The sequence below is a fragment of the Mytilus edulis genome, chromosome 5 (genome assembly GCF_963676685.1).
Source record: "Mytilus edulis chromosome 5, xbMytEdul2.2, whole genome shotgun sequence".
Lineage (NCBI taxonomy): Eukaryota > Metazoa > Mollusca > Bivalvia > Mytilida > Mytilidae > Mytilus > Mytilus edulis.
In genome coordinates this window covers 48,348,577-48,420,665 of record NC_092348.1, presented here as the reverse complement: position 1 = coordinate 48,420,665, position 72,089 = coordinate 48,348,577, and the positions used below count along the sequence as shown (strand labels likewise).

At 31.7% G+C, this 72,089-nt stretch overlaps 2 protein-coding genes across 2 annotated transcripts; one reads left to right on the top strand and one right to left on the bottom strand.

Annotated features, from left to right (window-relative positions):
- The first annotated feature begins 13,980 nt into the window (after positions 1-13,980).
- LOC139523830 (von Willebrand factor D and EGF domain-containing protein-like) lies at positions 13,981-41,011 on the top strand. Its single transcript, XM_071318159.1, has 21 exons — positions 13,981-14,153; positions 18,205-18,432; positions 19,433-19,551; positions 21,145-21,411; positions 23,784-23,999; positions 24,552-24,713; positions 25,604-25,669; positions 27,577-27,854; positions 28,885-28,971; positions 29,327-29,710; positions 30,664-30,813; positions 32,735-32,947; positions 34,436-34,641; positions 35,735-36,149; positions 36,342-36,494; positions 36,986-37,172; positions 37,533-37,717; positions 38,105-38,356; positions 39,495-39,534; positions 39,913-40,009; positions 40,692-41,011. The coding sequence occupies exons 1-21, from the start codon at positions 14,023-14,025 to the stop codon at positions 40,891-40,893; spliced, it is 4,038 nt and encodes a 1,345-aa protein (XP_071174260.1). The 5' UTR covers positions 13,981-14,022; the 3' UTR covers positions 40,894-41,011.
- Positions 41,012-59,499: 18,488 nt separating this feature from the next.
- Positions 59,500-63,285, bottom strand: LOC139525134 (uncharacterized). Its single transcript, XM_071320319.1, has one exon. It carries the CDS (start codon positions 63,283-63,285, stop codon positions 59,500-59,502), a length of 3,786 nt encoding a protein of 1,261 aa, XP_071176420.1.
- Positions 63,286-72,089: the final 8,804 nt, after the last annotated feature.

The window sequence follows — 72,089 nt, the reverse complement described above, 5'->3', positions numbered from 1 at the left end:
AGCGCATATGTACCCGTTCTAGCGCTCGGTTAATACCCTGTTACCTATTCGTTACTTATTCGCTTTAAATACGTTCGTTGTACGTTGCACCTTTTAGAAAAGGATTTTCAATTGTGTTCATGTCTCTGGTGGTAACAATGTGTTTTTAGAGATGAAATGACCCCATTAGCGCATATGTACCCGTTCCAGCGCTCGGTTAATACCCTGTTACCTATTCGTTACTTATTCGCTTTAAATACGTTCGTTGTACGTTGCACCTTTTAGAAAAGGATTTTCACTTGTGTTCATGTCTCTGGTGGTAACAATGTGTAATTAGACATGAAATGACCCTATTAGCGAGCATGTACCCGTTCCAGCGCTCGGTTAATACCCTGTTACCTATTCGTTACCTATTCACTTATAATACGTTTGTTGTACGTTGCACCTATTAGAAAAGGATTTTCAATTGTGTTCATGTCTCTGGTGGTAACAATGTGTAATTAGACATGAAATGACCCTATTAGCGAGCATGTACCCGTTCCAGCGCTCGGTTAATACCCTGTTACCTATTCGTTACCTATTCGTTACCTATTCACTTATAATACGTTTGTTGTACGTTGCACCTTTTAGAAAAGTATTTTCAATTGTGTTCATGTCTCTGGTGGTAACAATGTGTTCTTACAGATGAAATAACCATATTGGCGCATATGTACCCGTTCCAGCGCTCGGTTAATACCCTGTTACCTATTCGTTACCTATTCGTTACTTATTCGCTTTAAATACGTTTGTTGTACGTTGCACCTTTTAGAAAAAGATTTTCACTTGTGTTCATGTCTCTTGTTGTAACAATGTGTAATTAGAGATGAAACGACCCTATTAGCGCGCATGTACTCGTTCCAGCGCTCGGTTAATACCCTGTTACCCATTCGTTACCTATTCGTTACCTATTCGTTACCTATTCACTTATAATACGTTTGTTGTACGTTGCACCTTTTAGAAAAGGATTTTCAATTGTGTTTATGTCTCTGGTGTTAACAATGTCTTCTCAGAGATAAAATGACTCTATTAGCGTGCATGTACCCGTTCCAGCGCGCGGATAATACCCTGTTACTTATTCGTTCCTTATTCGCTTTTAATGCGCGGGGTAAGTATACGTTGCACCTTGAAATAAATCGTTTTTTAATTGTGTTCATGTCTCTGGTGGTAACAATATGTTCTTAGAGACGAAATGACCCTATTAGAGCGCATGTACCCGTTCCAGCGCTCGGTTAATACCCTGTTACCTATTCGTTACCTATTCGTTACCTATTCACTTATAATACGTTTGTTGTACGTTGCACCTTTTAGAAAAGGATTTTCAATTGTGTCCATGTCTCTGGTGGTAACAATATGTTCTTAGAGATGACATGACCCTATTAGCGCGCAGGTACCCGTTCCATCGCTCGGTTAATACCCTGTTACCTATTCGTTACCTATTCGTTACCTATTCACTTATAATACGTTTGTTGTACGTTGCACCTTTTAGAAAAGGATTTTCAATTGTGTTCATGTCACTGGTGGTAACAATGTGTTCTTAGAGATAAAATGACCCTACTAGCGCATATGTACCCGTTCCAGCGCTCGGTTAATACCCTGTTACCTATTCGTTACCTATTCGTTACCTATTCGTTACTTATTCGCTTTACATACGTTTGGTGTACGTTGCACCTTTTAGAAAAAGATTTTCACTTGTGTTCATGTCTCTGGTGGTAACAATGTGTAATTAGAGATGAAATGATCCTATTAGCGCGCATGTACTCTTTCCAGCGCTCGGTTAATACCCTGTTACCTATTCGTTACCTATTCACTTATAATACGTTTGTTGTACGTTGCACCTTTTAGAAAAGGATTTTCAATTGTGTTCATGTCTCTGGTGGTAACAATGTGTTCTTAGAGATGAAATGACCCTATTAGCGCATATGTACCTGTTCCAGCGCTCGGTTAATACCCTGTTACCTATTCGTTACTTATTCGCTTTAAATACGTTCGTTGTACATTGCACCTTTTAGAAAAGGATTTTCACTTGTGTTCATGTCTCTGGTGGTAACAATGTGTAATTAGACATGAAATGACCCTATTAGCGTGCATGTACCCGTTCCAGCGCTCGGTTAATTCCCTGTTACCTATTCGTTACCTATTCGTTACCTATTCACTTATAATAAGTTTGTTGTACGTTGCACCTATTAGAAAAGGATTTTCAATTGTGTCCATGTCTCTGGTGGTAACAATGTGTTCTGAGAGATGAAATGACCCTATTAGCGCGCATGTACCCGTTCCAGCGCTCGGTTAATACCCTGTTACCTATTCGTTACCTATTCGTTACCTATTCACTTATAATACGTTTGTTGTACGTTGCACCTTTTAGAAAAGTATTTTCAATTGTGTTCATGTCTCTGGTGGTAACAATGTGTTCTTACAGATGAAATAACCCTATTAGTGCATATGTACCCGTTCCAGCGCTCGGTTAATACCCTGTTACCTATTCGTTACTTATTCGCTTAAAATACGTTTGTTGTACATTGCACCTTTTAGAAAAAGATTTTCACTTGTGTTCATGTCTCTGGTGGTAACAATGTGTAATTAGAGATGAAACGACCCCATTAGCGCGAATGTACTCGTTCCAGCGATCGGTTAATACCCTGTTACCTATTCGTTACCTATTCACTTATAATACGTTTGTTGTACGTTGTACCTTTTAGAAAAGGATTTTCAATTGTGTTCATGTCTCTGGTGGTAACAATGTGTTCTCAGAGATAAAATGACTCTATTAGCGTGCATGTACCCGTTCCAGCGCGCGGATAATACCCTGTTACTTATTCGTTCCTTATTTGCATTTAATGCGCGGGGTAAGTATACGTTGCACCTTGAAATAAATCGTGTTTTAATTGTGTTCATGTCTCTGTTGGTAACAATATGTTCTCAGAGACGAAATGACCCTATTAGAGCGCATGTACCCGTTCCAGCGCTCGGTTAATACCCTGTTACCTATTCGTTACCTATTCGTTACCTATTCACTTATAATACGTTTGTTGTACGTTGCACCTTTTAGAAAAAAAATTTCAATTGTGTCCATGTCTCTGGTGGTAACAATGTGTTCTAAGAGATGAAATGACCCTATTAGCGCGCATGTACCCGTTCCATCGCTCGGTTAATACCCTGTTACCCATTCGTTACCTATTCGTTACTTATTCGCTTATAATACGTTTGTTTTACGTTGCATCTTTTAGAAAAAGATTTTTATTTGTGTTCATGTCTCTGGTGGTAACAATGTGTTCTTAGAGATGAAATAACCCTTTTATCGCGTATGATCCCGTTCCAGCGCTCGGTTAATACCTTGTTACCTATTCGTTACTTCTTATTTCAAGGTGCAACGCATAGCACGCGTATTTAAAGTAAATAAGGAACGAATAAGTAACAGGGTATCAGTCGAGCGCTGAAACGGGTACATATGTTCGATTAAGGTTATTTCACCTCTAAGAACCGACAGATACCACCAGAGACACAAAAATATTTCTTTTTAAAGTGCAACGCATTACACACGTTTTAAAAGCGAATAAGGAACGAATAAGTAACAGGGTATCACTGAGCGGTGAAATGGGTACATATGCGCTAATAGGGTTTTTTCAACTCAGATCAGAGAACACATAATTACCACCAGAACGTGAAAGCAATCGATAATCGATTTATTTCAAGGTGCAACGTATACCACGCGTATCTAAAGCGAATAAGGAACGAATAAGTAACAGGGTATCAGTCGAGCGCTGAAACGGGTACATATGTTCTATTAGGGTTATTTCACCTCTAAAAACCGACAGTTACCACCAAAGACATAAACATATTTCTTTTTTTTTTAAAGTGCAACGCATAACACACGTTTTATTTTTTTAATTTAAACATATTTATTTATAGTGGATTGGGAAACAAGTTTTGCAACTTATATTTACCCCTTTCCACTTTTCGGGTACGAGTGCTGTCTTGTAGCGGCATCAGCCTATTCTTTTTCGAAATCTACAAGGGTGTCTTCAACGTGCAAGAGATATGGCTCTCTCTTAACACGGGTCAGCCATTTATCGTCCCCTTCCGACGGACTATCATCGTTTCCTGAAGACCATAGTCGCAAATGGTGTCAAGGGAGAGCCGAAAATTGAGTTCCTGAAATTTTCATCCCGAACGGGAATCGAACCAGGAACCATTGTGTTAGTAGTCCGATGCACTAACCGCTACAACACGCTTTATAAGCGAATAAGAAACGAATAAGTAACAGGGTATCAGTGTTGCGCTGAAACGGGTACATCTGCGCTCATAGGGTTTTTTCACTTCAGAGAACACACAATTACCGCCAGAAACATAAAAGCAATAGATAATCGATTTATTCCAAGGTGCAACGTATACCACGCGTATTAAAAGCGAATAAGGAACGAATAAGTAACAGGGTATCAGTCGAGCGCTGAAACGGGTACATATGTTCTATTAGGGTTATTTCACCTCTAAGAACCGACAGTTACCACCAAAGACACAAAAATATTTCTTTTTTAAGTGCAACGCATAACACACGTTTTAAAAGCGAATAAGGAACGAATAAGTAACAGGGTATCAGTGTAGCGGTGAAATGGGTACATATGCGCTAATAGGTTTTTCAACTCAGAGAACACATAATTACCACCAGAGACATGAAAGCAATCAATAATCGTTTTATTTCAAGGTGCAACGTATACCACGCGTATTTAAAGCGATTAAGGAACGAATGAGTTACAGGGTATAAACCGAGCGCTGGAACGGGTACATACACGCTAATAGGGTTATTTCATCTCCAAGAACACATAGTTACCGCCAGAGACAAGAACACAATTGAAAATCATTTTCTAAAATGTTCATTTTTATAAAAGCGCTCACCTCTTCGAACCAAGAACTAGATCTTCAAACATACGAATATAAAACATTTAAAAGGTAGAACGTATAAAAATCAAATAATAAACAAATAAGTATCTAACATAAAGCAACAGGATCGGTTGAGCACAAACACATATAAATAGGTCATAAGAAGGTCATTTTACCTCAACAAATTTAGATCTATAACAAGAGATAAGAATATAAACAAGAGTGCACACGCTGAAATGTCTCGCCTTCTTTACTAATCATTGATATTATGTTGATAGTCTTAAGTATAAAGCTTTATAACTTCTGTCACATAACTTAACATTAACAAAGATAACAAAACCCAAATTGAATGAACCATGAAAATGAGGTCAAGGTCAGATGAAACATGCCAGACAGACATGTAGAGCTAACAATGCTTGCATACAACAAATATAGTTGACCTCTTACTTATAATTTAAGAAAAAAAGACCAAACACAAAAACTTAACACTGAGCAATGAACCGTGAAAATGAGGTCGAGGTCAAATAAAACCTGCGCGACTGACATACAGATCATATAATATTTCCATACACCAAATATAGTTGACTTATAGCATATAGTATTAGATAAAAAGACCAAAACTCAAAAACTTAACTTTGACCACTCAACCATGAAAATGAGGTTGTTCACTGATCCATGAAATGAGGTCGAGGTTAAGTAAAAACTGTCTGACGGGCATGGGGACCTTACAAGGTACGCACATACGAAATATAATTATCCTATTACTTAAAAAAAGACAGAATTCAACATTACAAAAAATCTTAACTTTATTTTCAAGTGGTCACTGAACCATGAAAATGAGGTCAAGGACATTTGACATGTGACTGACAGAAACTTCTTAACATGAGGCATCCATATACAAAGTATGAAGCATCCAGTTCTTCCACCTTCTAAAATATAAATTTTTAAAAAGTTAGCTAACACCGCCGCCGCCGAATCACTATCCCAATGTCGGGCTTTCTGCAACAAAAGTTGCAGGCTCGACAAAAATTAAAAAGGGTGAGGATATCAAAAATTGAATAAGTAACGAATAGGTAACGAATAGGGAATAGAGAATAAATAACGAATAGGTAACGCATAGGGAATAGGGAATAAGTAACGAATAGGTAACAAATAGGGAATAGGAATAAGTTACGAATGGGTAACGCATAGGGAATAGGGAAAAAGTAACGAATAGGTAACAAATAAGTAACAGGGTATTAACCGAGCGCTGGAACGGGTAGATACAGGCTAATAGGGTCATTTTATCTCTAAACACAATGTTACCACCAGAGACATGGACACAATTGAAAATCCTTTTCTAAAAGGTGCAACGTACAACAAACGTATTATAAGTGAATAGGTAACGAATAGGTAACAGGGTATTAACCGAGCGCTGGAACGGGTACATGCGCTCTAATAGGGTCATTTCGTCTTTAAGAACATATTGTTACCACCAGAGACATGAACACAATTAAAAAACGATTTATTTCAAGGTACAACGTATACTTACCCCACGCATTAAAAGCGAATAGGTAACGAATAAGTAACAGGGTATTAACCGAGAGCTGGAACGGGTACATGCACGCTAATAGGGTCATTTCAGCTCTAATTACACATTGTTACCACCAGAGACATGAACACAATTGAAAATCCTTTTCTTAAAGGTGCAACGTACAACAAACGTATTATAAGTGAATAGGTAACGAATAAGTAACAGGGTATTATCCGCGCGCTGGAACGGGTACATGCGCGCTAATAGGGTAATTTCATCTCTAAGAACACATTGTTACCACCAGAGACATGGACACAATTGAAAATCCTTTTCTAAAAGGTGCAACGTACAACAAACGTATTATAAGTGAATAGGTAACGAATAGGTAACAGGGTATTAACCGAGCGCTGGAACGGGTACATGCACGCTCATAGGGTCAATTTATCTCTAATTACACATTGTTACTACCAGAGACATGAACACAATTGAAAATCCTTTTCTAAAAGGTGCAACGTACAACAAACGTATTTAAAGCGAATAAGTAACGAATAGGTATTGAATAGGTAACAGGGTATTAACCGAGCGCTGGAACGGGTACATATGCGCTTACAGGGTCATTTCATCTCGAAGAACATATTGTTACCACCAGAGACATGAACACAATTGAAAATCCTTTTCTAAAAGGTGCAACGTACAACAAACGTATTTTAAGTGAATAGGTAACGAATAGGTAACGAATAGGTAACAGGGTATCAACCGAGCGCTGGAACGGGTACATGCGCTCTAATAGGGTAATTTCGTCTCTAAGAACATATTGTTACCACCAGAGACATGAACTCAATTAAAAAACGATTTATTTCAAGGTGCAACATATACTTACCCCGCGCATTAAAAGCGAATAAGGAACGAATAAGTAACAGGGTATTATCCGCGCGCTGGAATGGGTACATGCACGCTAATGGAGTCATTTTATTTCTGAGAAGACATTGTTACCACCAGAGACATGAACACAATTCAAAATCCTTTTCTAAAAGGTGCAACGTACAACAAACGTATTATAAGTGAATAGGTAACGAATAGGTAACAGGGTATTAACCGAGCGCTGGAACGAGTACATGCGCGCTAATAGGGTCATTTCATCTCTAATTACACATTGTTACCACCAGAGACATGAACACAAGTGAAAATCCTTTTCTTAAAGGTGCAACGTACAACAAACGTATTTAAAGCGAATAAGTAACGAATAGGTAACGAATAGGTAACAGGGTATTAACCACGCGCTGGAACGGGTACATATGCGCTAATAGGGTCATTTCATCTCTAAGAACACATTGTTACCACCAGTGACATGAACACAATTGAAAATCATTTTCTAAAAGGTGCAACGTACAACAAACGTATTATAAGTGAATAGGTAACGAATAGGTAACGAATAGGTAACAGGGTATTAACCGAGCGCTGGAACGGGTACATGCGCGCTAATAGGGTCATTTCATCTCTAATTACACATTGTTACCACCAGACACATGGATACAATTGAAAATCCTTTTCTAAAAGGTGCAACGTACAACAAACGTATTATAAAAAAATAAGTAACGAATAGGTAACGAATAGGTAACAGGGTATCAACCGAGCGCTGGAACGGGTACATGCGCGCTAATAGGGTCATTTCATCTCTAATTACACATTGTTACCACCAGAGACATGGGCACAATTGAAAATCCTTTTCTAAAAGGCACAACGTACAACAAACGTATTATAAGTGAATAGGTATCCAATAGGTAACGAATAGGTAACAGGGTATCAACCGAGCTCTGGAACGGGTACATGCGCTCTAATAGGGTCATTTCTTCTTTAAGAACACATTGTTACCACCAGAGACACGAACACAATTAAAAAACGATTTATTTCAAGGTGCAACGTATACCCTGCGCATTAAAAGCGAATAAGGAACGAATAAGTAACCGGGTATTATCCGAGCGCTGGAACGGGTAATATGCGCTAATAGGGGTATTTTATCTATAAGAACACATTATTACCACAAGAGATATGAACACAATTGAAAATCCGTTTCTTAAAGGTGCAACGTACAACAAACGTATTAAAAGCGAATAAGTAACGAAAAGGTAACGAATAGGTAACAGGGTATTAACCGAGCGCTGGAACGGGTACATGCACGCTAATAGGGTCATTTCATCTCTAATTACACATTGTTACCACCAGAGACATGAACACAAGTGAAAATCCTTTTCTAAAAGTTTAAGGTACAACGTACAACAAACGTATTATAAGTGAATAGGTAACGAATAGGTAACGAATAGGTAACAGGGTATTAACCGAGCTCTGGAACGGGTACATGCGCTCTAATAGGGTCATTTCTTCTCTAAGAACACATTGTTACCACCAGAGACATGAACACAATTAAAAAACGATTTATTTCAAGGTGCAACGTATACTTACCCCGCGCATTAAAAGCGAATAAGGAACGAATAAGTAACAGGGTATTATCCGAGCGCTGGAACGGGTACTTACGCGCTAATAGGGATATTTCATCTATAAGAACACATGATCACCACCAGAGATATGAACACAATTGAAAATCCTTTTCTAAAAGGTGCAACGTACAACAAACGTATAAAAAGCGAATAAGTAACGAATATTTAACAGGGTATTATCCGAGCGCTGGAACGGGTACATATGCGCTTATAGAGTTATATCACCTCTAAGAACCCAAATCTACCACCAGAGACAACAAAACAATTGAAAACCACGTTTTAAAAGCTGCAACGTATGATACACGTATTATAAGCGAATTATAAGCGAGTGATGGAACGAATTAAACAAGGTAATATCATGCTCCGAAACGATGTTCACCCTGCTAACATGTTTAACCCCACCACATTATGTTAGTATGTGCCTGTCCCTAGACAAGAGCCTGAAATTAAGTAGTTATCGTTTGTTTTTGTGTTACATATTTGTTTTCCGTTTATTTTTTTGTATATGGAATACGGCCGTTAGTTTTGTTGTTTGAATTGTTTGAAATTGTCATATCTGGGCCTTTTATAGGTGACTACACGGTTTGGCCTATGCTCATTGTTGAAGGCCGTACATCGACCTATAGTTGATAGTTTCTGTGTCATTTTGGTCTATTGTGGGTTGTTGTCTCATTAGCAATCATACCACATCTTTTTTTTTATGCAAGCGCTAACACGGTGATTTCATCCCTTCGAACCAAGATCCATCTTCAAACATACGGACATAAAGCAGTTAAAAGGTAGAACGTATAAAAATCAAATAAGGAACAAATGAGTATCGAACATAAAGTAAAAGGATCGGTTGAGCACAAACACATATAAATAGGTCATAAAAAGATCATTTTACCTCAACAAATTTGGAACTATTACCAGATATAAGAGTATTAACAACAAGAAGTAATTGTAACAGGATGCTGTTACGAAGTCTTCCAAATAAAGCTCCCATAACTCGCTATTCATATGGTCCCATGTTCATTTGATTTGATTTTTTGTCCCATACAAGAATATATATGGCTTACTGGTGGGGATCTCCACCATTTACAAGTATTCAAACAGGAGGGGGTGGTGGTGACCCCCAGGGACTTTACCTACATTTCATTTTATTTGTTTTATTGTCCCCTACAAGAATATATATGGTTTAGGGGTGGGGATGTTGACGGTTTACAAGTTTTCAAACAAGAGGGGGTGGGATGACCCCCTCAGGACTTCCCTTTTATCTCATTTTATTTGTTTTATTGTCCCCTACAAGAACATATATGGTTGAGGGGTGGGGATCTGGACAATTTACAAGATAATAGTACATTCTCAAATTGAACTGGGTGGGGTTGACCCCAAGGAACTTCCAATTAATTTCATTTGATTAGTTTTATTGTCCCTTACAAGAATATATGTAGTTTAGGGGTTGGGATGTTGACCGTTTACAAGTTTTCAAACAAGAGGGGGTGGGGTGACCCCCTAGGGACTTTCCTTTTATTTCATTTCATTTGTTTTATTGTCCCCTACAAGACAATATATGGTTTAGTGGTGGGGATCTAGACCATTTACAAGATAATAGTACATTCTCAAATTGAACGGGGTGGGGGTGACCCCCAGGAACTTCCATTTAATTTCATTTGATTATTTTTATTGTCCCTTACAAGAATATATATGGTTTAGGGGTGGGGATCTGGACCGTTTACAAGATAATAGCACATTCTAAAATTGAACGGGGTGGGGATGACCCCCAGGGACTTCCATTTAATTTCATTTGATTTGTTTTATCATCCTTTTCAAGAATATATATGGTTTAGGGGTGGGGATCTGAACCGTTTACAAGATAATAGTACATTCTCAAATTGAACGGGGTTGGGTGACCCCCTGGAACTTTTATTTAATTTCATTTGATTAGTTTTATTGTCCCATACAAGAATATATATGTTTTAGGGGTGGGGATCTGGACCGTTTACAAGTTAAAAGCATATTCTCGAATTGAAGGGGATAGGAATGACCCCCAGGGACTCCCCTATATTTCATGTGATTTTTTCTATTGTCCTTTAATCATTTCTGAAGACTGCATGTATCTATCACTTACAGTTTTCAAGTTATATTCATTTGAAAATTTTAGAAAATAAAATCCCATAGGGTTCTATAGTAAACCCCTCCCTTCTTTATGTACCTCAAAATACCCCTTAATAGACCCCAATGCACAAATGAACGATTGATGGCTCACCTAGACATATTAGTCTAACATTTTATGAAACCCTAAGTAAATCTGACAAGTAGTTTTGGAGAAATGCTGCGGACAAGTTCATTTTTAAAGTGGCGAAAGAAGAAGAGGAAGAAGAGGAAGAAGAGGAAGAAGAAGAATAATAAAAATAATAAGAACTGAGCAAAAACAATAAGTCTCCAAACTTTTTTCGAATAGGTAACGAATAGGGAATAGGGAATAGGTAACGAATAGGTAACGAATAGGGAATAGGGAATAGGTAACGAATAGGTAACGAATAGGGAATAGGGAATAGGTAACGAATAGGTAACGAATAGGGTATAGGGAATAGGTAACGAATAGGGAATAGGGAATAGGTAACGAATAGGTAACGAATAGGGAATAGGGAATAGGTAACGAATAGGTAACGAATAGGGAATAGGGAATAGGTAACCAACTTGACGTCCATAAATAGTTCGTATTAATTTAAAGAAGCAACACATTCACACAGAACATAAAGTTAACTTGCACAAATCTTCAGGATGCTATCTTGGAACTAATTACGTAAAGCTGTTACCGTGAACACTGATCATATATTAACAAATAATATAATTGCGCTAGTACACTTCTAACCATGTATTGAATAGAGCCCCGCCTATTTACTAACATAATATGGAATAAACATGGTATCCACGCGGAAGAAATGTAAAGTAGGTTAGATAAATGAATTTACAGTGATTTTACGGTCATATCGTGTACACAATCTCAAACAATCTTCAACAGGTCAGAAATAATTTTGAATGTCAAAAAAGAAGATATGATATGATTGCCAATGAGACAACTCTCAACAACAGACCAAACTAACACTAGAATAAACAAGTATAGATCACTGAAGAGCCTTCAACAATGAGCAAAGCCCATATTGCAAAGTCAGCCATAAAAGGCCCCGAAATGACAATGTAAAACAATTCAAACGAGAAAACTAACGGCGTAATTTATGTACAAAAAATGAATGAAAAATACATATGTAACACATAAACAAACGACAACCACTGAATTATAGGCTCCTGACATAGGAAAGGAACAAACATACAGAATAGGTTGGGGATAAACACGTTAGCAGGATCCCAACCCTCCCCTAACTTGGGACAGTAGTTTAATCGTACACCATAAGAACGAACTATAGAAATCAGTTGGAAAAGGCTTAACTCATCAGTTGAATGTACTCTATGAATCCAACATTAAGATTTAACTTTATGGGCATTAAGATATTCGGAAGGAAAACGTGCATATAATGAGAGGGTCCTATTTGTGAACACGATGTATGTAATACTTAAGTTAACAGTTTCCTTCCAGATATATAAATAATTATTTGTTACATTTTCCCCTGAAACTGATCACGACGATTTCACGTGTTTTGCTGAGAAAAAAAGTTTGTGAAAAACTAAGGATTTTCTTACCCCAGGAGTAGATTACCTTAGCCATATTTGGCACAACTTTTAGGAATTTTTGATCCTCAATGCTCTTCAACTTTGTATTTATTTGGCTTTTTAACTATTTGATCTGAGCGTCACTGATGAGTCTTATGTAGACGAAACGCGCGTCTGGCGTATAAAATTATAATCCTGGTACTTTTGATAACTATTTAAACCACTGGGTCGATGCCACTGCTGGTGGACGTTTCGTCCCCGAGGGTATCACCAGCCCAGTAGTCAGCACTTCGATGTTGACATGAATATCAACTTTATGGTCATTTCTATAAATTTTTTGTTTACAAAACTTTGAATTTTTCGAAAAACTAAGGATTTTCTTACCCCAGGAGTAGATTACCTTAGCCATATTTGGCACAGCTTTTAGGAATTTTTGATCCTCAATGCTCTTCAACTTTGTATTTATTTGGCTTTTTAACTATTTGATCTGAGCGTCACTGATGAGTCGTATGTAGACGAAACGCGCGTCTGGCGTATAAAATTATAATCCTGGTACTTTTGATAACTATTTACACCACTGGGTCGATGCCACTGCTGGTGGACGTTTCGTCCCCGAGGGTATCACCAGCCCAGTAGTCAGCACTTCGGTGTTGACATGAATATCAACTTTATGGTCATTTCTATAAATTTTTTGTTTACAAAACTTTGAATTTTTCGAAAAACTAAGGATTTTCTTACCCCAGGAGTAGATTACCTTAGCCATATTTGGCACAACTTTTAGGAATTTTTGATCCTCAATGCTTTTCAACTTTGTATTTATTTGGCTTTTTAACTATTTGATCTGAGCGTCACTGATGAGTCTTATGTAGACGAAACGCGCGTCTGGCGTATAAAATTATAATCCTGGTACTTTTGATAACTATTTACACCACTGGGTCGATGCCACTGCTGGTGGACGTTTCGTCCCCGAGGGTATCACCAGCCCAGTAGTCAGCACTTCGGTGTTGACATGAATATCAACTTTATGGTCATTTCTATAATTTTTTTGTTTACAAAACTTTGAATTTTTCGAAAAACTAAGGATTTTCTTACCCCAGGAGTAGATTACCTTAGCCATATTTGGCACAACTTTTAGGAATTTTTGATCCTCAATGCTCTTCAACTTTGTATTTATTTGGCTTTTTAACTATTTGATCTGAGCGTCACTGATGAGTCGTATGTAGACGAAACGCGCGTCTGGCGTATAAAATTATAATCCTGGTACTTTGATAACTATTGCGACAGTTGTTGGACAATTTGTAATTGATTTGGCAGAGTCCTATGATAATGATTATGTATCAAATTAATTATATTTTTGTTTCTTTGTTTATAATTTTACTAATTTCTCATCTGTAACATACAATTTATATCATTAAAGGTCCCAATGCAATTGTTCTAGACTGGAACAGAATCTACTTAATAAATATGAACGACAGTACAGTGACTAAACTCTTGGTTGACATCCCGAGGCAGAGTAGTCAAAGTTTTCAAATAGACTACCATCAAACAAAATCCTACATTTATTGGGTGGATCCGTTTTACGGAACTATGCATAGGTAAATACAATTCATATAATCATGCAGATCATTTATGTAATACAAACATTGCAAAAGTTTTGAATAAAATATAATTGCCTTTGTAAATTTCAAAGAGAAAAGAAATAATTTGATACAACATTCGATGCTAGGGAAATGCTAACTGATAATCAGTTGATTGATATTCTTTTGAACATTGATTACCACTTTCACGTGAAGAAATAAATCGAAAAAGAAAGATCTGAACAAAATATTGAATTATGTTTGTTATGAACACAAGCATTTAGTTACATCACTAAATATCATGCCTAAATATAGATTTTTTTAAAACATGTTAAGAAAGACGATATTTGACATAATTGCTAATACATTGTATAACTAATTTATCTGTGATTATTTACAAGACTAATTTTGTTAATAACTATTGTTTTGTGCTTCTGGGAAATCTTTTCAGGCATTTCCTCTATGAAATCTTGAAATCCTCTTGATTTATTATTTTTTATAACTAAAGATCTGCTGAGGTGAAATTTAGGAAATTTTGTCAGATGTTCATATTAGTTTGCTTTTTTCTTACGATATAAGATAAATTGATTTGCCAATATTACCCACTTTTTTTTTTATAGAAGACTTGGAATATATTAATACCCAACCACGTCCACTCTGTGTTTTTGTATCCATCTGATGAGTAAAGTCTTTTTCAACTGATATTCATAGTTCGTTCTTATGTTGTACTGTTACACCACTGTCCCAGGTCAGGGAAGATTTGGGATCCCGCTAACATATTTAACCACAAAACGTTCTGCCTGTCTCAAGTCAGAAGCCTGTAATTCAGATGTTGTAGTTTGTGTTGATGTGATACATATTTGTTTTGTTTATGTGTATTATAGTAGGGTGCTCAATAAACGAATTTGATCAATTTGCCTTAACGGAATAACATACGGCTATATTTCATATCATTGGAAAGAGAACAAGCCTCATCGAAATACCGTTTTCGTCGTTGTCTGCCGTGGTCACATTTTTTTTTAAATCAGGGTCAAAGTTCAGAGCAAAAATTCCAGAAAAATGCACAGTCACATCAATATAGCTTGTTTCTCCTACACATATGCGTATGGAGCAAAATGAAAACTAATTTATAGAAATGTATCTTTTATATCTACATTTAGAACTTATTTTTTATTTTTATCTCAAAAAAATGACTTTAGATTGACTTTTTTGCATGAAGGATGCAAATTTGGAATTTTCAAACAGCTGTTAAATAACAGCGGACCTTTACATATTTCAATTTCTTGTATTCAATGCATTACAAGTAAGATCTCAAGATATTGATTAGATCTTAACTTTAATAATTTGCCGAAAACAAAATGTGTTTTTCATGTCTTTTGATAGTAAGGTGTTCGTCAATTTCTAGGTAAACATCAAATTTCTATTATTGGTTGTGAAAAACCCAAACACCAAAAATGCAAATAGAAAAGTATGATCGAAGCTAGTATTACCAACTAAGTTCTATAGTCTCCTGCCACGGGTCAAGGTCAGAGACCATATAGCAGGTTTTGTTTTTCAATTTATATCCCCACTAGATAGATTATTACTATATTTCCTACGATTTCAAAATTGAGTTGATGTTTACTTATTGTTTAGAAAATATTATCATGATTATGGACTACTTAGTTTTCATTCGATTGCTAAAATAAGGTACAAACAGAAAAATGAAATCTTATTTATTGTTATCCTCGTTGTCATGAATGTTTCCAACTGCAACCAGACGAGTATTTACATTTTGACATATGTCATTTTCCTGACATGGGCATACATCTGTACATGATAGATTTTGTTTCGAAGCAAATGCAACCCTTTGAAAATATAGATTTCCCCTTACAAGTGCAAACTTATCTTGCAGAAATTCATCTGACATCTGACATTCGAGATAGACAGGAACAAGTCATTCTTCTTTCCCATCCTATCTGAAAAGAATGTTAGGGTGGTTTTTGCTATATGGGAAGACATCAAATTTATATATGGATTGAGGCTCTTATTACATTTTGTTTAACAGTAGTTTCACAATGAGGAAGATAGCAATTAAACAGGGAGGAATTTAAATTGTAGCCAATTTTATGCTTAATTTGTTTAGGTAACTTTGATCTATTTTGAGTTTGGACTTGAGATCATTCAACCTTTTATCAAGATCATGACCTGCGTCCATAGATTCATCGATGTCACAATTAGAAAGGAATGAGAAATCGGTGAAATTATCTGGGTTGTCCATCAAGACTAAAAAACAGTGCGCTCATCGATCCCAGACAGGGATGTTGTATCGCATCATGTTACAGCACGTGCGGCTGGTAGAATGTCACAGATGGAAAACCCGAGACTGTTACATATTTCATGGACAGGTATAAAGCGGCGAAAATCTTGTGTGCAAGTTAGAATGCCTGTTGTGAAGCCATAGCTCAGTCATACATGCGTATGTTGCATGGAGGGGAAATAATTAACGCATAAGATCAGAACATCTGTATCTTGTGACTTTATTATCATCTACTATTGATTCCTTTGACATATAACTCTTTGTCTATATGAATCATGTGAATAGCATGTAAACTCATGCGATTATCCACTTCATCGGGTGTAAAAATTGATTCTTAAAATCTGAATACGCCTTCTGAGCAGATTTATGGTCCTTGGAAGTGATAGCTATATAAATTACTTCCTCATATATCATAGTAACTGTTGATCTTCCATTATGAAGGCCTGCTGGTTCTCATTGACTAAAAAAAAAACTGTTTCCAGTCAGGAATTTGACGACCTTCTATAAATGACCTGAAACACTTTTACAGACGAATAAGAACTTGATTCAACTTTTAAAATAACTGCAGTTGTGTCTGCTAGCGTAAGATTTATAGCAAGAATGGTGGTACAATATTTTGTAATCATCAGTACGAAAGTTGATATAGACCTGAAGCATCATGCACTATACTAAAATATACATGATCTTTTCGTGCTTTTTTCCAAAGCATATCAATTAGCCATTCAGTGGAAGAACCCTGACACACACGTATCCCATTGTATTTCATTATTGTTTCGTTAGGGCTTGATGGATATAGTTTAACAGGACTGTGAATGTGTGCCATATTTCGGTTCTGTAACGTGAACGAAGGATTTGATTTGTATATTACAATTATATCAAAACTATCAATTTAAAAAAACAGTTAAAGGTATAAAAACCAACAAAGAAAGAAATGGCCTATAACAAAACAACGATCTTCAAACTAACTAGACTAATCAAAACATACGAATCGACCATACAACATGCAAAAAAAGAAATGAAGTTAATGACAATTGTCCTAGTAAATGAACAAAAGTTGAAAACAACACGTTTGATAATTCTATGCGTCCGAAGCGCTTTTCTGGATATACATACATTAGGAACGTTCAAAGCCAAACATTTGAAATCCGAAGATGTATAAGTTCCGAAACTTACCTGATAGTGTAAGCTACAAAACGATTAACGACACGGGATAAGGCGTGTTTGAATTAATGCAGAATTATCACTAAATTTGTGTTTTAAATTGCTATTTTCTTTGCATCGATTTACCTTACACGACAGATATGTGGCACACATATGAACCAGGTCTTATTGTTGTAATCAGAGTAACAATCCCTTGAAAGTAACACGCAATAAATTTTCTTTCGTTCAAAATGTGGTAAATTTGAGCTAAAAATAGTTTTACTAAAATCTTGAAATACTAATACTTAAATTATATAAATATTTTCACCTTTCGTTATATAATGAATTTAAATTTAAAGCTAAATAATAACTATCAATTGAACAAATAACACAGAAAGCAATAATTTTATGTTTCGTGTTGAAGATTACCTGTATCATGAGGTATCTTTGAGTACCCTAAGAAACCACAAAATTTTGAAAAACGTGACCACGGGAGCTTACGACGACATTCATGATTGGAAAATATAATGATTTCCCAATAGTTTGCATATAAATATAGCCGTGTGTTATCCGTTAACTTTGACGCCCTTTTCGATACTGGGCACTTTCTACTCAATATTTTATTTCCAGAACATGCTATCCATGTTACGATAATGAAAGAATGATTGAGGAAATAGTACCCAAATCATCACTTTATCATCCAATAAGTTTTGCCATAGACTCAGAACACGACCATATTTACTGGTCTGACAGAAACTATAATGCAGTAATCCGCTCAAATCTTGATGGCTTAAATGAAACTGTTATCATAAATAGCAGTTTTGGAATTGGACATCTAACTATAGATCAAAAGCAAAGGTGAGCATTGTTATTAACTATTCATATGATAATTATTTGAAATGTGTTGCTTGATTTGTTGATGATTAACTAATCACATAACTAGCATGTTTTAAGTCAGATGCGCGTTTTGTCTACAAAAGACTCATCAGTAAAGCTCGAAAAAAGCCACTTAAAAGTCGACGTTGAAGAGAGTTCCAAAAGGTTTTGATAAATACAGCAAAGTTAATCTATTCCTGTTGTAGAAAATCCTTACTGTTTCCGAAAAGTCTACTATACATAATCAAAAATATTAAAAAACAAGTTGTGGTATAACAACTCTTCCCACGAGACCAAATTAAACAGAATTTAAAAACTACAGGTTTTCAACAATGAGAAAAGCCGAAACAACATATTCAACTATAACAAACCCCGAAATGACAAGAGTAGAACAAATAGATTATGACAAAAACAAAAGTGCTGAGTACTGACCTGGCAATAAACTTGGGAGAAACAACCAAATCAGTGGCATCAATAGAGTGGATGCAAATAAACACTTCGATTAAAATTATGATGAATATTAGATGTATACAGGCAAAGATCTTGACACAGTCGCGAATTTCAGTAAAATAATTTCTACCTACTATCAAGTATAAGACAGTTACTGTTTTCACTTTTGTGTCATATTTTGTTGACTGACCAAAACACATAATCTTTTTGCAAAATGATCGGAGGATATTTAACTACAGTCATTTAAAAACTGTAGAAATTAACACATGTCAAGCTCACAAACTACTAGATTAGTAGCTCATAATGAACATCAATAATTCACTTTACTGCATTTATTTGTTATCACACATGTATAACCATGTGATTCGTAAGTCCCCTTATGTTTAGAAATAACTCAGAAACATATAATAGTCGATTTAAAATGTATTTCTTAGTAATCTGGTCAAAGCATTACAAAAAGTTGACTAACTACAGAATGCGTTGTCAACACCATTTTAATTTGTGATAAGTTTTATATTTTTTGTTATTTTAGCTGGATATATTTTATGGACAATGAAATTGGTTCTATAGAAAGGTGTAGTTTAGATGGATATGATCAAGTGACAGTTATCAGCGACTCTGTTATGACCAAAAAGTCACGAATATTACTGGGTGAATATCCAATAGATACACGACACAAGTTTTATTTACAATTGTTTAAGTATACACGTTTTTGCCTCGGTACTAAGGTCGCTTGTCGAATTGGAAATGGATTAGTTTAACCAGCATCATAGTTTGTAATATGCCTTTCCGGAGATCACTACCATTTTCTTATACTGGTAGATGACAAGTGATCCATCTACAGTGTGGCCGACTTATTGCATTTGCATATCAACTCTCTGTCCTAAAATATAAACGTTATATACACTGAATTTGCCAATCCTGTGACGAACTGCATAGCATTATGAGCATCTACATGTGAATTCGACAGTGAAATTGACAAAATAAACTCTCCTGGAAATGCTAACAAAACAAGTTGAAATAAAAGCTGCGTCAAAATGAAATCGACCTTATGCAAATGATTATCAATACATCTCTAAATTAACCTAGCTATTTCGGGTTGAACAAATTCCTCCGAAAAGTATGTAACTGTTTTAAAATTTAATTGCATTGTTATTAAAACCCTTAAAATCAGAACAAAACTAATAGAAGAATTTTCTTTCGATATTGATTGTTACAAATTGTTGTATACGTTTACTTGCATAAGGTCAGTTCAAATTTTAAACTATATTCCTACCTTAAATAAAAAATTTGTATAGAATAAGACAACTGGTTAAACAAATTTGTTATATGCTATATAGTCTAACTATTTTCCTTATTCTCATATTTTATTCGCTATACGACATTGCTGAATCATTTTTTCTGCAATTCCGTATTCTCTCCAACTGTCGGTTCTTCAACATTTGTCTATTGTTTATCTAAAATCATTGATATCTTCATATCTAGTTTGGTAGGTTTTGGCTTCACTTGTATAGTAGATTTAAATAACAATATTTTCATTTGATTTTGAAATGCAGTTTTACTCTCAGCTTAACTGACACTTACCTTAAGGTTTAAAAGAATTTAGAATGCAAAATTCAGAAAGGTCCCACAAAACACAGCTGAGGTAATACATTCACGGGGAAGACAAGCCTTAGTATTCTAAATATTCAAACTTTTAACAAGAGTTCCAGTCACAATTATGACCATATCGATGATAAGTCCCATGTCATCATAGACGTGCTGATAAAATTATATCTTTAAATAAGAGAAACGCATATCATCAGATTATGTTTAAAAAAATATGGAAAGAAGCACTTTAAAACAGTCATATTATCATAAATTACTTTTTAGAATAAAGGTATGATCTTAAAGCAAATTTGAAAATATGAAAAGTTTGCAACTATGAAATATGTACCTTGATATGGCTGAAAAGATTAACGTGTGACGGTTAGAATGAAAATCAGATATGTTGTTTTGATTGATTGCAATTAAGTATAACACACAAACAGTTTATTACGAGCTCAATGACAGTTTATGCATGGATATCCATCTCTCAAAACCCTATTGACATCAGCTTTTCTACGGTTAATTTTATTTAAAACATGTGATCGGCCAGTTCCTTAACTATTTCACGTATGTGATCACCATTAATTGCAATACGGTCTTATTTAGATGTTTATTATTGCATGATTTACATTTCAATTAAAAACATTTTGTTTGTAGATTTTGATGGCGGGAGAATTCTCTGGTCAGTACGAAACATGATAAGGTCTGCATTTTTTAACGGAAGTGATGTTCAGGAAATTAAAGGATATGGCTACCGTTACTCTTGGTATTCAATAAATGGCATTGCTGTTCACAATGACTATCTGTACTATACAGATAACTGGGGTAGATATGTGAATAAAGTTGATAGATTTGGAAGTAATTTTGCCAGAGCAGCCCTAGTACATAATAGGATAAACGACCTGAAAATCTATCATGGTAGAGGTAAATATAAAAACGGGAAAAAGTAAAGAACTTCATGTTATTTTCTATTATCTTTGTTCTAAATATGATGATTTAACGAGTGGGTCATAACACAAAAATCCCCATCAATAGCATATCAGAGATTATATAAAATAAAAGTTTACTTCATTTATAGCCAATAAAAGCTTGTTTGTGAGCATTTTTTATATAACAGCATAACTCTTTTTTTTCAATAATCAATATGCTTTATTGTAAGAAATAGCCAAGTACAACATGTATGAACAAAAGTATGGAGAATAGTATATTCACAGCAAGGAATTTGTAAATCAAAAACAACAAACGAATATATAATGGTGCAACATTAGATTAAACACTAATAAGCATATACTAAAACAGTGGAATCTTCGATCTTGGAATATGTACTTGTGATGTTCAAAATCAAAATTGGTGAACCAAAATTCAACATTTATTGATTTATCTATATCTCTTTTCAATGAATGGTGTTTTTATCTGTGTATATCTACTCGGTCACTGCTAAATTCGTCATATTTTTAACATAAAACGATACTATTTTAACGTAAAAAAAACAACAATTCAGAGAACACAAAATAATGAAGTTGTGAAAATATTTTTTTCAAAGTATGTGTCTAGAAATTAAATGAATCCACGATAAGTGAATTGTTATAGGGGTAAATTCAGTAAAAAAATTCCCATTGACTTTAATACTAATCTATGTATGGAAATAAATTTTTACCTGATTTACTATATCTTTAGAAATTAGAAACGTTCATATATCATTCATGAAAGTACAAACGTAGCCCTATCTTTTGCAACAATAAAAACATAGGGTCGTGCGGCATTTGTCGGCATTCACATGGCCTTGTTTACAAACAATGTAGATTCGCACTGATTTCCTATACTGACCCCCATTACCTTTCAACCCTGTACGAAAAAAAAGTACATTCAGCATTTATTTTGATCCGTCTACCAAACAATATTTATTACAAACATTATCTACCAATCAGAAGAGCACATGACTTCAGTTTTATACAGAAAGCTCTCCCTTAAATGGGCGGTCCCTGATGGCGTATGTTTATTTACTGAACTTACCCCTATATCATTAACATGATTAATTTCCTTTGCTTTGCTTGAATATGTTGAAGGCAGAAGTTGTTATAAATGAGTTAAAAATCTAAAAAAACAAATGTATGTTATTGTAAATAATTAATTTATGTAATAACTATTTCTTGTGATATGACAGTTTTTACAGCTAACTAAGTTGTCAGTTTATCTTTCGTCCCTCTTTTTTACCGAGACAGCAAACCAAACCAAAAAATAACAACATGAAAACATCTTAATAAGTTGACGTTGAAGGCCTCTAAAAATTTCACTTGATGGACACAGTTTCTATAAATACACTATTCAAATTCATGTGATGTCGAAACCACTGTATAATTCTGTTGTTGCTGTTCAGAAAATACATTATTTACAATTGTTAACTGAATGCAAACATATATAACATATGTTACGTGGGTTTATTACCAATGAGACATCTTTTCAAGAATGATGAGGGAACGATGGTGTAAAAAACAACTCTAGGTAACTGACCAGCTTTAAGAAACGAATCAAATTCCATATCATAAGAGAAGTTAATAAAGGAACTTGAATGACACAATTCAAACAAAATTGTATTTAATTTTAACGTCCCGATTAATGATAAAATCATTATACGAAAATACAAAGATGGCAAAAATCTGGAAACATCTACAGAACTACAGGGTTCTGACTAGTGAGGGGGCCAGGTTCGGGATCGGGTGTTTTTTTAAATCGGGATTTCAGGGTTGACCCTTTCGGGATCTGGGATTTTTTTTTTTAATTCGGGACCACGGGATTTCATGTTTATGTTTCGGGATCAGGACACCGCCGACCCCTACTAGTGACATGTGCTAACAAACAGTAAGAAAAATCTTAACAGTATAGTATAGCGTTTACAAGATAAATTTGGAATCAAAATGTTGAATACTTCAATTGAAAAAAAAAATAACGACCTTTATCATGACAGAACATTAGACCTAAAAAAAAGAAGCAACCAACAACAACCACCTCATCAATAACCATCCATATAAAGTGTGACAGTAGTGTAACAGCACAACATATGAATAAACTTTAGAAATTACTTCGAAAGTTCTTGACCCATGAAGCTTGGTTGACCGAAATTACAATAACAAAAGGGAAATAGAAAATACAAAGTAATTTTGTATAGGTAAAAGAGCCGTATGAAAGCAAATCTTACATATCTCTTATTCAAATTTTTTTAATTTTAATTTGTACATGTGCTGCCATTATATCTATACAGCAAACATATTGAATATATCAATCCAATTTCCCTATAGTTGTAAAGGACCCATGTGTTACGCACACAAAATTAGTGAATGCCGAAAAACGTTCAACTGGATTTTTTGCTGATTGGACTTCGGAAGAATCAATTAGTGACGACATATTGGAAGAAGGCTGGTATAGAATTTACAGTGATAATGGTGGTGATATGCCCACCAGACAGCTGCCTGGAACAAAGTTTTGTGGAACAACAAACCCCTTTTGGTTGAATGGTACAAAATAAAACTATTTTAATGTACCAATTTCTATACAAAATTGATTAAAATTTTACTTTTTGTTAAGCCTCCGATTTGTCAGTCGATTTAAAAATGAAAAACTTCAAAACACGCGATTTAAAATTAAGGTTTGTTATTAAAATAAACCATACATTCAAATCCATTCCAAATTCAACAGGTTTTCACTCACACATTTATGTTATCTTTGCTATTAAAAATTTTAGAAAACACTGAAACATTTGAAAGTAGCTTGACTATGAATTTTTACGTAAATGAAAGTGTAACTTGTGCTTGCAAAGTAAATCGAAAATACATCTTTTGCGAATTTAAACTACATGTACTGCTACATTTATACCGCTTATGCAGCCAATGTGTGATCGTTCCAGATGAGGATAGATCAATATCAAAAATAAAAATAGACGCGAAGAATTGGTATGATCATGGAAAATTGACAGAAGTTTGAAATCCTTCGAATCTTATTTCCGGAATATATTACCACTATTTGATAATAGTATTAAGATCGTATTTATTTTTGTGTCCATATTGTAGGGACTTTGCCAACGTTTAAGGACGGAAATATGACTGTAGAAGCGTGCATGCAGACGAACCAAAGTATTTGCGAAGAGTCAGTTTATATTATGATAAGGAACTGCGACGGTTATAATGTATATTATCTACGACCAACGCCGGCTTATTCAGCATATTGTTTCGGTAATGTATATGATTCAAACGGCCATATGAAGCACAACGTTAGTGTTTATGATTTATTGGTTATAGTAAAGTCTTTGTCAGAAGTTACATTGAAACAATAATGTTGAACTAGTCGTCTATTTGTAAATGACACTCAATTTGATTAAAATCTGAGAAATGAAGCCGGTAGTAGAGAGCGAGTTTTATGATAGTGTCTTTGCAGTTGTGTGGCGTCTTAAAGATAAGTCCAAAATTTGATCAGATGAAAAACACAAATGTTTTGTTTTAATTCGTGGGGTTCTGCAGAAAACGGTGTCTCAGATTTTTTTTAACTTTGTTACATTTTGCATTCTTTGTTCTTAACTTCTGTGAGTATGAACAGCGATTTACTAATGACTTTTTCTTAAAGCGCCATAATTCAACGACGGCTTTTGAAACAAAACAGACCATAACAAAATTCAATGAGACACGAACATTTCAAATTGATTTTTATTTTCCAAACTTTTTGTTTTATTTAGATATAAGAGTAAAGTTGAGAAATATAGTATCCTAAATTTAGCTTCAATACAATTTCTTATGTGTTTTGAGTATTTATCTGAAAAGATCCACCCTTGGTGGTTTTGGAAAGACGTCTATTCGATCTATGACATCATATGAGACATCACTTTTTTAATTGTTACATCTACTCTAAGTATGCGGTTTTATTATCGCAGATAAATAATGCGTCTTCTTGTAAACTGCTGCCTTGTTAGCTGGTGCTTGAAACACACAAAGTACGTTCATTAGTTATTAACATGTAATTGTCATGGACATACATTTACTATTTGCTGTTGGACGTTGAGGAGTAACTTAACTGATCTCTTTTTCTTGATGAATCATTATTCTCATATGTTTTAAAACTCTTTTTGTAGGAAGTGGACCAGTACACTGTCCAGCTAGTATGTCTTCAGAAACGGAATATTATCCAGGCTGTAGTTGTAAGTTATACATAACTCGATAAATGTTGATTAGAACAAACCTGTTGCTCATATCCACCTCATTACAATTCTTGTGCTGACATTTCTTACATACAATTTCATTTTGAACTTTCTTGCGCACCAAATGAAACCTTAAAAAAATTATCTAATAAATAGATGAAAATACATGTTTCAACTCTAATAAATTACTGCATGTGATTTTGTATTTTTATTTAAAATCAATAATATATTTTCTATCTGTTCAAAAGAAACACTGGTTAATTATAAAACGTTGATTTCTGATTACTTTTTAGCATTGTTTCTATTGAAATTTGTATTTTATCGTTTTTGTTCAGTTATATGATGCATTTATGAATAAATCTTCAATACATCAAATACCAAAGCAAACCCGCAAAAAGAGTAGATCCGATAAGGACTCATTTTGGCCTAAAATTTCAGTTTCATCTGAAGAAAGATTTTGACCACTTTTTAAACACTTAAGTGTCTATTTCACTTGATGCAATTAGTTTATGTGAAAGATTTTAACTGATTAAGTCATTAAAAACGATCCGATTGAAGCTCAAATATGAAGAATCTCTCAAATATGCCCAAAAACGTCACATTTCAGATTGTTTTTGTCAAAAATGAAAGTGGTCGCATCCGTGTTCATCCACAACCTTTATATATGTTATGTATTATCATAAAATACAACTTACATTGCAATATTAAGGATGAACACGAATGCGGCCACTTTCGTTTTACACGGAAACCGTCTAAAATTTAACTAAAATGATAGAATTTTGAAGATTTCAGTAATTTAGCATGACTTAATGGTGCTACAACCCGATATATGTGCATTGTATTTTCAAAAACAGCCCATATTTATGTAGCAGAAGCATTCAACTGTCCAATAAATAACTAAAAGTTTACATTTTAACAATTTTGTAAAACTGTTATTGTTTTTGGGCCAAAAAGGGGCCTTACCGGACCTGCTCCTTTAGATATTTGTTGAATGTTTTAAATTTTGTAAGAAATCAACTTTTATTAATGTTTGAATCATTGTTTACAAGATTAATGGTATTGAATAAATTCAACATACCAATCAATTGTCGGAGTTTAAAAGATGTATTTTTATAATTTAAAAGATATCTTTTTACTGAGGGAAATTAATCAACGAGTGATAGACTTCTCTTAGCAAATAGACAAAGGTTTCAGTGGAAAAACTACACAGGGAACAATAGCTATTGTACTTGTTCAATTTGACAATAGAACTGACAAAAGTTTACATAGATTACCAATAGCAAACGAATCTGCGGTGATGTTCATTTGGTTCGTAATAAAATATGATTTTTATGCTTTAAAGAGGTTGCATGTCGTCCAAGGTAGTTGTTTTTATGCTTTCTGAAACACTTGTATTACTTTTTCTAAATTTGCATTTATTTATTTGCAATATCAAAGCAAGTTGGGTTAATCACAGTTGCGCTAAATGTGTCTATTACGAAAACAACATTAATAAAGTTATACCTTACAATAATATTTTTGATACATGCTACTGTTCTCCATACTAAGTACTTAATCTGTGCTATTCAGATTGTTTTTACTCTTATGTTTGGTGAGAACCTGACTTTTATTCTTTTTGTAACTATTTTTTTTTACATACATTTGAATAGTAATTTATAAAGCTTAATCATTTTGAATAGAGCTTTACTTCTCGATCTTATTTAGTCAAAACGCGCTCTAAGATTCAACTATAATCGTGGTATCTTTAATTACTTTTAAATTCTCATTAACAAAAAAGAGAATGCCAACACAACACCGTTTTTGAATATGTGTATATGGTTTAATTATTTAAATACCACAGAAAGTGACACCAATGAGTTTGTAGTGGCCCTTTATGTATCTACCGTATTTTTTTTTTGCGTTTTTAGCTAATTATCCAACAAACACTGTAACTGTGGAGGTTGAAGCTCTTTTAACAGAAGGTGAAATTGTCCCAATACCTGTCGTCGATCCAACGCCTAGCTTAATTCCTATTTTCAAGTGTCAATTTGAAGACAAGTCCAACGGTTCTTATGCCTACGACGTTTACTGGTTGATATGTGGAAATGTAATTAAATACAACACTAACTTGTTGTTCAAAGATATTACAGATGCTATTATTCTTAAGGAAACGGATTGGCATGATAAACACAAGATGAACATGGAGGTACGCTTCGTTTTTGCTATTTATTTTTGAGAAGCTCATAAAATAAAAATTAGATTATCTATTTAAGATGCAAGAAATTGTTACCATATACATTATAAATCTGTACAGATAATTACAGACAGTTTCAAGTGGTGAAGTAGAAATCATCCTTTCGGAAATTTTACGGACGCCATTACGAATTGACCAATATGGCAAAACGTTTTACACATGATATCGGATATCTTCCTTATGTCGTAACTACAATACCTTTCCATTCTCACGAATGTGACCTACCGAATTAGACTATTTACTGGATTTGTAATATCATACGCAACACGACATGTGCCATATGTGGAGTAGAATCTGCTTACCCTTCCGGACCACCTGAGATCAACCCTGGTTTTAAGTGAGGTTGCTTATTTTTCTATGCAGTGTCTTCTGTACTATAATTGTATGTTAGTCTTTTTATTTTTAGCCATGGCGTTTTCAGTTTATTTTCAATTTATGAGTTTGACTGTCCCTTTTGTATCGTTCGTCCCTCTTTTATTTAAGTCATGCATGTAAAGATAAAATAAGTGTTAGCTTTCTGATATTTCGATATAAAAATTGAAATTCTAAGAAAATATACTGCAAAATGTATAATTCGATACTGTTGGCAAGTTATTAGACGTGTCTAAAATTCAATAGATAAAAAGATGGCTGATTAACTCAATTCAGATAGAAAAAAACCCATTTATTTAAACATAATATTGCCCTGTTCTAGCTTCTTTATCATTTGTTGACATCATCAACCGCGTATCTTCAGCATATCAATGAAAATATTGACTTTGTTTGAAATGTCTGAGTATTGCATACTTTATTTCGTGTAGATCTCATACTAATTGAATAAATGTTCTAATGCTAGCAAAGGAAATTCAAACGTCAATTAATACCGTTTAACAGTTCACGTATGACAAAATATTGATAGATTAATATTGTTGACAAGATGTAAAAGGCTCGAAAAATATTGGTTAGATTTTATATAATGCAATTCAAATATTTTTATTTAAAGGTAAAATGCGCTATTAGAATGAGAAATTCAAGAGGGTCAACCCCAGGTCCATATCTATATACCAGTATCTTTCGCGCAGGATTGTATGTAAGTACAAACATATTTTTAAGATTTGTCTGAGAAATCTAATTTTACTAGACAAAAAATATTGAGAAGATGATTAAAGGTCACTCTACATAATAGTCACGTTTAAGTTATGTTTTTGCTTTCCAAAGTTATGCGACTGTTAGTCAAGTGTGAGGTGTACCTAGCTATTCGACCAGGTTAACTCCACCACCAATTTTAACATAAGAAAATGTCTGTTCCAAGGGAGGAATATTTTTCATTCGTTTCATATGTTTGAGCCTTTGATTATTTTGGAACTCACATTTCAACTGATTTTAATTGAAATTTTATCATTTATTTTTTCAGCATTATATGTAATATTTTTTTTAAATTTTAGTCTGATAGAACTTATTACACAGTAACAGAAGGGGAATCTATCAATATTACCTTTACATCAACAGTTCCTGTGGGATGTATTTCATCACATCCAGTTTTTAGATCTCAATGTGATCTCAACTTTTACTTATTGCAACCTTATTATAGCGCGTCAACTTGCATTAATAACGTGATCAAAAGAGATATTGTATTCAAAACTGAATTTTGTGGTATCAGAGTAGGAAATCTTGACTGGATGGAAAAGAGAACCTTACAAGTGTATGGATATAATGATGGAATGTATAATACAAACAATAGATATGCATACATAAGACTATCTACGTCATCTAAATATATTTCGACACAAAATAATATCTGGAGAGATGTGCACATAAGCCAAATAAGGGTAATTAAGAACGTAAACCATTTGTTATTCATCAAACCATGTTACTTTTATTCTGATAAATTTACAAAAAGTATCAACAGTTTTTAAGGTCAATGTAATTTTGCTCCCTTGAAATCGAGGACAAAGTGCACATTTTTGTGTATTGCGCATTGAATATAAGCACACCATCATTTTCAGGACTGTGTCGTTCTATGTTTATTGAATTGTTCTAGCAAGGCATAATATCGCTTGATGCGTGATGCGTCCGCATCAATGACTTTATCTCTGTTGATGCATCCGGTTGTTTTCTAGATGAAGTCGACTCAAATACGTAAATTAGTAGAATATAAGCACAATGCAAAAGCAAAATGTGGTTCACTAAAATTACAAATGAAAAATCAGGTTTAATCGTGAAGTACTTGTTTAACTAGAATCATATATCGTTATACTTATGAATTAGCTAATTTCTGTCAAGATCTAAATGAATGGTAACTTCACCATTAAAACATTAGTTCACATTTTGTCACTTGTTAATACCCATTATAGAATCAACTGAAAATTACTTTTATGAAATGATATGCAGCTGGAGTTTATTTTGAATTTAAATTTGTTTTTGACAATTTGAACATATATTTACTATTCCAAGATTATCAAATCTTCACAAACCAATTGCAACTGAGAATACAAAACAAACAAATAATAAGCATTTAAATTGTAGAAACATTCTTCTCTCATTGTCTTATGTGAAATGCACTGTCAGCATCTTCTTGTTTTTTTTTAAAAGAACCAGAAAAATTATACATTAATTTTGTTTGACGAAGAAAGATTTAAGGATTCGACGTGTTAATTTAACGTGGAAAATCATTTTAAACACGATCTAGTCAATTCTATTGCTAAAGCGTTGTGTATTTAGATTACGTGTAAAATTATCAAATCGATGAGCAAATTATACGCACTTTTGCAATTTATTGTAGGTAAACGTGGTAGATAAAGATTCTGTTTTGAAAAACAGATTATGTCAGTCTTACAACGATCCACATTTCAGGACATTTGATGGAGCATACTATGATTATATGGGAGTCGGAGAATTTGTTATGTACAGAAATGATATTGGTCCTTATTGGGTAAGTCTTTTTGTATGTTTGGTAAAATGTGCTAAATATCAATAAAACAGTTCGTGATAGCTTGACTTAGAAAAATGTAAATGTCTCAATTATTGGACCTGATGGTTGATATTTAAAATGTCTTCTCTCCTACAATTAAACTAGTATCCTTTTCAAGCAGAATCATTGGGGAAAAAATTGAAAACAACACGTTAATTGACTTCTTGCGTCCGAAGCGCTTTTCTGTATTTACCTTTATCAGAAACTCTCAAAGCCAAGCATTTGAAATCCGAAGATGTATAACTACCGAAACCGTTGACGAACTACATGTATACTCCAAAAACACCTAAAATAAATAACCATTTCATCTAAAGCCAACTTTGCCTGAGGGAGTTGAAACCTTAGTTTCTTAATAATTTCTAAATTAGAACGACTGTCTCTTTTTATCAAATTGAATAATAAAAGAATACTTTCTGCAACATCTGATATTTTTTAGACACACATATAGAATATGGTATTTATTTCCTAGAACAACTATAGTATTTACATAAAGGGCGGAGTTGTTGAAATGAGGTTTTTGTTCGTCTTTTTGTAAGGAATAAACGGAAGTTCTAAATTAAATGATAAAATTCAAACACATTCAAGATCTTAGAGGCTTACAGCTATTTGTGCTGCTTCCTACGTCTTAACTAAGATGATTACTAATAAGTAAAAGATCATTGATGACCTATAATTCCCCCAAAATATACAAGGCATATATATAAATGAACATGTTCTTAGTTCGGAGAGAACGCCCGGGATTAAAAACTCTGGCAAAAAAGTTAGCACAACAAAGACTGATAACCAGTACATTTCTCCAGTTATTCATTAAACAACGATAGGTAGATCATGATAATTTTTTTGCTATAGCGTTTGGGTTTATTTTCAAGTTATAACTTTTGAATAATCCATTTGTATCCTTCGCTTATTATTAGACAGGAAGCATGATCATCAAGACAAGAGCTGCTTACGAGTCAAAATAGTCAAATCGTTAAGATCGCTCCTTAAATTCCGAACTAGTTACACCGTTCCCGATCGAGCAGACGATTAAATACGGTTCAGAATTTTTTCAGGCAATTCAATCTGCTAGTAATGAAATCAACGTCTGGCCAGTCTGAACGATTTCAAATGGTTGGCTTTACACGTTCCTGATGAAGGAAAATCCAGAAAAGCGCTTCGGACGCAAGAAATTATTAAACGTGTTGTTTTCAATATTATACTGAACATAGACTTAACAGATCTTAAATGACTACAAGCAAATTATCAGAACAGTACTGAATTTACCGCAGTTGATAATTCAGGAAATATGTCTGCAAAACTGAAAATGACTAAAAACCTATTGATCAGTCGTTGGAGAGCGGTTCAGACTAACATGACTTGGAGATCAAGATTGGTTTACTAGTGGCAGTTATTACCCATGAATGCTGACTTTAACAAACTTGAAGCAATTTTGCATATCATCCTGAAGTTATTCAACATGTGAAGACGGCCGAAAATGTCAGTCTACAATTCAAAGCAGTTGTCGTTCTTCAGTAATAATTTTACTATTTTTGAATTTTTTGAATATTCAGCTAAAGAATTGTCTTCAAATTGGTGAAATAAGCCCGTATTGACCGTTGGCTCCTTAAAGTAGTTTCTGTCCCTAATATCGATATGTTTACCCTTATTTGTTTATAAGACACAATTTAAAATAGATTCGGAAACACTCTAATCCGAAAAAAATAAATTCGAATTACAAGGGCTTTTTTAATCATATGCTAGTTTACATTGTTGGGTAGTGGTCCTTGTTGTAGAATAACATATATCCAGATCAACTAAACAGCTGGTTCGGTAGAGTCTTGAGATTCTTGAATAAATTTTTAATTTGAATTAAACATATGTCTTAATATTCTCTCTATATCAGGTACATGCATTATTTACAAGCTGTGGTTCCCGATTTCCCGGTACTTCATGCATCTGTGGAATAGCAATACGGAGCAAAGAGTCGTTATTTATTCTACGTACATGTGAACAGATTTCAAGAACAGACAAAAATTTGCTTCAGCAACCTGTTGTCTCGCTGACAACTTGCAACAAAACAGATATGGTTATCGAAAACACTAATAATAATTACAAGGTTTGTATGCTTCAACATTAAATATGGGTAAGGATTCTAATTGAAGCCGCCTAGGTTTTCAAGAGATCGGTTGTGTTAAAGTTTCATAATTTAAAAGGCTTTATGGTCGAAGTAAACGTAGGTTATACTTCCCTGTATGAAATCATTTCCAAAAATAGTTCTATTAATAAGACATTATGTATCAAGATAACACATCATACATGTACGACTGTCTTAATTGCTCTCACAAGACATACACAATTTCACTTGTTATGACCATATCATATAAATCCGGAAAACATACGTTCTCTCTGTTTACGTTTTTCTACTTATTTTAATTGTATATCACGTGGTATAGATGTTTATTATGTATCTTGAACGAACACGTGCGTTTTATTCATTCTTGTATGTTGGAATATTCTTAATTTATTTGGTAAGTTTTAAATTTAATGAAATAACTGTTTTGTTTTCTTTAACGATTACTTGAATGCGCTACAGAATACTGAGAAACTTGATGCATTAGCCTATTATGAGTATCAAACATTGATGACATTCTGATGGTATAAAGTTAACATGGTCAAAACATGGACATGATGTATAAAGGATGAGACTTTTTTTATACTTTGTATAAAGTATTGACAATCGTTTCGTGTAAACAGAGAAACAGTATACATAAAACATAAATGAAAAACATAATATTGCTCTGCGAGTACATGGAGTATAATGTCTTAACTTTCACATAAACAGACACACACACACATGTGCCTACACACAAACTTGGTCACAAAACTAGCACACACACACACACTCTCTGTCACACAACTACTCAATCATAAGTACTTGTACGCCTCAGCTATTGAATTACATTGTGGTGAATTATATATATTTAAATGTTTCTTTCAAAAATTTACTACATTTTCTTTCTAAGAGTATACTATTTTCATACCATTCTAAGAATTCTAATTTAAAAACCCTGTATACATCTATGTACTTGTGTTTTAACTCTGATGCATAATTGCTTTTGTAAACAGCAAATAAAACAATTGTTAACAACACATTAATATCAAAATATGAACTGTCATGAATTTTGTATCCAAGTATTAAATTTTGCATTGATAAAATATGTGTACCTATTTTTTTTTTTTTTTTTTTTTTTTTTTTTTTTTTTTATGACCATATCAACAAGATGAGGATATCTGATTAAAGTAAATAGATGATTTACCATTTATACATTTCTCAGAAACATGTTGTTTTTCTTCTTAATTTTTAAGAATATTTTTTACTATTATAGAATGTACATAAACAATAGAAAACATTATGAAAATTGTTATTTCACAGACGGTAGCTATATTTGAATTTGGATTTTAATATCTATAAAAAGAATCATGTAATAAATCACCATTGCTGAGGAATGTTCACCTAATTTGATAATAATTGAAAATTTGAGCGCCCCAAGACAATTTCTCGTCAACACTGTTATGAAAACGAGTCTATAATTTTTCAATTTAGATTATTTTGCCAATTGCAACAGAAATACAATTTTCCATAGCGAGGCGATTTATAAGCGTAATTTCTATAAAGCCGGCTGTGAAAGATATCAATACTTCAAAAGGTCTGTGTGGAGTTCCTAGTACATCAAAAGATCCATCAGATGACTTCACTCACCGGGATTATGGACCGATCAATGATGTTCAGATATTTGCAGATTCTTGGAGGTATTGTTTTTAAAAATTAATCCACTGTTTAAGCTTTTCGAAAAGGCAATAAACCAACTGCAATTCAAAGAACAAAATTAAAAATGAAAATTCTAAAAAATTTTCTTACCTTCAATTGAGTTACTTATGATTGTTTGCGTGAATAATTTTAACGAACTGTAACTAAATAAAAGAAATAAAATTGAAAAAAAATACATTATAATGTAGAAGCAAATCTTAAATTATACATAAATGTCTACACAATATTTCAGACTCTACATTACCATTACCGGTATCTCGAGTATACAAAACTATAGTACACAATTATAGCCTTTGTATGAGGTCGATACAAGGATATATTGACATGAAAGAAGAGATCGATATACTTCTTTTTGTCGATATATCCTGTATTGACGTCATTCAAAGGCTATAATTGTTATATTTTTTTTATTTCCGATCATACTTGTATCATAAATCGTCAGTGTAATACATTCGATCATTGGATTTTATTTGATATCATATTGTCTCTTAAAAATTAAAACATATTAGATGTTATTTCTTTTAAATTTTTATGTTTTGTTTTTGTACATCGTATATATTAGAATATTTTTTCTTCAAATAATCGATCAAAAAAATACATGTTTGAAAACCTTCTTACAATATCATGAAATTCATAACATTACGTTAGAAAGAATATTCTGTTTGCTATCCGCCTTTTCTATCTAATTTCAAAAATATAGTTCAACATATGAATATCCCCGAACTAATCACAGTAGCGCTATGACCAGCTCAAATTGGTAGTAGGTAATGCTAAAAAGGATTTATATCAAGAGCATACTATAACGAACTAAAAATTCTAAAAAAGAACGTTAAAATCATTGATTAGGTTAAATTTAGATCTGATGCAAAACAAGTTGTTTGGTTTAGATGGACCATGACGTATAGATTTAGTTTTTACAAATTCAGTAACGCTTTATTTGTATCATAGATAAATTGCAAAATACAAATTTACACAAAAATTACAGTTTATGCTAGTAATAATAACATTTTGGTACATATTTTTTATATGTAATATAATAACCTTCTTAACTCTATTTTATATATTTTTTAACAGGATATCATCAGAAATGGTTGATGAACAACTGTTTAATGAGGAGCCAGAGTTTCTCAAATCAAGCAACGATGAGTATAATTCGATTGTTATTGTTGACAACAATGAAAATAACCCTGATTTAGCAACATATTGTTCATGTGACCATTCATATTGGAGTACCGACTCACTAGATGACGTTAATAGTGTAAAATGTAATTTAACAGAAAGCACTGAGCAATGTACAGAGCCATCTAATTCATTCGATTCATTTGTTCAATACGATTCCTGCTTTCAGCCTCTGCCTCAGCCTCAACGGAGAAGACGATCCATTAATTTCCCTCATAAAATTAGTAAACGCAGTTTAAATAATAATGATGACGTGGTAGACTTCAAGCCATTGATATACAGTGATGACGTAAATGGGACAGAGATTGAGGTAATTTCAATTCGAAGACTAAGTGAGCCTTTTTGTATTACTTTGATTAAACAATGTAAAAGGAATAATAACATAAATAAATCTATGATAAATGTGGACAAGAAAGTAAGGAAAAATTTAACTCTGTATGAATCAGTCCATTTATGAAAACGCATTTCACAATAGATTATAAAAAACTAATTTATTTTACAGTCACCAGCAACTTTTCGAAATGGTTGGACGTCTGATGGAGCATATACCATATGTTTTAACAGCATTAACGACGCGTTACAGAATGATATGTACAAAGATTATGTTAATGTACCTGTCGACAAGTTCATAGAAGCGTGTGTAAAGGATATAGAAGTATAACGTTTTTCATTATTTAAGAACAGGGATACAACGAAATAACCAAAACCCTTTCTTATCACAAGGAGAAATATTTCACCCTGAAAACCAAAATCGATCTAAAAAAATTATAGATATAGATTTCACCACTATTAAGAATGTGCTACGACATTTCTCTAGGCAAGACAGACAGATTTCAATATTTAAAGCGCGAGGATTGTCGAACTTTTTACAGAACGAAAAATCGAAAATGTCGTAATACACGACTTATAGTGGTAGAAAATGTTTTCTGATGATTTTTACCCCACCCCCTATTCAAAGATTTGCTGAAGGTAGTGTTCTTTATATGTGAGGTCATCAGTAATGGTCGCCTTTTTTCGTGTGATCACAATTATAGAACATTCAGATTCGTATTTTGAATACACATTTCATTCTTATTAATATGGTCTCTTTCTCAAACATGTAAATCTTGTACTATTTAAGGCAGATTTTTGTTATAATACCTTTAGGTTGCAGGCGATACAACGTTTCTAACAGACACAGTAAATGCCATGGTTACGAGCATTTTGACAGAGCTTGTAAAAACTGAATCACTGTATACTAAAAAATCTGCTGATGGATCACAATCATTGTTAGAATATTTTGCAAGTGGATTATGTCCGAACAAATGCAGTGATAACGGGTTGTGTAAATCAGGTAGCACATGTATTTGCTGTTGATAGAATGAATTAAAGTGTTAAATTTTAGTTTCTTTGGAGTTCGGTATTTTTGTGATTTCACTTTTTGTGTAGCAGTTGTCTGTAAAAGAACATGATGGCAGAAAATTAGGTTAGCTCTGAAAAAGTATACATAAGATGATGTTATTGTTATAGATCAACATTACGATCCGATCTTATAATATCTAATGAATATAAAAAGTTTTCAGTTTACAAATTTGGTTTAAAAATCTCACAGCATTTAATTTTTTTAATCAAATCTCTTTTCCTTTTCAACTTTTTCACCTCATAAAATGTTGTAAATGTTGTAATCAATAGTGTTTTGTGCTCACAATTGTAGGGGTTTGCAGTTGTGATAACGGACACGTGGGTGAGGATTGCTCTTATAACACCTCGTCACCACCGAGTGGTATCAGTCTTCCTTTTGATGGTGAATGTAAACTAACAATTCGCGCATGTGAAGCAATTAATGTATTTGGTGAATTTGTAACCACCACTGTATGGTGTAAGCGAAGACATTTTCAGGTATAGTGGTACACATATATTCTTGGAGGTTATATGTCATGTATTAAAGTTTTAACCAATAAAATGATTGAATGTACAAATATTTCCATCCTACAAGCAGTTTGCGTCCTCAACTTGAATTCAATTGAAAACAAAGAATATTTTAAGTTTAAGAGAGCAAAAATGCGTTTGGCGAAGCACTTCTCCCAAAGGACATAGTCATAAATAGCATCATAAAAAGCTAAAAGTTTCAAAACTTTAAACCATACTTATAGGGTGTATGTTCGTGAGGTAGATTCCTTAAGGACACAAAGAGAAATATTGACCTTTGTACATTTTTTTACCAACTAACCTTTGTTGGATTCTGTTAATATTTTTTTCCATTTTAAATGGATTTAAAATTTTCAGATTTTAGAAAATGATCTGCTGTACACACAAAGGGATGAACTTGTTTTAGCTAAATACAGAAATCCATTCATGTTAACTTTAAATCTGCCGGCGTCAAGGAAGAAGAGATCCGTGGACAACGCAGTTTTGTCAGAGGGTTATGACATCAGCTTTTCCTACGATGGCCAGAATTTTGGGGAGGAAACCAGTATCATAATTTACGATGACCTCAAGTATTCATGTAATATAACGACAAAAACGTGCATATCGTTGGTATGTTTTGTTCTCCTTATTTAAAGTCATATGAAACCTAAATAAATTAAAAAAAAATAATGCAGAATGTTTTTTTTTAGAACTAAATTGATAGTTTTTATTATAAAACGTATGTTCATATTCTTTTTTCTGAAGAAAATTCTTTGATTTGTCCACATTTAGATTAATTTTACTTCTTTTAATTACTTGCTTCAAAGAAGCAATTCGCCGACATATTTTCCGTATGCAAGTGATCTTAGCGTGACCCTCTCGTAAAAATCCGGTGATCGCAGTACGCATAGGTCTGTCATTGAAATATACTTTTATCTGTTTGTACATGCTATATTCGTGCTCAATATTCATGCTTCTTTGTTGATTGTTTACAATGATGTGGCAATCGGTATATTACGGATTCAAAACACGACAATAAATTACCTGCCATATTTTGACATCATAAAAGACAGAGATAGAAAAAAATAGCGATTATACATGTAAGATATGTATGCGCAAAAAAATGATAACATCGTGTACAGAAGACTAAGTTTGTGATATATACATGCATTGATTCAAAAATTAAAAAAGTATTATTTTTTACCAGTCACTCATTTGATATGACTTTAAGGTATTGCAATATATTCATATGTGTTTTCCTTTGTATTCAAATTTGGTAGTATAGAAATTACTGAATAAAACATTTAGTACTACGTCTGCAGAACATTAAAGAATAGCAATATGTAATAGTTTAGCAAAATCACATATAATTCAAAAGTTTTTACTTTTAAATTACAGCTGTAAACGATTGCCTTCTATGATATATTGCCAACATTATAAACAACACACCTTCGTTTCGTTTTAATTTGCTGTCTAATATCATTGCCGACTATAAAGAAACTTATTCATATTATATAGGACGCACTTCCACAAGTTGATAAATATGTTACCACGGTACGGAGACGATATAAGTATCACTACTGTAACAAATTCGAGTATTTTACCTTCATGAACAATGTAATCATTTCTCTGTCTTATAAAAGTATGGAGTCAACTCTATGAAAAAATCCAAACTAAGTTGTCTCTAGTGGTCATTGACATTCATTTGCTTCTAATTTTCAATGTTTTATAGCTTTGACAGCATATAATATCGACAATCTGTTTTCAGATTGTGGATGAATCAGCAGAAGAGGCAGAAACCGAAAAAGGTAAATGTCATTACACTTTTTCATATTATACATTAAATGTGTTATCCCTATAATATGTATTGAAAAGCTTTCTATATATATATTAACTTTGAGTTTTTGGTGGGGGTTCATGTTGCTTAGTCTTTAGTTTTCTATGTTGAGTCTAGTCTTGTTGTCTTTTTCGTTTTTAGCCATGGCGTTGTCAGCTTATTTTTGATCTATTAGTTTGACTGTCCCTCTGGTACAAAGTATCTTTCGCCCTTTTCCTAAATTTCATATTCTCGTCAAATTTGTATATTTAATAAGCAACTTGTGCTAGTTATTTCCCTCTATAATGATATCAATGTTTTCACTATATGTATTTCATAAATGTAATGTATCTACTATTATATTTTATAGATGTCATTAAGATTGTGGTCGCAGTTACAGTATCAGTGGTCGTTATACTTGTGATAATTGGTGTTATACACTTTAAGTTGATGACCAAAGTAACACAGTAAGTTATTAAATGAATAATTCGTAATATCAAATATTCAAAAAATTACCCATTTATTCCATTTAATTGCCAATGCTGACAATTCTTAACATTACGTTACATCTAAAATGCAGAACTAAGATGTGGTATGACTGCCAATGAGATTTCTCTTCACAATAGATTAAATATTACAGAAATTTTAAATAACTATAAGTCACTGTAAATCCCATACCACATAGTCAGTAATAAAAATCACCGAAATGACAAAAGAAAACAATTCAAACGAAAAATCTAACGGCCTTTTTTGTATACAAAATTATGAAACATTAACAAATATGTAACGCATAAACCAACGACAACCACGGGCACTGGAATACAGGCTCCTGACTTTGGACAGACACTTCGGTAATGTGACAGGGTTGAATATGTAAGCGTGCGCCCACCCCCCTTAAATGGGACAGTGGTGTAACAGTACAATATAAAACAAAAAATATAAAATCGGTTGAAAAAGGCGCAAATCATCGGATGGATATAAATCTCGCATACATACATGTATATCGAATTGTTGTTGTTTTTTTTTTCGTTTGAGATTTTGGTAAAATGAGAATATCTTATTTATAATATCACGCATACATATCTTTGATTTATAGCACACAAATATATTTTCACTAAAATGATGAGTTTCTTAAACGACTTTTTACAGAGCAAAAGTTGCTTGTTATGGAGATGAACTTGATCAGAAGAAGACGTCATCAGACAATGGGGTAGGAAGAGAAAATACTGTCAGCGAACTTGAATTTGATTTTAAAGACAACACAGATGATGTGTATGCATACGCGATGCAGTGTCCTCCTCGAAAAGAGAATATTGGTGCTTGGAACGGTGGATTTAAGACTTTTAAATAGTGAAAGAAAGCCATCAAATAATATTTTTTGTACCTACTACATATTTTTAATATACTTTTAGCTCATCTGGCCCGAAGGGCTAAGTGAGCTTTTCTCATCATTTGGCGTCCGTCGTCCGTCGTCCGTCGTTAGCTTTTGCAAAAATCTTCTCCTCTGAAGCCACTGGGCCAAATTAAACCAATTATTGGGGTATCTAGATTAAAAAAATGTGTGACGTGAACAGGCCAACTAACTTAGATGGCCGCCATGGCTAAAAATAGAACATAGGGGTAAAATGTAGATTTTGGCTTATAACTCTGAAACATAGTATTTAGAGCAAATCTGACATGAGGTAAAATTCTTTATCAGGTTAAGATCTATCTGCCCTGAAATATCCAGACGAATCGGACAACCGGTTGTTGGGTTGCTGCTTCTGAATTGGCAATTTTAAGGAAATTATACGTTTTTTTGGCTATTATCTTGAATATTATTATTGATAGAGATAAACTGTAATCAGCAATAATGTTCACCAAAGTAAAATCTACAAATAAGTCAACATGACCAAAAAGGTCATATGACCCCTTAAGGAGTTATTGCCCTTTATAGTCAATTTTTAAAAATTTTGTAAATTTTAACAAAATATTTTCCTCTGTAACTAATGGGCCAGGTTCATTATAAATTGAGATAATTGTAAGAAGCAAGAATGTTCAGTAAAGTAAGATCTACAAACACATCACCATCACCAAAACACAATTTTGTCATAAATTCATCTGTGTCCTTTGTTTAATATGCACATATTCCAAGGTGAGCGACACAGGCTTTTAAGAGCCTCTAGTTTTTTTTTTTTATTAAAAAAACTTTTAATTATATTGTACAATCTTCTAAAGCATTTAATTATATCACGTGTGTATCTAAACTGCATTTGGAAATTATGTTTGCGTTATCTTCGTTAAGTATGTACTTTTGTGATTTTTACATTAATATCGTTGACAAATTCAATTATTAATTGCAACTATATAATAGCACTTAACAGCTCGCCAAAACATTTAGCTCAATAGTCCCAGTAGAAACTCAGTATACATAATCATGCAACAAGTTCTTATTGTTAGATTGAATATGAAAAAGAAATGAATACTCAAAAAGTGACATTAGCTACGAGATATAAAAAAGAATACTATTAAGTTTGGTTCAATCATTAATAAAAGTTAAATAATGTCATAATAATACGCTACTAACAGCAAATTGGTTTAATTTTGTAGAAATACAAAGAGAAAAATCGCTGACGTATCATTCACTTACAAGTGAATAATTAGACCTCAATGAATGTATTCATGTGACATTTGATTTAATTCATTAACTAGAGGTTGGTTACGCAATGCCATATTTTAATCGTGTTCAGCCAAATAATGTTTAAAAACTGAAAGTGAAACAAAGGTTAACTATTTCATTGACTGATATGGTTCACAAAGAAATAATTCTTACACACGCAATATTGATAATAACACGAATTCAAACAGACGAAGACAAATCTAATTGCACGAGGTATGTTTCTGTTTTTGTTTAAGTGACCGTTGGTTGTCTCCATTTCGATTGTTAATGCGATGAAAATAATCATGAAATTAGAATAAATAGTATCGAGTACATGCGCTGTATTACAGACTAATTGCAATTTTGATATATGTTTTAGTATGTTTCAAATTATATATTAAAATTTGGTTCAAATCGGTGAATTTGATTTTAACAGCTAATGCCTTTGTAGACAAATTGACAAGTTATACACACTAAATTTCGACAAACCAGCTGGTTAAGCTACAATATGAAAGCTGTGTAGGTTTGTTTGTATTTTGTAGATGTAAGTTGTTTTAAAGGAACGGATTTGATGAAATGCAATAATTCGTATTTTTTTCGCTCTGAATTATCATTAGGAATGTCGTAACTTGGGAAAACAATTAGACAACAAAAAGAAAGTATGTATCACTCAAAACAAATGAATCCCACACGTTTTGCTACAGATTACTTCTTTTATAAAACATGTTTAATGTAAAAACTAGACATTAAAGAACGAGCATGTAAAGGTCCAAATATGTATGTTTTTTTGTTATTTATAACTTAAGAGATAAAGATATGTGCTGATAAATTGTACTTTTTTTTTAAAACAATGCCAATTTAATTTTGGTGAGGGGAGTAGGTGCACTTGTTATCTTTACATTCAAAGGGTAGAAGATTAACAACTATAGGTAACAGTACGGTCTTCAACAATGAGCAAAGCCCATACTGCATAGTCAGTTATAAAAGTCTCCGAAATGACAATGTTAAACAATTCAAACGAGAAAACTAACGGCCTTATTCATATAAAAATGAACGAAAAACAAGTATGTAACACATAAACAAACGACAACCACTGAATAACAGGCTCCTGACTTGGGACAGGCACATACTTACATAATGTGTCCCCTAACCTGGGACAGTGGTATAACAGTACAACATAAGAACGAACTATAAAAATCAGTTGGAAACGGCATAACTCATCAGATGGACAAAATACAAGTGAACATGGCCGGTTACTTGTACATCTCAACAACAAAAAGACACAAGGAACAGATCTGAGAGTACTTGCAGTTAACTGACATCTATTTCAAAGCCACTTGCAACTAATAAAACAATCACGCATGTAAGACTAAATTATCAATCATTACACATCCAACATCAAATGGATTTAGTGTAAAGACGTCGTAAACAGTCAGAGAAAAACATGACTTTGTGCGATGCCAAGATACAGGTATCGACAGATTGTACGCCTATGAATGTGTATATGTAAATAATATACTAGAAATGTTTAATTTGCTTTTAATTTGTTGATAACAAAATCAATATTTATACCAATAAAAACAATATTCAATGATCTAATTACAGTGTTGAATTGGTAACATTTTAGAATAAGTTTGTTTAAAGGAGGGATAAGTTAACAGGACCATTTTTAAATTCACGGTTAACAACATTTCCGTAGAAATGAGGATGTGCTTTCCCGTTTGAAATAAGTTTTCTACAGGAACAACCAAACATCTAAACTAAATCTTTATATCTATGGAAAACTTTAGTAAAGGTTTTAAGTAATTTATGGTAACGATATCCCTGGTTTAATAATTTACCAGTAATACATAGATTACGTTCTTTGAAATCGAAAACGTCACAACATACAAAGGACCATCACCATCTAGAAACGGAAAATTAACAATAGGGAACGGAAAATCGTCCATTTTGTCGTAAATTTTATTGTGGAGTTTCCCGTTTAAAACCGAAATATCAAAATCTAGAAAAGGACAGTAATTAACGTTTAAATTAGATTTATTAAAAATAAGTCCCGTTGGGTAAATTGCAGCAGTATATTTAGAAAATTCTTGATTATTTAACGAAAAAATATCATCAAGATAACGGTAAGAGTTGTAGAATTCATCGATAAAATGCAATTTCGACGGGTCTTTACTGAGTTTAGTCATAAACTGTGATTCGTTATAGCTATTTAAGGGGCGCAATAAGTGCCCATAGGGATACCTAATTTGCCGAAACGTACATAAATATTAATAAGGAGAAAATTAACAGCTTCAATCATCTAATCAAACCTCCAGTAAGTATACCTAGCATATTTACCTTTCTCATTTGAGGTTCATATATTTTATTACAATAGTTTATAAGCTGTTTAATAGTAGTTAATGAACTTGTTAAAAGCACCAAAAGATTAGTTATAGGACACTTACGAGAGGTCGAGATTAAACGATATTTAAATGGTTTTTGTGTAGTTTAGGTAGCCAATACATGTGGGGACCTTTAAATGCTCAGGAGAAGCCTTTAGATTGATGTTGTTATGGTATGTTTGTTTACTATCTGACTCTCTATGGAGCGCATGAACTTGAATGTAGATGAATTAAAAATTTTATTCTTAAGAACGCCCGTGTAGTATTTACCGCATACCACCACTATGTTGTTGGCTGCTATGTCGGCCGGTACAAACACAAACCGCTTTGAAACTTCCTGAAGTTTATTTCTTATTCTGGAAATAGGTGTATTGTGTACTCTATTATTTACTTCTAAACTATTTTCAAAATGTGATATTCTTTTATCTATGACATTCATACATTTATTTAAGCAAGAATCAAAAGATTTTTTATCAAACTTTTCCCGTTTACACCACTTTAAACAGAACTTTTAACAAAGCATCTTTGGTGACTTGACGACACTCTTTACAATCTATTTAAGATGGAGGACGATATTTTGGTCCTTTTTTCAAAAAGCTTTTAACCTCTCTGTCCTGGACGATATTGAGGTCCCTGTAATAACATGGCCATAGGGGACATATCTAAATTTCGACAATTCACAGTTTCAAGTTAAGGGAGTATTATCATCTACATTCACGTCTGATGTTACCTAAGTATGATTGAAAATTAAACTTCTACTGGGTTTTTGTACGTGTATGAAATTATAGGTGGTTCTATGTTATCAAAATAGGGAGGTATAAAGTTTTGAACGGTAAATTCATTCAATATACTTGATGAGTTGATCAAATCAATACCTCTGCTAATATATACATTTTTTCAGAAAATGACGATTATGATCTGCAGGTTTTTTCGATACTTGGGAACAGCCTATGGTGGCAAAAAGCTGTAATTATACGCGAATATTCATACAGTGGGTAGAAGAAAGAGATGGTGTCACACTCCTTGAAAATATCGTGTAATTTACTAATGGGTATTTGACGCAGTTAACATAATAATTGATGCCTACTATTGTTTTTAAATATACATAGGAGATTACCAAGTGTATAATTTATACTATGTTTAGCTCGTTGGTTTCGATTGATACGTTTGCCATGAGACCTATTATTTCTTTGTCTCTTATCAATAATATTCAAGATATCAATAGAAGTAGTATATATGTTCCCTTGTCGAAGTATATTGTCATTTAGACCCAGGGGATAAGCTGTTTGGAGTCGTTTAATCGAAGACAGTTCGATTATTTTACGGGAATCCTCAAATTATTTATGCGATTGCCCTTGATGTTTCTGGACCGTTTCAAGCGGTTGGAATCTAATAAATTTAATATTGTACTTGTGTTTACCTAAATGTTGATAAATTATGCTTTTGAATTTCTTAGGTTTTCGGAAGCGGTATAGATGTTCCTGTGTTCTTTTAAAAAACTCCTGTCCTGTTTGTCCTACATATTGTATATCACACTTTGGCTTTGTTCATATAACCAGATAAACGAGGCTTTGAATTTTTCATGTACTGTCACAGGAAAATAAAACCGAAAAGGCTCTCCCGTTCACTGTTGACCTTACAGTATTATCAGAAGATAATCTAGAACAGGTTTGTCATTTTCTGGCATTGCACGGAAATATTTGTGGATATCGCCGTGCGTTTCTATTGAATAATATGGCTGCAACAGCATTGCCACCTTTAACACATTTATAAAATGTGCAAAAATTAAATGGGGAATTTCGATTGACGGCGGTAGAACTAAAATTTTGAATAAGGTTTTTAGAGCACGTGGATATCCTTGAAGAATTGGTGTTTAGTGTTTTCTTTCCATTTCGTAAAATCATGATTCATTAAAGGGTTATGAGAAGGTAAAATGAGGCCGAAAGTCATAACATTGAATTAAGAGTTACAATAACGGAATATATAAAACAAAATAATTATAAAACAGTCTAAGAATTCTTTTAGAAACTACATTGAACTGCCCGACAAAATGACGTCAGTAATAGAAGACAGACATGAAACAAATATTGATCCGAGAAAAACAGTTATGACGTAGTGAATTTATCTATAACCGAAATCAACAAAAATATTTTAACTAAAATTAGCACCTGCTCGATCCACAAATATTTTAACAGTGTAGTGTATTAGTTTTGGGACACATCATAAATTATGAACTTTTCACACTGGACCAGATCACTTATTTATCTTAACGTAAAATTACTATAAACTGTTTAGACATGCAATTTCCACTCCATATTACTATATTATGAATACAATATAAGGAAATAAAATTGAAAGGTGTATTAACCAAATGTAGAACACTGTCCGCATTAGGGATTATATTAGACAACGAAAGAAGGACGATAACTGTGTCGCGGACCTTTTAAAAGGTAAATACAAGAAGATATAAAAACTCTAAGTAAAATCATAGAAGGGGGCAGTATAAAAAAATACAGTATAAGAAATAGAACATTAATTATGGTCATTTAAAAAGTAGACTGCTTGTGAAATTTTTCACGAGGTAATAATCAACGTGTACTAAAGTCACATGAAAAATTAGTTGATTATATGCTTTACTTGTTTTTACGTTATATATACTTTTTGTATCCTTGAAGGCGAAGCGTTTCTATTTTACAAAAGTACGTGGACTCTCTTAAAAAAGAAAAATCTTTGATATCATCAAAATCTTCAAAAATGTATTGCTATTGAATAAACATCTTTATGTGCTCTTTCTTATTCGCCGATATTTTTCTTTATGAAGGGACCTTGACTTGGGGACCTCTCGTTTAAATTTCGACCACCCCACACATCATCGTAAAGGCGAAATAATGAATGAAGTAATAGAGCTTTGAAGACCAAATATCTTGAAATTGATTCTTCAACAGTCAGTGAACCGAAAATGTTCTGGAGAATGTAGTTTTTTTTTGTGTTCCACATTATCAAATTAAAGGAAAGAACGTATTATTATTTAATTTTGAAAGGTATATAAACAAAAAATATTTAAGTTTAAAATTAATCTTACGATGAAAATATTTAGTTGATTGTTGAGGAATATTTTAGACTTATGATTAATTTCACACTTAAGAATGTTTGTGAAAAGGGCTACTAGTTCGAATTCTATACAGCTAATCTAAATATACGGCATGTTTTTTCTTCGCGTTGTTGAAGGTCGTACAGTTACTTTTAGTTGTTAACTTCTCCATCATTTGGTGACATTTTCACAGGATTTTATTTTAAATCTGTAGTTCTTCATTCACGATTGTTATGTTTTCGAGACCTGACCTTCTTGAATAAAATATTACAACAAAATATATGTAGTCATTCTCTTTTCGCCTAATGGTTTCAAGTTAAAATATATTAATTTTATTCGATTTAAAATTTTTCCGGTTATACCATATTGAGCTAATTTCGTCTATAATTTAAAATACTTAACACTGTCAAAAGCCTTTTTATGATCAATCAAATATCAATATATTATAATGGCAGTCAAAAATAAGAGACAAGAGCACGTTGATACCATGTGGAATGCATTTGAAGAATTATCTTGATAATTCATTTTGTCATTTATTTTTCAGATACTTATAGTCAAAACTAACATAACATATTATTGTATCTAATAGCACAATTCTTCTTTTTCATAAAATAATTAACCCTTTTCAGGTGCCACACAGTGGTACATAAACAGTTAACTCATATCATTTTTTCTTCTCTTTTCATATAAATATAAAAATGAATTTTAAACAATATATAACCTATATTTTGACGGCTTTATTGTGTATCGAACCTGACCAGAGGCTCTGTTGGTTTATTTTGTTTCATTTATGAAAACTGTGACTGTGCGTTATGGGTAGATTATCTAAGTTTCAAATAAAGTCAATAGAATGCGCATGTGAGGAATAGGGAATTATAATGTATAGTTTCTATGGTAATAATGACAAAACAAAAATTTCGATTATGTATTCCAATACTGATACAAATAAGCAGTTAAAACGTAAATCAGAATCAGCAAGAAAGAGAGACAATAAACGTTTGAAAGAATTTAATTTCATTCAAAGTAACACTGCAGACGTTTGAACGTTAATGATAATGAAAGTGAACATTGATGCATGTTCTGTGGATAAATGCGAGGAACGTACAATGCTTACAAACATTCCACTTTTGGGAGCCTCTTCATTCACACATACATGTAGTATTCCAATTGAACACGTGGATGAGAATATAGAACGATGTACATTTCATAAACCTGTTACTGTTGATATACCTGTAAAACAGGTAATTAATAGCGACAGGAATTTATCTGTAGGAGAGACAATAGAGTGTAAAGAAAAACGTAAACAAATAATGAAACGTAAACATAGTAAAGAAATTGAAATAAAAGAACAAAGTAGAACTGTATGTAATATAAATTCCATAGAATCGAAACATGAAGAATCGGGAAATTTGATAACCTGATATGAGCATTATTTGCTATTATGTTGTAAGCAGTGTGATGATATAAAAGAGACGGAGTATTTTTTTTATTCGGATATGGTTTAGGAAGCAATTCAACTGATGATTAACTATGTGAAGTGTAATAAATTGTCGGCATTATAATGAAGTCATTTATAAGTCTTTTGTGTGATAGGTTTGCGAGATGTTTTGTATAATTCTGCAAGTGATTCAATTCATTTATATTGTTTTGCGGTATATAATTAGTTGCAAGCTAATTTTTGTGTTTATTTGTGAAAAACTGACTTCGTTGAAAGCGTTTTCAAGAATGGAATCCATCAAACGAACATTGTTGAATTTTTGAATAGACACTTAAAAATAATTGTTAAATACACGGTATCTATATACGGTGTTATTAAGATACTGAAGTAAATTAAGGATTTGTGTGATTGGTATTGGTTGTAAGATGAAAGAATGCTGTAGAATGGTAGTATATGGACTCTATGTGTTCTGTAATAATATGAAAAACTTGTTGTAAATCATAGTATTAAAGTTAAATAAATATAAAGATAAATAAAAACAATATATAACCTTTTTTAACCGTTTAGTAAAGATTTTGATGGGATTGAATGAAGAGCAAATATTGCATTATGAGGTCAGTAGCCAAGTTTAAATCCGAGCTGGACGTCTGAGATGATACAATGTTTCTTGGTCAATTTCAGCAGTTTGATATTGATAGTAGCGAAACTAGTTTTTTCTATATGAGGCACTTATGATATACCGCGGTTATTTTTAAATGAATGTTTAATGAGTATGATGATGAAACGATTTTAGTAACAGTAATCACCGAGCTTCATAATAGGTTTGACACAATATACCACTCCTTTAGCCCCCCACAAAAAAAAAAAAATTATCTTCAATTTTTGACCCCCCATTTTAAAGAAAAAAACCCCTTTTTACATCCAAAATAAAAATTTTACCAACATTTTTGTGTGATTTTTAACTTCAAAATTAAGAAGAAAAAAAACACACTTTGTATTTATACCCCCCATAAAAAAAATAAAAAAAATTTTTTGTAAAGAGCACACCAAAACCTTAATCCTGGGTTTTTTTTATAAAACTCATTTTTTCCCCTAAGGGGAGTAGTATAGTACTTGAACGACTCCAGCACCCCCTCCAAAAAAAAAAAATTTGACCCCCAAAAAATTACCCTCATTTCAAGTAAAAGAGCCCTAAATTTTCATAAAAAAAAAAGCAAAAAAACACCCCAAAAAACACCAAATTTTCTTACTCCCCAAAAAAAAAAAAAAAAAAAAACCGGAATAACAGGCAGAGAAAAAATTCTGTGGGATTTAAGAGAAAAAAAAAAATCAATTTTTACTTTAAAAAATGAAACAACCTACAGCTCCTGATTTATATCCAGAATTACCTATAGAAGATGGACAAAACTATAGATTACAAAAAATTTCAGAAATAGAAAATTCTTTAAAAAATGAAAGAGACAAAAGAAATTCTTTATATAAAAAATATAAAAGAGGAGTAAACTTTACAGATGGAATAGATACAACTTTAATTTCAGCATCAGTTATTTCTGCAGGTATAGGTGTTGCTATTCCTATTTTATTACCTTTACAAATAACAGCAGTCGCATGCGGAAGTATTGGTGGTGTAATAAAATTAATAAGAAGAAAGCTTACTTTAAAAGCTAAAAAACATTACGAAATAAAAACTTTAGCAGAATGTAAATTAAATAGTATTAAAGATTTCATTTCTAGGTCTTTAACTGACAACAAAATAAGTGAAGAAGAATTTAAACTTATTTTAGAAGAGCAAGAAAAATTTAATGAAATGAAAAAAAATTCCCAAAAAGGAAAAATGGAAAATTTCCTAAAAGGAAAAAGTTTAACTACTTTAGGAGAAGATGAAAGAAAAAAACTTATAGAAGAAACAGAAAATAGAGTAAGAAACGAAATAAAAAAAAAAATGGAAAATCTATAATTTTTATAAATAAAGTTATAATTTCTTCTATTCCCCTTAGGGAAAATCCACCAAACTATGAATCGATTTTTTAGACACAGGGTGATTTTTTTATTAAATAAATGGAAACTGAAAAATCGAAATGCGCTAAAAAAACAATTCAATATATTTTAGAACAAGAAGATTCTTCAGATGAAGAAGAAGAGCGTCAAGCGAAAATAAATGGACTTACAAAAAAACAAAAAGATAAAATTATAGAAAATCTACAAATAATGGTTGATAATGAATTTAAATGTTCAAATATCTTTTTGTTAGTAGAAAAATTAATATTTACAGGTAGTTTTTATTGTTTATTAACAGAAATATTTGGTTAATTAAAAATGGCATTTTTATTTTATTTAATTAAAAATGGCAGAAGGGGGTTATGAGTTTAAAATAGATGATTATGATGATGATGATTATGATGATGAAGAAAAAACACCATTAATGGATAATGATGATGAAGAGTTTCAAAATTATATAAATAATGAATTTGAAAAAACAAGATATTTATCAGAAGATGAATCTAAAATTCGTAAAAAAGAAACTATAAAAAAAATGATTAAACAATTTTATAAAAAAAATGGTGAAACAACACGTAGTGAAATAGGTTTTTTAGTTAGAGAAGATTATAAAGGAAACCAAATATTATATGTAAAAGATGAAAAGGGCAATAATATTGCATTAACGTATTTTAAAAAAGGAGTATTAAAGTTTTATAAATTTAGCACTCTTCAAAAAGAATACGGTGTTAATTTTGTCAGGGATGTTTTAGGTGTAGATGATTTTAAAATATCTGATAATTTAAGAGAAGCTAGAGCAGATTTTCAAGATTTTCAAAGAACGATAAAAGCATCAATTCGTGAACTCGATTATATAGAAATTCCATTACAAGAAATATCTACACAACAAGAAGGACAAGAATTATTAGAAATAGCAAGTAATGAAGAAACACATGTGAAAGAAATAGAAACTTCATTTATTGAACAAGGAACATCTTACATAAATGAAGAAACACAAACATATATGACAAAAAGAGAGATGGATGGTATAATCAGTGCAATGACATCAGTAAAAGAAGAGATTGCAAATGAATTAACAAAATTGAATGAAACAAATAAAGACTTAGCAAAAGAAAATGCCAAATTAGAACAAGCTAAAGAAGACAATGATGAATTTCAAATAGATAGAATAAGTAGTCGAATAAGAGAGTTAGAATCTGAGAGAAGTGCAAGACTAGAAGTAATTAATATTAATAAAGAGAAACTACGTAGTCAAGTGAACAGATTTAAACAAACAATACATAAAATGTTAAACGAAGACAAAACATTAGGTGAAAGAATAAGAACATTATTCAGAGAACAAGGAATAACAATAGTTAGTGTTTTAACTGCTTTTGGAATGATTATTGGTGTTATTGTTGAGGCATTTACTGGTTCTCCTTCTCCTTCTCCTTCTCCTCCATCAAAAGGTGGTGGTGTACAAGACTGGATAAAAAAACAATTAAAAAATCTTGGAAAACTATTATCTTTTCTTGCAGGAAAATTAGCAGCTGCATTACCAGGTATTATAGGTTCTATTGTTTCTTGGTTATTGTCTGCAACAAAAGACGTAGTAAATTGGTTTGCAAACAACTTATGGGCATTGCTTATTTTAGTTGTTAGTTTATTGTTTACTGCTGCTAGAGATTATTTGAAAAAATAAAGTGCTGTAAATCCTATTACAATACTTACAAATATTATTGCTTGTTTATTATCTTCATGATCTTCATGTTCAATTTTTTTTATTGGATCTATTTTTGGTTCTTTAGGCTTTTCAGGTTTTATAGGTTCTTGTGGTTTTACAGGTTCTTGTGGTTTTACAGGTTCTTTTGGCTTAAAATCAACATGATCAAAATTTTTATTATTTAAATCATCATTAAACCCGAGTGTTTGATTTTCTGTTGCAATTATAATTTTATTATTATAACCAACAATAGTTCCAATTTGTAAAACCATATCACTGGGAGACATATATAAACCAAGTCCATAAGCATAATCAACTTTGCTTCTTGCGTATTTTAAAACATTTTGATAATTTGATATCTGAGTGGGTAAATCAATAGGACTATTAATAACATCTTGTACATTTGCTAAGAATTGTTTTTGTGCATCAAATCCTGTTCCTACTTTTAAAATTTCTGTTTTTGTTTGAGATTGAGCACCCAACAAAGCCCATACATAAATTTTAATACTTTCATTAATACGTTCAATACCAGCTTGTGTAAATCCATTAGAGTTATCTAAAATAAATGTTGTCCAAGCCATACTTATATCTTTTTCATGATAAATTGTATCACGAATATTAAAGAATGGACCATCCTTTTTATGATTTTGTCTATATTTACCACTTGGTTTATAATATTGCTCAAAACTTCCTAATCCTTGACATGATGATTCTAGTTTTTGTCTCCAATCTGTATTTGGAGAAATATTAAATTCATCACATAATTTTTGATATGCAGCTTTGTCATAGGGATTCTTGTAATAACAGAAAGAAGAATCTGTTGGTAAAGGTGATTTAAGTTCTTTTAAAATTCTGGCAATACAATAATATAAATGAAACATATAAAAAGACTTTGTAAGATTTGAAGTATTTTGTATATGATCATTATAAGAAACACCACATCCTGTACTTGCACACCATACTGCAAAGTTTAATTGACATTGCCACCAATCAAATGAAGAATGAATCCATGTATTCCATGGTTCGTTAGTGTGTATTGATGGGTTTTGATAGTTTTGAAATAAATCAGGAAAAGATGTTTTAAAGTTCTCTTTTTGATTTACAAATATCGTTTGATTTACAAGATTTGTTTTTAATTGATGATCTTTTTCAGAATATTTAATACCTGGATTATATGAAACATTAGGATTATATTTAAATTCTTTTGTTATCATTTTTTTATATTAAAAATGTTTCATACTATTTCAAATATTGATAATACAATAAACTTAGAACAATACATAAATAACAGAAATGGAAATAAACGTATTGGTTTGAAATTTATAAGATACAGTATAGGTTGGTATAATGTTTATCATGGGTTTATAACAAAAACCGGAGAGGAACAACAAAGGATTATGAATGGTTATTATAGTTTTCAACAAATAGTGGATGAATTTCAAAAAGAAAATATTGTATTATCCGTAAATGAAGCAAATGGTATCGCTTCATTAAACACTACTACTGAGTTAAAGATAAGTAAGGGTTTGGGAAATATGTTAGGGTTTAATAATAAACGTAAATTTGAACCTGATGAATTACATTATGGAAACAAATTTGTGGATTTTGCTATTTATAAATCATTATATATCCATTTGGAACAAGTTAGCACTTCTCATAATTATCTTGATGGTAAGCCAAGTACATTATTGGCTGTTATTCCAGTCGAGAATAAAGAGTTTGGTGAAGTTATAACAGCGAGATTTGAGCATCCGGAATATAAGTGTTTAGTAAATGATGTTATAACAGAATTGAAATTAGAAATAAGAGATGAAAATAATAACAAGATAATTAATCATTTACCAATTAATTGTGTTTTAGAAATTATATAATTTATTTAATAAAATGAGCATACTTGGTGTCAAAAAAAAAAACGTAGAAAAAGAAATATTAAATATGAAGAGTGAGCTTCAAACAATGGATACTAAGGATAAAAATTTACATCGGAGTGTCGCTGCCCTAAGCATCAGAGTTTTAAATGTTGAAAATATAGTTAGTAATATTAAAAATAAACCAGACAGAAAAATAATAAGTATATATGCTGGAATTGATGGTCCAATACATGGAAATAAAAAGTTTAATTTTGGTGATGGTGGTGGTTATTATGTAATGAACTTTCCAGGACAAATATTGGGTATTAGTTTAGTAAGTTTAAGAACAAGCACAGATATTATAGCCATTAAGATGATTGTTAATGATAAGTCAACTAGTTACAAAATGAGTTTGGATAATGGTGTCACACACGGTTTTAATAACTTTTATACACCTTTTGAAGTTAAGGCTGGAGATTTAATAAGTTTTATTAGTATGACTAATAATTATACATGTATCAATACTCTAGTATCAGTGGTAATTGAATTATTTTTATAACAAATTTAATCCTTAAAAATGTCGGCATACGGAAACAAATTAAATCCTTACAGAAAAATAAGAGAACCTCGTGGTGTGAAAGGTATTCGTCAAAGTGTATCAATAACAAATAATCCTTCAACTATTGATCAAAATCAACAGCTATTAGTGAGATTCCCCAATCTAAGCAATAATGATGTTATTGTTCCTGGAACAACCAGATTGGCATTTGAAATAGAACTCACATCTACAGACGACAATGCAACTATATATCAAAACATAGGAAGAACAATAGTTAAAAAAACAACAATTCGTATAAGTGGAAATGAAATTATGTCAATTGATGATAGTGATATTTATCATTGTTATGTTGATTTATGGAAATCTACATCTGAACGTTTAAATATGGCATACCAAGGTATTGGTGAAACAAACATGTTAAAACACAGAGTTGGTGCGGATGATAAAGCATCAGACATAGGCGATGAAGCAATTGCAACTGCATATGGTGCAAAATTTTGTATCCCACTTGATTTTGAACTATTAGAAACTCATATGCCTTTTTATCAAGCAGGTCTTGGTGATAGACTTGAATATGAACTTACATTTAATAATTATAGCAATGTTATTAAATCAACAGATACATCTGCAAGTTATACAATCAAAAACATTTGTTTAGAATTTGATATGGTTACTGATGCAGAATTAGCAAGACAGATAAGACAACAAGTTAATGGTAAGATGGTTATTTTGTACGATAGAATACTAAGACATAGAAAAATAACCAAAAACAAATCTGATACATTGTGGAATATAAATTTAAATGTTCCAGCTAGAAGTATGAAAGGAATTCTAATGTTGTTCGAAGATCCTGAAAGAACAAGTACCGAAACTTATTATAATCCTAACATAACAAAAGTAGAAATGACAATAGAAGGTGTTCCAAATCAACTATACAGTCAAGGAATGAAAGCATATCAACAATGGGATGAAATAAATAAATTCTTTGCTTTAAATTCAAAAAGAAATAAAACAACAGAAGAAGTTTTAAAGGATTTAAATTTATCCTATACAACATTAGAAAAATATCTTACAACTAATTATGCATTATGGTTAGATTTACGTTCAACAGATGACAATTCGTTACACGGTTCAGGTAGAAGAATTGAAAATGCTTCTGAAGGTATTACTATCCAAATAACTAAAACAGCAGGAGCAAATAAATTAATAAATGTTTATCTGTTTGTTATACAAGATGCACAAATTAATTTTGAAGATGGAAGATTTAAAGAAGTTAATTACTAGAGGTTCTCCTTTAAAAATGGAAGAGATACACTCCGATTCCCTTTATGAATTACCAAAATATCCCCATTGTGCTATTATATGTGGACAAACAGGATGTGGAAAAACAGAGTTTGTTCTTGATTTATTAGAAGGAGAATATAGTGGAGTTTTCAAATATATAATTATTCTTTGTCCAACCATCCAATGGAACAAAGCATACAAAAATCGTGAATGGATTGGTGATGTTAGAAAACCAAAAACAAAAAATTTAATAATTGTTAATCCTATTGTTGAAGTGAGAGAAGCGAACGGTTCCCTTTATAAAGAAGAGAAGCTACAAGAACTACTAAGAATGTTCTTTAAAAAATATGCTGGTCATCCAACATTATATATCATTGATGACTGCAGTGCAACAAAAGAACTAACAAAGAAAAAAGATATGCTGTCCGAGCTTGCATTTTCAGGAAGACATGCGGAACAATCAGTGTGGGTCATTTCACAGAGATACAACTCTGTTTTAAAAGATTTAAGAGAACAAACAAAATGGTTATGCATGTTCTACACAAAAGATAGAGATAGTTTTGATAATTGTCTAAGAGAAAATGATGTTATTCCTACTTTGGAAGAAAGACAAAGAATAAAGGAAGAACTTAAAAAAAAGAAACATCGTAAATTAATATTAAAGACAGATCAACCTACTGATTATTGGTTACTTAATTGATTTTTTTTTTAGCAATTCTCAAGTAATGCTTAAGTAATTCTTAAGTAATGCTTAAGTAATGCTTAAGTAATTCTTAAGTAATTCTTAAGTAATTTAACCAAAATAAGCAAAATAATGCTTAAGTAATTTAACCAAAAATAAGCAATAAAAAAAGCAATGCTGTTGGAAATACTAACAATTGCAACAAACACTGCAGTCTTATCATTGGTTGGATATGCTGTATTTAATTTTTTTAAAGTTAAAAATAAATTATATCCGTTTTTTGAAACGTATAAAATGAATGCTGAAGAATTATTAAGTGAGCAAATTGTGGAAAACATAAATATTGATGATGAAGCGAGCGGAGTGAACGGTTCCCTTCAAGAAAAAAAACGCGAAAGATTATCAGCTGTTGTTGCTGGTGGGAGTAGTAAACAATATCTGGGTAAAGAATTACAACTGTCAGATATTGATAAAATGACAACAGAACAAATAAACAAACTATACTGTAAATATGAAGCAAGATTGGGAGCTAGTATGACCAAGACATTAGGAAACTCTTTTATAAATTTATATGTCATGGGTGTATCAAAGTTTTTCAAAGTTGTTAATCCACCAATTTTGATACAAGACTTAGAGGAAGATCCTTTTATCAATAATGCTTTAACTAATACATGTTGTGAACTGTACTATAGATATGGAATGTATCTTGCTCCTTTTACTGCAATATTAACAACAGCAAGACATATCGAACCACTCGCTTCGCTCGATTTCCAAAAAAAAGATGAAAAAAATGACATAAAAAATGATGAATGAAAATCCTGAACAAATAGATGTATTTAAAAAACCCAAACAAAAAGACCCAAAAAGAGTAGCTGCTGGTAAGAAAGGTGCAGAAGTAAGAATAAGAAATGCAGAATTGAGAAAAAAAGAAGTGGAAAAATTAAAAAAAGAAAATTCAAAAATCAAACAAATAACAAAAGATTCTGATACAGAAACAGATTATGAATCAAACGAACATATTCCTTCGGTTGAGAAACACTCCAGTTCCCTAGTTGATTACAAATTTGTACTTTTTTCTATAAGTATTGTTGGATTGGGATTGTTTTTTTACAACCAAAGTAAGAAACCAGAAAGAATGATTAAAGAAATAACAAAACCAGAAAAACAAAATAAAGAAATTGATCCTTTTGAATTTAATTAAATTTAGTACATTAAAATGACAACTCAAAAAGACGGAAAACAAATAGCAAATATGTTATATCATGCTGGAGTGGAAACATTGTTAACAGTTGGATATGCAGAAATAGGTAAAAAGGTATTAAGGAGGCCAGCACCAAAAGTGGATTTTAATATGAATGATGTTGTAATGTTATCCATTGATATATTACTTGCAATGGCAACAAAAGATATGTTGATTAAGCAAGGTATTATACCTGCTGATATTATGAAGTAATTTTTGTTTTTATAAAATGGCAAGTGCTTTAACAATGATGCTTGGTGGGGCAATAACAAATGCTTTTGCATTTTCAGGGAGTAATTATTTATTTTCACATATGGGTAGTAATGCAAATGAAGAGAAAATAAGACATGATAAAGCTATAGAAAAATTAGAAAAAGCACAAGCAGAATGGAATAAAAAAAGAATACAAAAATTAGATTTTATAAATGAACAATTACAAAAGGAACATCATGCGGTTCAGACTTTTGATGATGTTGACCAGGCAATGAAACTATACTATCGTGTCACGAATAAAAAATTAACTTCATTATCACCTAAACCTACATTAAGTGATTTTTATACTCCATCAGAAGACCAGAAAAATAGAGAGATTGCATTTGTTGTTGGTGGTATGGCATTAACTGGTTTTATTGTTTGGAAATTAAAATAAAAAATTGATAAAAATTAGAATCCCTAATTTCTGTACTTTTCCTGGTAAAAACAGCAAAATTGCAGAAAAAAGTATGTACTATTCCTGTACTTTTTCTGTTTTTAGGGGGTATAGAGAAATAATAAAATAAAATAAAAAATTCTTAAAAAGAAATTTCAGGACATGGTTTTTCAAAAACATATTCATAAACTTTATCTGGTCTAATAAAAGCATCCCAACCAGGAGGAAACTTAGATAACTTTTTACCCTCAAACTTTTCCATTATTTCCATTTGTTTTGAAGTTAAAGGGCATTCCCAATCATCTCTTAAACAACATATTTGATAATCTGATAACATTATTCTTCCTAATATAACTTTAGCATCAGGGTCATCTGTTTCTGTATAAGCTTCGATCATTTTTTATTCTTTATTTTTTTAAGTAAAATTTTAATTATATATTTTTTAATATCCATAAGGAAAACTTCTAATTAAATTTTCATTTTCACAATATACCATTCTTTTATCAAACATATAATCATAAGCTTTAACTTGGTCAACTGTTTTAAGTTGATGATCTTTTCCTATTTTTATATTATTGTATTTAACAGTTTCATATTTTTCATTTTCATCAGTAACTATTTTTATTTTTTTATCTAATGTAATCTTGTTTTCTACTTCAGCATTTAATCTAAAACCTTTACAACAGCTAACTAGTTTTTCTGTATCTAGTTTCATAGAATAATCTTTTGGACCAGCAGATATAAATTGTTTTATATGATTAGCGTTATGTTTTGAAACAATTTCATCTGTTAAATCTCCTAATTTATTTCCCATCATACTTTTTATCTTTTTACAAGCTTCAGAACCATCATCATTATAAATACAAGAATCTGTATCCATGTATAAAACTCTTTCTTGTAGAATATCCAATAGTTCGTATAATTTTAATCTAGCATGTGCTGTTGTAAACAAAGCTATATAAACATTTACACTTGGATTAGGTTTAGAGTATTCTTCTTTATTTTTATATTCTGTTAAAACAATATCTTCATCTAATATCATAGTACTTATATCTTTATATTTTTCATTAAATACTATTTTAGTTATATGTTCTAAAGTAAAACAATATTCTTTTTGTGTAAAATTATCTCTCATACCAAAATGTCCCCATAAATTATTTAAACATATTTTAGCTATAAATCTTAATCCTGAATTGTACTTAACTTTGTCAATATCTAAATCATAAGCAGTATTATCTATAATGTATTGTATTTTTGTTTTACATTCTTTATCGTTTTTACAATCATTTTTACAATATTTAGGATCACATTTACATCCTGAAGCTTCTTGTTTATATTTCATAAACGTATCTACATAAAGTTTAAATATATCTGTAGATGTTTTTTCAAAATGTTCTAGTTCATATATTTTTTGTAATTCATAACCTTTTTCTATTGCTTTATCTATTTCTATTGTAGACCATGTACCTACTATAACTCTTTCCTCATCAGAATGTATACATTTTTCATTTTTAATATTTTTACATTCTTTACATCTTTTTATTTCATGTATTTTATCATGTTTATTTAAAGTAGGATCGCTTGACGCATCTATGTGTTTACATTTAAAAGATATTTTATTCATACATGTTCTACATAATCCAAAAAGTAATTTATGTGTATTATCACTAGTTGATTGTTTATAAGGTAAAACAGGGTGATACAATCCTTTAGGTGGTAATATTTTACATTTCATTATTCCGAAATAATTATTTTTTATATAATCATCTACAGAAACATCTGTATATGTAATAGGATGTCCTATAGGATATTTACAATATTTATTTACTGATGGATACAGAGAACAAAAATCTACATATCTACCTTTTAAATCAGAAAGATTATTGTATAATTGAATAGTTTCTGTTCTTCCTCCATAAAATGCATCTCTTTTATCAATAGGTTTTAAATGTGGATCAACTTCAGGATATTTTTGTTGATCAAACTCACATTCCCATATTGTATGAATTTTTACATTTGGTTTTAGATTATCTTTAATAATTTTAAGTCTTTCTTTAGTTTCATTATATAACTCTTTCATAGTTTTTTTATTTCTATCTTTTTTGCATATTTCTTCAGGACTATAACATTTTGGACATCCATGCCAATAACATCCAAAAAATTCATAAACATTACGCATTTTATTTTCTCTATCATAATAATAACCATCGACTTTATAACATTTCTTATTAATGAATAATTTCTTTTCACCTCCCCTTTTAGCATGTTGAATCATTATATTATATTTTAAAGAAATATACTCTAACCATTGTATTGATTTTTGTGAATGTACTTCTTTAATTGTCATCTTTTTGTGAATTCCAATTGTTTCATTTGTCAACATTAATGTTTTAAATATTTTTGTACAACATTGAGCAATTGTAATATATTGAAATGGATCGATACAATTATTGGTTATATTTAAAAATAATTTTCTATATAAGGTACAACCTTTGGCAAGAATTAAAACATCCAATAGACAATAATAAAATATTTCTTTATTGAATTTAAATTCTTTTTCTTTAACTTTATTATACCATTCATCAAATAATTCTTTATTTTTTATTGTCATAGTATTATAACCATAATATTCTTTATCAGGATAAATTCCTTTATATTTTTGATTCTCTGTTGTATTAAAATAATGTGGAAAATAACCTTTGTTACCCACAAATCCAAATGTTTTTGGGAAAGCAGCTAATCCACATAATGTAAAATTTATAGAATCTATGAATCTTAAATTTATTCCTTTAATAACTATAAATGTTAATTTTAATCCTGAAGAAATAATACTATGTTCAATTTTATTTTTTATTATCCATCCTAAAATCGGTTGCATATCATAACCTTTTCCATAATGTGAAATAAAAGTGTAGTCTTTAAATTTGTCTCTTATGAAATATTTGCAAAAGTTGTCTATTACAGAATTTCCTATAGGGGTTTCATATTCCCTAAAGGGAATTTTTTCTACATCACTAAAACAATCATCTATGTCTAATTCTAACAAGTTTAAATCATCAATATTGAAATCACATTTAAATACTTTTGCATAGTTATTTTTAAAACAATAAATATTTTCTAAATCGTAAGCTATACAAAAATTCATTATATGTATTCCTGTTTCTTGATTTGCTTCAAAATCAAAATATATATATTTATTATTTTTTACTTGTTTTGGTACTGATGGTTTCATATAACATAAGTGTTCTTCATTACTTTCCGTGTATTTTTCATAACATATTAAACATATTTTTTCACCACATTTGTGATTTTTGCCTGTATATGTTTTGTTACATTTATCACAAATATGTTGTTTTCTGATAGTTGTTACTGTGTTATCTTTGCATGTATGTTGTTCAGTATAACCAATTAAACATACTTTACAAAACCTACGTTTAGCTAAAAATCCTGTTATATTTGTTATAGTGTCAAAGTGTTCATCATGATAATATAAATATATTTGTTCATTATATTCTTCATTACCATTATATAAAATATATTCTGTACTATTTGATGTAAAAACAATTATCCTAATATTAAGATAATTTTCAAAAGCTTTTAAATCATCTAAATTATTACCTTCTTCTTTTATTTCTACTCCTGATTGTTCATGTAAATCTTCAGCAACTCTTTTTTGTAATGGTCTACCTTCATTGATATGTTTTAATTGAGAATCTGTAAAATCTTTTAATAACTTATTTGAAGCTAAAGAAGTTACAATTGCCCTTGATAAACATATTGTATCATCATTTTTTATTTGGATAATACTTCTTTTATTTGTGACATCTAATATTTTTAAAGCTTTACCTTTTCCTTTTCTATTAGGGATAACAGTAACTTCAAAAATAACTTCTTCTAAATTTAATTCTTCAGCACTATTTAATAATCTTTCCATTTGATCCATGAATAACTTTTTAACTGTATTATATGTTCTTATAGGCCAGCTTTTATGTTTAGTAATTATGATTTCATGAATAGGTACTATTTTAATTCTTCCATTAGGGTAATCTTTTATGGAATAGTCTACCATGTGTTCAAAAGCATTTGTAAATGTTTCTTGTTTTTCATCCTTTAGACTAATTTTATAATTAAATACATAAATACTTGCTTTATGTTTATATTCTTTTGTCAAAACAAGTTTATATGAATCTCCTCGCTTGGATAAAATTTTATCCTTTTTTGCCTCCATTTTTTAAGAAAACATTTTAGTTACTTAAAAATGTCTAAAACAAATCTAACAAATAAATTAGCAGATGAACTACATCATAGAGTTATAAAATCTTTTCCTAAAAGACGTGTTTATGTTAATTCAATAGATCAAACATGGGCAGTTGATTTGATAGATATACAACAATATTCAAAACAAAATAAACACTATAAATATTTATTAGCAGTTATAGATATTTTTAGTAAATATGGTTGGTTGATTCCATTGAAAAATAAAACAGGAGTAGCAGTGAGTGAAGCATTTAAAACATTATTTAAAGAAAGAAAACCAATATATATTTGGTCAGATAAAGGATCCGAATTTTATAATCGACAAGTAAAAGAATTGTTAAAAGATAATAACATAAAGTTATATTCAACTGAGAATGAAGAAAAATCCAGTGTAGTGGAACGATGGATAGGAACAATGAAACAACATATGTATAAATACTTTACTGCTAATGAAACTTTAAAATATTATGATATATTAGATAAATTAGTTAAAAATTATAATAATACAGTACATTCTTCAATTAAAATGACACCTGTTCAAGCAAGTAAATTAAAAAATGAATTAACAGTGTATAAAAATTTATATCCAGAAAAGGAAGAGAAAATTAAAAAACCTAAATTTAAAACAGGTACTAGAGTAAGAATAACAAAAAAGAAGGGTAAATTTGAAAAGGGTTATACTACTCGTTGGACTAAAGAAATATTTGTAATTGAAAAAGTTTTAAATACAATTCCTTTTACTTATAAAATAATTGATTTAAAAGGCGAAGAAATAACAGGTTCTTTCTATGAACAAGAATTACAGATGACTAAGTTTTAGATCTTTCTAAATGAAAGGTGCCACATGTGGAGCAGGGTCCGCTTACCCTTCCAGAGCACCTGAGATCACCCCGGTTTTTGGTGGGGTTCGTGTTTCTCAGTCTTTAGGTTTTTTTCTGTGTTGTATTTTGTGTTCTGTTGTTTGTCTGTTTGTCTGTTTCTTTTTTAGCCATGGCTTTGTCGATTTACTTTTTACTTATGAGATATAACGTCCCTTTGGTTTTTTCGCTCCTCCTTTACTTACGGTTAATTTATTACCAAAACAATAATCAGTTTCAAAATTTTAATTTGAAAACAAAAGTGCAATGAATACATACAAATCAAACACTATAAACATAATATCACTGTTCAAAGTTAGATCTGTCACATCCACTAAAAGTTACCCGGTTATGAATAACCGTTACAATGTCCCACCTACTGATCATGTATGATCACTCCTTATATGGAATAAGAAAATCAATAGTAAAGAGTTGTCCCACCTACTGATCATGTATGATCACTCCTTATATGGAATACAATATCACATACATATCAAACTTCTTGTGACGGAGTAAGTTTATCATCTGCTGGAATAATGTCTACCTGTCTCCAAAAGGTGGCAAACTGATCAATTTCTAACATTTGTTTAATAAGTTCTTGTTTTGAAAGAATATCATTGATTGAAACATTAATGTTCAGAAAACCTTTAAATCCTTTAAGTAGATTAGAAAGTTGTCTTAATTTCCGAGCATGAGGTATAGATATATCTATCTGAGTTGATAACCATGTGTCCCACGTTGTATTGACCTTTGCTGAAATAAACCAGTCTCTCAAAGCATTAAGGAAATCACCGAAAAGAATGTTAAACAGCATACCTTGGGCATTATGTCTTCCCAAGTGTTTGTATGCTTCTTTTAACTGTTTAACAGGGTCGCCTTCTATATTAAAACTAAACTTCTGCCTCGAAATTGTCTTTGATAAATCCGCCTTTCTGCTCATTAGAAAGGTGTGAAGTTCTTCAGGGGTCGTGATAGTTTGCTTTTTTTTCTTTCCCAGTTTTTCTTTAAATAAGTCCTGCACCTTTCTTTTCGGAGCTTTTGGAAGTTTAACCGGTCCCAAACTCTTAGCTCTTTCGATTGTCTCAATCATGCTCTGATAGTAACTGATATTTTCTATCAAAATGTTACTTTCTTCTAAACTCCATGACCAGTTCTGTGGTTGAGGTTGCACCTGACACTCTTGATTTTCCATTTGTATTTCTTTTGTAGAATTACTTTCTTGAAACATTAATTCACGTCTTCTCACCACTGTTAATTTGAAACGAAAGACCGCACCAGTCTGCTATATGTTTACATGTGATGACAACATTGTCTAGGTAACATGTAAACATACTCTTGACAACCATGTAAATATTTCCAATGATCGATTTTGTCTATAGCACTTCACAAATGTAAAAAGCAATTTAAGTTGTAGTCGTATTGATCCGTTTTATTACTAGACTTTATTGATAGAATTAATTAAAAATAACAATTTACATTGTCTAGGCAACATGTAAACATACTCTTGACAACCATGTAAATATTTCCAATGATCGATTTAGTCTATTTAAAAGTCATGTCCTATTAAATAGCAAATGTAAAAAGCAATTTAAGTTGTAGTAGTATTGATCCGTTTTATTACTAGACTATATTGATAAAATTAATTAAAAATCAAGGTTGGGGCGCACTGGGGAAATTATTTTTTCTCTTAAATCCCACAGAATTTTTTCTCTGCCTGTTATCCCGGTTTTTTTTTGGGGAGTAAGAAAATTTGGTGTTTTTTGGGGTGTTTTTTTGCTTTTTTTTTTTATGAAAATTTAGGGCTCTTTTACTTGAAATGAGGGTAATTTTTTGGGGGTCAAATTTTTTTTTTTTGGAGGGGGTGCTGGAGTCGTTCAAGTACTATACTACTCCCCTTAGGGGAAAAAATGAGTTTTATAAAAAAAACCCAGGATTAAGGTTTTGGTGTGCTCTTTACAAAAAATTTTTTTTATTTTTTTTATGGGGGGTATAAATACAAAGTGTGTTTTTTTTCTTCTTAATTTTGAAGTTAAAAATCACACAAAAATGTTGGTAAAATTTTTATTTTGGATGTAAAAAGGGGTTTTTTTCTTTAAAATGGGGGGTCAAAAATTGAAGATAATTTTTTTTTTTTGTGGGGGGCTAAAGGAGTGGTATATTGTGTGGTTTGAACTGATTTGCATCCAATCGACAAACATGCGCGATATATAAAATTGATTTGCTATATGCTTTTATTTTTATTTTTAAAAGATAATTACACAGTCCCGTATTCTTTTCCCGATTTCTTTTACTTGGAACACACAACTTTGTTATAATTAGTGCTATACATTGTTACAGATAATTTTCAATTTGTGTAAGTGTGAAACTTGGCACCAACATGTATAGATATGTGATCTTCGAATAATTTTTTTTTTTTTTTAGGATAATTCAAGACTTAACTGTGTCTATCTTAAAAATATAAAAGAAAATTCCTACATCAGAAGCACAAATTGTGTAATTTATTGAGTAATGTAAGAAATCTCTTTAGTGATATTTTAGGTCAAAATATTTAAAAAGAAAATCAAAATCTTGGCGATAAAATGTAATCAGAATAAATTATAAATCCTACTTTGAAAGGATTACTCTGATTCAAACAAAAAATTCTCTGAAACTGACATTATCAAGATGCTTGATTTCTTGATTGACAACATATTTGTTATGACCGGAAGACGTGTTTTTGAACAGACTGTTGGCATTACAACAGGAACCAATTGTGCTTCTCTTCTTGTTGGCTTGTTTCTTTATTATTATGAGGCTGACTTCATACAGGAACTTCTTAGGAAGAAAGATAGGAAGTTAGCAATATCTTTTAACTCTACTTTCCGCTTTAAAGATGATGCTCTTTCACTAAATAATTCAGAATTTTGTGACTATGTTAAACGCATCTGTCCCATCGAACTAGAGATAAAGAATACAACAGATACAGTTAAGTCGGCCTCAAATGTTGACTTGCATCTAGAAACTAAGGGTCGATGAAAACAAAACTTTACGCGAAAAGAGATGATTTCAGCTTTCCAATTGTGACTTTCCATTTCTAAGTAGCAGCATTCAAGCAGCACCTGCATACGTGGTATATATCTCCCGATTGATACGATATTCCCGTACTTACATTTTCTATCATGAATTACTTGAAAGAGGATTTCTGCTCCAAAGGAATCTATCAAACCAAGAGTTCCAAATGGTGAAGTTGAAATCATCCCTTCGTAAATTTTACGGACGCCATCACGAGCTGGTTGACCCTTTCATGAATGTGACCTACCGAATTAGAATATGTACTGGATTTGTTTTATCATGAGCAACTCGACGGGTGCCACATGTGAAGCAGGATCTGCGTACCCTTCCTGAGCACCTGATATCACTCCAAGTTTTTGGTGAGGTTCGTGTTGCTTATTCTTTAATTTTCTATGTTGTGTCATGTGTACTATTGTTTGTCTGTTTGTCTTTTTAATTTTTAGCCATGGCGTTTTCAGTTTATTTTCGATTTATGAGTTTGACTATCCCTCTGTTATCTTTCGTCTCTCTTTTACTAGTATCCATATGTTTCTTTTGTGCTTGAAATTGACTAAATCATCCTTAGTCATTTCAAATTTATTAATCAATAGACATTTTGTCAATTACAAAAACGAGTATTTACATATACTTCTTAGTTGTAGTAACATTCAGTAGATTGTACATGCCTATTGTACACTTACAAAGGTTGCCTATCTGTATAATTATTAAATTATTTTTAAGACATTTTTCTTTTTTCCTTTTGAAACTTAGCAGCTTTATCACGAATGCAAATGATGCTTTTTTTAAATAATAAATATATAAGTTTCAAACTATATATTTGTCAATCAATGCAGTAGGAAAAACAAGAAATGTACAGTTATTGAATTATTAAAATTGAGAATGGAAATGGGGAATGTGCCAAAGAGACAACAACCCGACCATCGAAAAAAAAACAACAGCAGAAGGTAACCACCAGGTCTTCAATGTAGCGAAAAATTCCCGCACCCGGAGTCGTCCTTCAGCTGGCCCCTAAACAAATATATACTAGTTCAGTGATAATGAACGCCATACTAATTTCCAAATTGTACACAATAAACTAAAATTAGAATAATACAAGACTAACAAAGGCCAGAGGCTCCTGACTTTGGACAGGCACAAAAATGCGGCGGGGTTAAACATGTTTGTGAGATCTCAACCCTCCCCTATACCTCTAGCCAATGTAGAAAAGTAAACGCATAACAATACGCACATTAAAATTCAGTCCAAGAGAAGTCCGAGTCTGATGTCAGAAGATGTAACCAAAGAAAATAAACAAAATGACAATAATACATAAATAACAACAGACTACTAGCAGTTAACTGACATGCCAGCTCCAGAATTCAATTAAACTGACTGAAAGATTATGATTTCATCATATGAACATCAGGCACAATCCTTTCCGTTAGGGTTTTAGTATCATACCATCATAACATATATGAGAAGAACATAACCCGTGTCATGCCAACAACTGGTTTTTGAATATTGTCTACCTGAGCTCTTATGCGCCACCACACAGCACAAGTACGCGGTAAATATCATCTTCTCAAATACCTGGATTGCAAATGTGTTAGCTAGACTCGCGTTTAGTCTTCAAAAGACTCAGCAGATGCGCCCGAATAATAAGAGTTAAAAAGACGAAGAAATCAACGAAGTTAGAAATCCAGAAAATAATCGATCAAAAAATGAAAAAAAGAAAAGGCCAAAAAATTCAAAACAGTAAAACCCTTATCAAATCAATCGTAGAACTGTTCTAGCCGTAGAACTGTTCTAATCGTAAGACTGTTCTAGTCGTAAGACTGTTTTAACCGTAGACCTGTTCTAGTCTTAGAACTGACAAAAAATTTAGAACGGATCAAACATTTAGAACTGTATAAAACTGATCTAGGGTAGAACTGTCTGGATCAGTTTTTGGTAGAACTGTCAGGTTCAGTTCTTGGTAGAACTGTCAGGATCAGTTCTAAGTAGAACTGTCTAAATCAGTTCTACGTGGAACTGACTAAATCAGTTCTAGATTAAAACTGTTCTAGCTAGAGCTGTCTAAAAGGTGTAGGGAAGACAGTTCTACATACTGTCCTAGAATAGCTCTCCTGACAGATTCTGACATATTTGATGAGAGGTTACTATTTTTTCATTTCTAACGCAAAAATATCGTATAGTAGTCATTTTTTTTAGTCTGTCTGTTATGATTTAACAAATATGGCAGCTAATTATTTGCCGTGTTTTGAAGCCGTAGTTTACCGATTGTTACCTTATAGTAAAAAATCAACAAAGAAACATGGATATTAAACACGTGTATTACATGTACAATCATATAATAGTTTATTTCAATTTCAAATCCATGCGTATTGCGACCACCGTATTTTTGCGATAAGGGTATGCTTAGGTTACTTGCATACGGACAATATTTCGGCCAATTGCTTCCTGGAACAAGCAATTAACAATGGTAAACTTCTTCTTAATGTGGACAAATTAAAGAATTTCTACAAGAAAAAGTACATGAACATGAGTTTTATAATGAAAACTATCCACTTAGTTATAAAAACATATGCATCATTTTTGTTTAATTTGAGGTTTCATATCACTTTTAGGTTTTGGCCGATACCCTGTTTAAAAAATATTAACAGTAGACAAGCTAATACCATAAAGTTTTGAAAGGTGACTGAATAATCAATAAACCACCATTGAGCTCGTATAAAGATGAACTATTTGTTAATTATACTATACTGTTAAAGTAGTCAATCGAAAAAAAAACAGACCTGATTTTCATTCTAATCGTCATACTTTGATCTTTTCAGCCATGTATATGTTTCATAATTTATTATTTTGCAAATTTAACCGCATTTTGTAAGTGTTTTTATTGGATATTTACCTAGAAGTACAAAAATGTATTCGTGACTTTTTGGTCATAACAGAGTCGCTGATAACTGTCACTTGATCATTTCCATCAAAATTACACCTTTCAATTGAACCAATTTCATCGTCCATAAAATATATCCAGCTAAAATAACAAACTATTGCAATTTGAAATTTTGTTGACCATACATATGCAGTTATATATAATGATATGTTATGATTTTAAACAAAATACATTTGACATGGACATTTTCTGATTCATTTCTCACTAAAAAAAGGACCAAAGATACAAATGCTTGTAGTTATGCATGTATGCTAACAAATTAATGCAGTACAGTGCTTTTTCAAAACCTTATTGACGTTTATGTGTAGCATAATTTCATACATAACAGTTAGAATACTGAGCTTTTATAGAGCTTTAAATTTGCCTATTTCTATTATTTTTAAGTGACTCTAGAATTTTTAACCCGAAAATTCTAGTTTAAGATAGTTAGAAACCATTTAGACAAAAATACTCCTCAATAGAAATTCAAGATAAAAAAAAAAACAGATATCAACTCGACCCATGCCAATTTTATTTATTTTGAAGCAAAAATAAATTTTGCACATTTTTTGGTAACGTGTTAATTTAACACATTTCACTTTTTTTTAAATCTGATTTGGTGAAACATTAATGGTGGTGTTGCTCCTTTTTCTTTAATAACTATTTCGATCGAACGTTTCATAGAATTATATGAAACTTGGGCAGAAGCAGTTTTAGCCTTTATAAAAAATATTGAAAACATGTTGGTTCTCGAAATTTGTATATCTTTTGGAATTAGTTTTAAGTAGTAAAAATGTATGTGCAGTATAAGGTCAGTGTTTTAAAACGTTAAAAATCTTTTGAAAAACTTACATGGAATTTAAAGATTTTTTTCAAAAGATATCCATAATGGTGAGATATCATTCCCCATATAATAACGAGTGTTAATTATGATGTTGCATACATACACTTCACTAATTTGATTTAGCAAATATCAAGGATCATAATTTAAAAGTAACATAAATAAAAGATACTATAATATGAATCATTTAGAAACTTTCTCACCTATTTTTCACATCTAAAGTGAGATGTCCTATTCCAAAACCACTGCCATTTATAATAACAGTTTCGTTTGAGCAATGAAGATTTGAGCGAATTATTGCATCATAGCTGTCAATAAATGTGGTCGTTGTCGAAGTCTAGTGCAAAACTTATTGGATGATAAAGTGACGATTTCGGTATTATTTCTTCAATCATTCTTTCACTATTGCTACAATGATAGCATGTTCTGAAAATAAAAACTTAATTATTTCATTCTGTTCCCTTGGCATTTTAATAAACTCATCATAGATACCAGGACTAAATTTAGTATATACGCCAGACGCACGTTTCGTCTACGAAAGACTCATCAGTGACGCTCGAACCCAAAAAAGTTAAAAAGGCCAAATAAAGTACGAAGTTGAAGAGCATTGAGAACCAAAATTCCTAAACGTTTTGCCAAATACAGCTAAGGTAATCTATGCCTGAGGTAAATGCAAGTTGAACCTTTACATAAAGTAGCAGGACCTGACCATTTAACATGCCAAAACATGATCTTAAAAACAAAAACAACAAGAATGTGTCCAAAGTACACGGATGCCCCACTCGCACTATCCTTTTCATGTTCCATGGACTGTGAAATTTGGTAATAATCTTATTTGGCATTAAAATTAGAAAGATTATACTATAGGGAACATATGTACTAAGTTTCAAGTTGATTGGACTTCAATTTCATCAAAATCTACCTTGACCAAAACTTTAACCTGAAACTCCCACTTTCATTTTCTATATTTAGTTAACCGTGAAATTGGGGTCAAAAGTCTAATTTGGCTTTAAAATTAGAAAGATCATACCATAATCAACAAGTGTACTAAGTTTCAAGTTGATTGGACTTCAGCTTCATCAAAAACTACCTTGACCAAAAACTTTAACCTG

Excerpts from the sequence above, each read along its gene's own strand:
- LOC139523830 (XM_071318159.1), top strand. The coding sequence starts at position 14,023 with ATGAACGACAGTACAGTGACTAAACTCTTGGTTGACATCCCGAGGCAG. Across the intron at positions 19,552-21,144 it reads AAAGTCACGAATATTACTGG|ATTTTGATGGCGGGAGAATT; the intron begins GTGAATATCCAA and ends TTTTGTTTGTAG. Across the intron at positions 38,357-39,494 it reads CAAAAACGTGCATATCGTTG|ATTGTGGATGAATCAGCAGA; the intron begins GTATGTTTTGTT and ends ATCTGTTTTCAG.
- LOC139525134 (XM_071320319.1), bottom strand. The coding sequence starts at position 63,285 with ATGGAGGCAAAAAAGGATAAAATTTTATCCAAGCGAGGAGATTCATAT.